The 72,089-nt window shown below is 46.2% G+C and overlaps 1 protein-coding gene across 3 annotated transcripts; it reads left to right on the forward strand.

Moving 5' to 3' along the window:
* The first annotated feature begins 12,493 nt into the window (after positions 1 to 12,493).
* On the forward strand, positions 12,494 to 49,878 carry hyi (hydroxypyruvate isomerase). 3 transcript variants are annotated; one of them, XM_085983229.1, is made up of 9 exons: positions 12,494 to 12,590; positions 18,246 to 18,452; positions 23,886 to 23,997; positions 31,661 to 31,775; positions 32,375 to 32,453; positions 35,092 to 35,141; positions 37,376 to 37,445; positions 40,868 to 41,002; positions 46,150 to 49,878. In XM_085983229.1, exons 2-9 carry the CDS (start codon positions 18,251 to 18,253, stop codon positions 46,185 to 46,187), a joined length of 801 nt encoding a protein of 266 aa, XP_085839355.1. In that variant the 5' UTR covers positions 12,494 to 12,590; positions 18,246 to 18,250; the 3' UTR covers positions 46,188 to 49,878. The 3 variants fall into 3 exon arrangements, with proteins under 3 accessions (XP_085839355.1, XP_085839353.1, XP_085839354.1); XM_085983227.1 differs by having other exon boundaries at positions 43,767 to 46,931; XM_085983228.1 differs by having other exon boundaries at positions 12,510 to 12,590; positions 18,249 to 18,452; positions 43,767 to 46,931.
* Positions 49,879 to 72,089: the final 22,211 nt, after the last annotated feature.

The following is a 72,089-nucleotide window of genomic DNA, read 5'->3' on the forward strand; positions in this document are numbered from 1 at the left end:
GCAGCGAAGCTGGACTGCCTCCTGTCTCTGGTCCCTCGCAGCTTATGGCTGTTGAGTGGGGACCCCTGTTCTCTGGCTTTTCCCTGGCTCGGGAGCCCGCCCTACTCCACTGTAAAGTGGGTGACCATGCTTTCTTAGGCTGGGGCACCCGCTGAGACCTTCTGAGGGGTGTCTCTATGGGGGAAACTTTGGCTGGCGGACCCTGAGCTTGGGTCACAGCCCCAGCTGGCTGGGAACCTTCTCCCCCATGTCCAAAGAGCCCGCACTGTATAATGTACCTGGCAGCCTGCCGGTGCAAATCTCTCTCTGGGTTTGTCTGCTCTTCCCTGCCCACTCCTGTGCTGGGGGCAGGTATACTCTCACCACCCGCTGCTGGTGGCTGGAAATTTTCCTCCCCATGTTTAAAACCTGGTGTCAGCTCCCTCCCTATGTCTCCTGCAAGAGGGATTGCTATCCCTGCCCCCGCAGGGTCCCACATCATGGGGGGGACCACTCTAGAAGCAGGCTGGGAAGCTGGCTCCTTTAAATAGGCCACAGTGCCTGTCTTTACAGGCGGTGAACTTGAACTTGCCTTGTACAATTTGTCTGAATTTCTCTGTGCTGCATCCCTGCCTGTAATCACTGCCACTGGCCTGGACCCATATGGGTCCCAGAAAGTGCCTGCACGTGCACTCGCTTTGACCAGCATACCGGCCAGTCATTGTGGGGAGGCAGAGGTGGGCGAGGGGGTTGCAGCACCATTGATGGCTGCTACCTTTCCCTGGTTGGTCAGGAGAGACCGCATTGCTTCCAGTAGCGACTCAACTGAGGCGGGGGAGATTCCTGTCTCTACCCTTTGAGCTGGGGCTGGGGGATTTTTTTCTCTTGCTATCCTTCCAGGGATTCTTACAGTCTTTTCTCCAGTGACTGTCTTTCCCACACCCATAGCAATTTAACCTAGCCTGGGAGGGACTGTTCCCCTCCTGGTGCCACTCTTTCTTATACGGAGCCCCAGGTTTAACCTTGTGGACTTTACCCTTTTGCTGGGGGCTCTCACTATTCCTCCCATTCCTAAATGCTACCGTGAGCTGCCGGATTACAGTCGCTTCGGTTGCTAGGGGGTCTCGGGGGTCAAACCAAGCATCGACCTTTGCTCTTATCTGGGGCAGGCAATTGTACACCAGGCAACGAAGCCATTGGGTCCGCTGCTGCTGGTTCAGCTGTGCCCTATCTTGTCCCCCTGCACAAGCACGGTTGTAAACTGGCCACAGCCTGTCTGCAAATGCCTGTGGGGTCTCCCCTTCCTGCTGCTTCGTTTTACCTATGCGATCAAACGGATTGCCGTCGTTCGCACCCATGGCTTCCAGTATTTCCTCCTTCATGTTCTCAAAACCCTTCTGCCCTCTCTTGGCATCATTGGAAAGGGTCTGATAGAGCCTGCTATCCACGGAGAAAAGCAACATTCTGGCTTTCTCTGCATCATCACAGCCGTTAACACCGGCTGCCTGGTCTACTTGTTGGAAGTGCATTGAGGGGTCTCCCTTTCCAGAGAGCATAGGAATATGGTTCACCATGCCTCTGAGCTGTGGGGTATCATAAGGTATGAGAAAGGTTTTCTGAACAGCCCCTGGGTTATCATTCACGGGCTGACTGTACCTCCGTTGTCTGAGGGGGTACACTGGTCCTGGTCCCCGCCTGCCTAGCGGGACCTGCTGGTGATCTCCTACCACCCCATTGTCCACCCGTCCTTGCTGCCAGAGCTCCTCAAAACCCGGAGCTGTGGGCTGCTGTCTTGGGATCTCTAATTCCCTAGCCAGCCTTTCCCTGGGTGTTGCCTCTGGGGCGGTTTGATTTGGGCTGCCAGTAAAATCCAGCTGACCTGCCTTTGGGCTGATCATGCAAATCATTCCCTTTGATGCTTTTAAAGCCATGTTAAGGCTTTCTATCTCTGCCCTACAGGGGCCATGATCTGCTTCACTAAACCTTTGGGCGCAGGCCAGCTTATAAGCTGTCCTTACTTCCCTAAACCTTTCCTCCTGCTCTTTTACTTCTGAGATGAGGCAGGCATTCTCTTCCCGCAGTCTCATCTCACTTTTCCTGGTCTCAGTGACTTCCTGCACCAGGCGCTCCACAAATGCCTGGCATTTTTCAAACTGGGACTCCCAATTCTTGGTCTCCTTAACCTCCTCCTGCTCCCTCATCTCATCCTTCCCAAACCAGCCACCTATACCTCGATAGGTCAGCCTACACACTGCCGCTAAAATTCGCAGGGCTACCCACATACTGAAAACGAGAGAGACAAGAGCTGATGCTTTCTCCAGACCCAGACCACTTATTAAATCAAAAACTGCCTCCACTCCTACCTGGCTCGCCATTGTAAGGATTCAGGGGGCTTCTTTAAAACTGGTTTAAGGTAATCTACCTGGCCAGCAGTCTTTTTGCTGCTGCACTCTAAACCAATTTACAAACAGCGGTTTTGAATCGCTCCCCCTCCTTTAGTTCTGAGTGGAGGAACTTATAATTAATGATATTAAAACGGAACACGTGGTTTGGGTGAGAGAAAAAAATCAAGCTTTATTAACTAAAAGAAACTATAATCACAATATCAAACTATCCCACACGAACACAGTAAAATTGTAAAACTAGATAACAGGGGGGTTGCAGACGGCGAAAACGAGGGATACAATGGCTACAATGTTATTTAAACAATCTTAGCAATTCCCTTAAATCACCATCCCCCCTTAACTCCTGCTAGGTTGCCTTGTTGAGGAGTCAGAAACTCTGCTCACATGTGGTCCAGCGAAGAGAGAGAAAGAGATAGAGAGAGCGAGAGCTCACCTATGGTCCCAGGAAGTCAAGAGAGCGAGCTGGCTTCAGCATCTATCTTTATACCTGGTGAGCCCCCCTGCCGTTCTGCCTTGCAAGGGCTGTGTGCAAAATTCCCCACCCAAAAGGGTCCAATAACAAAAGGGAGATACAGCTGCTCTATTGTCCAGCGCTGGGTGATTTAAAATCCATTCAAATCTTAACGTTTCCCATTCAAGATACAAAAGTCTCTTCTGCAGTTTAGATGATACAAACAAATGCTAATAGCATTCAGTTGCTTTGTAAACAAAGCATTGTCCTTTGTCTTCATTGAACCTTACTTCCAGACACAGAAAGCTGCATTCCAAACCTCTTTTGTCATTCGGCCATGTGGCGCGACTGCCATTTTTATCCCTGAAAATTTAAAAGCACATCGCCCAGGGATACTTTAATCAAAAAAAAATGGATCTTCAGAACTGTAAATCATTGCGAATTCTTACATCAGTCAGCAATGGAACACAGACACACTGGCGCCGGCCAGTTCTTAAAGGGGAGGGTCGATCTTGCTCTCCATCCACACCCTGCTCATTGCAGCCTTGAATCTCGGCCTGGAGAGACCTGTACATCAAATCTGCTGGAAAGAACAATGGAGAGGCCCAGGGAAAGAGCTCAGAGTGCAGCCCCCATTGTCTCTTCTAAATCGATGCAAGGAAGGACAAATCAAAATGAACCTGCACAGTGCAGCTCAGTACCCAAAACTCCTTCACACAGCATTGAATCTCTCCAGAAGTCTCTCTCTCTCTCTCTCTCTCTCAGAATGCGTGGTACAAAAATGTCGCCGACAAAAAAAGGCAGGAAGCGGCTGCCTTTAAATAGTGCTCCCCCCAGTCCCTTCCCAACTGCAAAACATTCCCCTCAACCTGTCATAGCTAGTGGCAGGTGGTAAGGCAGTGGGCGCCACTCAATATCCGGTCCAGGGCGCTACCGGGGCATTGCACACTCGACTGATGTCACGATCTGCGGGCGCAGGAGATCGTGGCGGTAGTGTTTAGCGCCAACGCAAAATGTCTGGTCAATTTTGCGAGCGACACAAACATCGCCGCACCCGGGCGCTAGTTGCTTTGCGACCCATTAGCGCCCTCTTAGGGTGCTAATGGGAGGCGCAAAGCAACCGAATTTCCCCCCCTCAATGTTTGACAGCACAATAACAGAAACTTTACATGAACATTGGATAAAACACCCAAGTGCCTACCCTTGTGTGTTGTTAGTTGGTATGATTGCACTAGGATGAGGGTGAGTGTGAGGGGTGGCTAGTGAGATGGGGATGTGATAATGTAGATAGAGAGAGAGGAATTGGTGGAGGTGCAAGGTAAGTTGGTGTGAGTAAGGATGTGCAGGAGTAGGGTAGGGAAGGCAGAGTGATGGGGATGTGATGAGTGGCACAGCAGGGTGAGGTTGAGTGTGGCTTTGTACTAACGTTTCGTGATCTACTGAGATCATTGAAAAGTTTGCGCCACTGCACCCAGGTCCTCCTGATGACATCCCTGCTTGTGACCTCCTCTGCAATGTACAACCAGGCTGTGTTGGTCTCCTGGGGAGGTGTCTTCCGCCCATCGGAAGGGAAGAGGACCTGCCTGCATGCTGTGACTCCCTCCATAAGCCTGGGTGCAGCCCTGAACCCCTGTGCAGTCATTGTCAGGTTTTGCAGCACCTCAATGTTGTGGAACACTGGCAGCACAAATGTCAAAACAAAGTTGGTCATGGTCCCTTTAAGGAAACCGGCTGATGACACGTCATGAATGACGTCACCAGACCCGCTTCCTCTAATTGGGCCGGGAAATACACTGGGTGGGCTGAATAAGCCCTAACAACTGAAAATCATTTTCCAGAGCGGGATGGAGCCAGCAGCAGGGTCGGGACCCGCCACCGACGTCACCCATCCCGGACCCGCCGAGGTGAGGAAAATCCAGTCCTTGAACTCTTTTTCTGTTTGCACAGATGTTGCCTGACCTGGTGAATGTTTTCCAGCATTTTCTCTTTTTATACCAGCTTTTTTCCGCTCTCTGACTTATCCTCCTTCCAATATCCCTCCAACACTTTTCTAAAAATACTGTCCAAAAATGGTGCATGTGCTTATTCATGCGTCCCTACTACTGGCCTTAATTCACTTCAATCCCTTCTTCTTTTACCCTCTTCAACCTTGGTGGTGTCCTGCTCCTTCACCTCGTGTTGGTCTCTCATTCTCGTGCAGACTGACAGAGCTGGGTTCTGTTTTGCAGGATTGCGGTTCATCTTGTTGTGGCTTCTGTTTTCCTGCTGCATAATATTGAGTTCTGTTGTAAATGTTACTTTTTGTATTGCACAGTTGGAGTCTTTTTCACATTTACTTTCTTTGTGTTGTGATAATTACTTTGGGGTAGATTTTCTGCTTTGGGCACAATCTGCGAAACAGGTGCAAATTGTGCCAGTTTTGGGAAGTTTTTTTTCCTCAAACTCATTTACATTCTGTCAAATGCAAAATCTGCCATGAACCAGTGCAATCAGCCGGCGTTTTAAAACATAATTTAAAAAGATATTTGCCATAGTAAATATTCTTTGATGTATTTAAAAGTGGTAACTAGGAGCAGTTTGGTTAATACAGCTGAAAATGGATTCATATCAAAAAAATAAGCATTTTTAATCACAGTGTCAATCCACCACCTGTGAGTAACCTGATTTTAAATGACGGAAAAAAATATACAGAACCATTGCTTAGTTATATTGGGGTACAGTGGTGAGTTTCTTAGTAACTTAAAAAAGAATTACATTCAACAGCTTTTAAAACATACTTTTTAGTGTCCTTGCACCCAAAACAACCAGCTTAATTTTTGGCGCCTCCTCAAAGACCTGCAAACGAGCGCAATTAGCGGAAACTCCCAATGGTGATTAATTCACCTTGGGGTTTTGGCCAGTTTTGTGGGCAGGGCCCGCTTCTAGTGTGATGTTTTTTTAAACCAGTGCAAAAGATCGCAGAAATTCGAGTTGTGCTGAACGTAATTTGCGCTTAAAATTTTGCGCTCTTTTACACCGATTTCAGCCGAATTACGCTGAACAAAACCAACGCAATTGAGCAGGCCCTGTGTGTTTAGGATGTATTTCTACTTTCAAGCTATTGTGCAGAATTTATCCAGATGATTACATGCAATAACATAACTAATTTTACCCTTTTACACAATGATTTCCTCTCAGTGTTACAGCAAGTGCAAATGCTAATTGTGTTAAGATGCAGTCATTTTGTGGGTTATGTTAATGCGGAAGGATTCATTTTTTTCTCACATTGGTTAAAGTGCTCTTGTAGTAAGCAGGTGTATCATATTGGCACTGAGTTTCACGGTTAAGAATGTGCTGAGGAACAATTGAAGAATATCTCCCTACATTCCTCAAGATCAACCCTTAACAAAAAAAGACATTTTCAACACCATTCAGAGCTGGTGCTCTGGGAGCAACAGCAAGTTACCTAAAGTGACCTGACACAGACTTAGGCAGCAAGCGGAACAGCGAGGAATCTGAAAGGAACACACAGAGAGACGAAGTGAATGCAGATAACCTAGGCTTTCCTGATAACAAAATGCTACATCATGCTACAAACAGTCCCATGTGCATCTCTGGGGCAAGTGCCACTATTGGTGTCAAGGTCATAGTTATGTTTCAATGATGTCTGCACTTGAGAAAGCAGAGCTGAAGAATATTGGAATGAAACTGTGATGAAATGTGAACTTTGCAATGTGAATGGTTATGCACTCATAATTAGTGTGTTACCATCCGGACTACTGACATTTACTACAGCTGCTCAAATTCAACCTGCTATTATCACGACAAGACTGAATTAAACTTTTCTATATGTAACAGACATTTCAACTGGGGGCCAAGTGTCAGTTTTGTACTAGATATAGATTCTGGGAGACCAACAGCAAACTGAGCCTTGTGTGCCATTTGCGCACGTTTATACCATTCAGTGCCTCTGTTCTTCTTTAAGACCACTGGAGGCTACTTCGGAAACCGGAGACTCGGGGGAGGGTGGGGGGGAGAAATTTAACTTAATGGCTGCCCATTTTGCACCTGTAAAATAGGCATTAGTCCTCCAAATTTCATGCTGTGATCTGTCGCGTCTGATCCAGACTAGAAGTGCGCAAGACTCTATGACACCGTATTGATACGGGTGACTTTTAATCGTCCAGGGCACCCGAAACAAACAAGCGTTAGAAACATAAACATAGAAACATAGAAGATAGGAGCAGGAGTAGGCCATTCGGTCCCTCGAGCCTGCTCCGCCATTCAATGCGATCATGGCTGATCATCCAAATTCAGTACCCAGTCCCTGCTTTCTCCCCATACCCCTTGATCCCTTTAGCCTTAAGAAATATATCCAACTCCTTCTTGAATATATTTAATGAACTGGCCTCCACTGGCTTCTGTGGTAGAGAGTTCCACAGGTTCACCACTCTCTGGGTGAAGAAATTCCTCCTCATTTCTGTCCTAAATGGGCTACCCTTTATCCTTAGACTGTGTCCCCTGGTTCTGGACTCCCCGACCATCGGGAACATCCTTCCTGCATCTAGTCTGTCCAGTCCTGTCAGAATTTTATAAGTTTCAATGAGATCACCTCTGATTCTTCTAAACTCCAGCGAGTACAAGCCCAATCGACCCAATCTCTCCTCATATGTCATTCCTGCCATCCCAGGTATCAGCCTGGTGAATCATCGCTGAACTCCTTCCATGGCAAGAACATCCTTCCTCAGATAAGGCGACCAAAACTGCACACAATACTCAAGATGTGGTCTCACCAAGGCCCTGTACAACTGCAGCAAGACATCCTTGTTCCTGTACTCAAACCCTCTCGCTACGAAGGCCAACATACCATTTGCCTTCTTAACCGCCTGCTGCACCTGCATGCTTGCCTTCAGCGACTGGTGCACAAGGACACCCAGGTCTCGTTGCACTTCCCCTTCTCCCAATCTATTGCCATTCAAAAAATAATCTGCCTTCCTGTTTTTGCCACCAAAGTGGATAACCTCACATTTATCCACGTTATATTGCATCTGCCATGTTTCTGCCCAATCACCCAACATGTCCAAATCATCCTGGAGTTTCTTGACATCCTCCTCACAGCACACATGCCCACCCAGCTTTGTGTCGTCTGAAAATTTGGAGATATTACATCTAGTTCCCTTGTCTAGATCATCATTTATATATATTGTGAGTAGCTGGGGTCCAAGGACCGATCCCTGCGGTACCCCACTAGTCACTGCCTGCCACTCAGAAAAAGACCCATTTATTCCAACTTTTTGCTTTCTGTCTGCCAATCAGTTCTCTATCCAAGTCAATACCTTGCCCCCAATCCCATGTGCCTTAACTTTACACGCTAGTCTCTTATGTGGGACCTTATCGAAGGCCTTCTGAAAGTCCAGATACACCACATCCACTAGTTCTCCCTTATCTATTTTACCAGTTACATCCTCAAAAAATTGCAGTAGATTAGTCAAGCACGATTTACTTTTTGTGAATCCATGTTGACTTTGTCCGATCCTGTCACTGCTTTCCAAGTGCTCTGCTATTACATCTTTTATAATGGACTCTAGCATTTTCCCCACTACCGATGTCAGGCTTACCGGTCTGTAATTCCCCGTTTTCTCTCTACCACCTTTTTTGAATAGTGGGGTAACATTAGCTACCCTCCAATCCATGGGTACTGTTCCAGATTCCATTGAATGTTGGAAGATGATCAGCAATGCATCTACTATTTCTAGGGCCACTTCCTTAAGTACCCTAGGATGTAGATTATCAGGCCCTGGGGATTTATCGGCCTTCAATCCCATCAGTTTCCCTAACACCATTTCCCTACAAATACTGATTTCTTTCAATTCCTCCCTTTCATCAGACCCTATGTTCCCCGGTATCTCTGGGAGGTTATTTGTGTCCTCCTTTGTGAAGACAGAACCAAAATATGTATTTAGTTGGTAAGCCATTTCTTTGTTCCCCATTATAAATTCCCCTGATTCTGACTGCAAGGGACCTACGCTTGACTTCACCAATCTTTTTCTCTTCACATATCTATAAAAGCTTTTACAGTCAGTTTTTATGTTCCCTGCAAGCTTACTCTCATATTCTATTTTCCCTTTCTTAATTAATCCCTTTGTCCTCCTTTGTTGAATCCTAAACTGCTCCCAATCCTCAGGATTATTGTTTTTTCTGGCCAATTTATATGTCCTCTCCTTGGATCTTATGCTATCCCTAATTTCCCTTGTTAGACACGGTTGAGTCACCTTTTTTGTTTTATTTTTATGCCAAACAGGGATGAACAAATTCTGTAGTTCATCCATGCGGTCTTTGAATGTTTGCCATTGCCTAGCCACCGTCAACCCTTTGAGTGACATTCCCAATCAATCCTACCCAACTCGCGCCTCAGACCATCGTAGTTTCCTTTATTTAAATTTACGACCCTAGTCTCTGAGTCAACTACTTCATTCTCCATCTTAATGAAGAATTCGATCATATTATGATCGCTCTGACCCAAGGGGCCTCGTACAACAAGATTGCTAATTAATCCTTTCTCGTTACATAATACCCAGTCCAAGATGGCCTGATCTCTGGTTGGTTCCTTGACATATTGGTCCAGGAAACCATCCCGTAAACCCTCCAGGAATTCCTCCTCCACAGTATCGTTACTAATTTGGTTAGCCCAATCTATAAGTAGATTAAAGTCACCCATGATGACTGCTGTGCCCTTATTGCACACTTCTTTAATTTCCCTTTTAATGCCATCCCCAAACTCCACCTTACTGTTTGGAGGTCTATATACCACTCCCACTAACGTTTTCTGCCCCTTGGTATTTCTCAATTCTACCCATACAGATTCCACATAATCAGAGCTAATATCCTTCCTTACAACTGTGTTAATCCCCTCTTTAACCAACAATGCTACCCCACCTCCTTTTCCTTTTTGCCTATCTTTCCTGAATATTGAATACCCCTGGATATTGAGTTCCCAACCTTGGCCATCCTTGAGCCACGTTTCCATAATCCCAACCAAATCATATTCGTTTACCTCTATTTGCACAGCCAATTCATCCACCTTATTACGAATGCTCCTCGTATTAAGACACAAAGCCTTCAGGCTTATTTTTTTAATGCTCTTGGACCTATTAGAATTATTATTTACTGTGGCCAGGTTTGATTTAAACCGTTGATTTCTCTGACTGCCACTTCTGTTTTTCTCCTTCCTATCTTTTGCTTTTATCCTTGTTTCCCTTTCTTCTGTCTCCCTGCTCAGGTTCCCAACCCCCTGCCATTTTAGTTTAAACCCTCCCCCAGAGCTCTAGCAAACACTCCCCCTAGGACATCGGTTCCAGCCCTGCCCAGGTGCAAACCGTCCGGTTTGAACTGGTCCCACCTCCCCCAGAACCGGTTCCAATGTCCCAGGAACTTGAATCCCTCCCCGTTGCACCATTCCTCTAGCCACGTATTCATCTGAAATATCCTTCTATTTCTACTCTGACTAGCACGTGGCACTGGTAGCAATCCTGAGATTACTACCTTTGAGGTCCTATTTTTTAAATTTACCTCCTAACTCCCTATATTCAGCTTTTAGGACCTCATCCCGCTTCTTACCTATATTGCTGGTACCTATATGCGCCATGACAACTGGCTGTTCACCCTCCCCTTCCAAGATGTTCTGCAGCCGCTCGGAGACATCCTTGACCCTTGCACCAGGGAGGCAACACACCATCCTGGAGTCTCGTTTGCGGCCGCAGAAATGCCTATCTATTCCCCTTATAATAGAATCCCCTATTACTATAGCTCTTCCCCTCTTTTTCCTCCCATCCTGTGCAGCAGAGCCACCCCTGGTGCCAGGAAGTTGGCTGCTGCTGCTTTCCTCTGATAAGCCATCCCCCCCAACAGTACTCAAAGTGGTGTATCTGTTTGAGAGGGGGATGTCCACAGGGGACCCCTGCACTACCTGCCTGTGCCTAGTACTCTGCCTGTTGGTCACCCCTTCCCTTTCTGCCTGTCCAACCTCTACCTGCGGTGTGTCCAACTCCCTAAACGTGCTATTCACAATGTCCTCAGCATCGTGAACGCTCCAGTATGCATCCAATCGTAGCTCCAGCGCCACAATGCAGTCTGTCAGTAGCTGCAGCTGGATACACTTCCTGCACACGTATTTGTCAGGGACACAGGAAGTGTCCCTGAGTTTCCACATAGCGCAGGAGGAGCATACCACGTGGCCGGGCTGTCCTGCCATGACTTACCCTTTAATTAATTGAAATTAAATTAAATCAAATCAATCCCACCAATTACACTACAGTTAATGGTTTACCAACAGTCCCCGCTACACCAGAGAGACCTTAGTAACTGTAAACCACAGAGTTAAAGTTTAAAAAGAGAGAAATACTCACCAACCAATCACTTTCCTGCTTTCTGGTGACGTCACACTTCGATTACTTTTTACTACTCTCCCTCCCTCTGAGCTCGGAGACTGCAGATTAGTGAGCCTACCTGGTCTCGGAGCCGCTTTTAAAACCGCCGCCTCGGTCACCTCGTTCCCTCGCAGGTCCGCCTGCCTGCCGCCGCTGCTCTGAGGCCTACCTGGTCTCGGAGCCGCTTTTCAACTGCCGCCACTCAGCCGCCTCGTCCCTCGCAGGTCCGCCCGCCTGCCGCCGCTGCTCTGAGGCCTACCTGGTCTCGGAGCCGCTTTTCAACTGCCGCCGCCCAGCCGCCTCATCCCTCGCAGGTCCGCCCGCCTGCCACCGCTGCTCCTTAAATATGCAAATCAGGGTCCTACAGTTGTGTGAACCCCATATACAAAATTCAGGTAGAAATGGGCAGAGCTTGTGCCACACGTGTTCCACCCAGTTGTACCAGGTCTTCAGCAACCCAACTAGTGGTCCTTAAAAGGGACCAGTGGAGGCCACTCAAAAAAAACCAAAGAAATGTTTAATTTCCATCACTGTGGGCCCAGGAGAAAAACTCTGTCCCGCTGCCACCGTGTTTGAGGCCACCGCCCCGGCACCCGCCCCTCGACCCAACCCAATCTGCCAGCCGGCTGTATGTGAGAGACGGACGATTTCCCACCTTCCCTGACTGGCGGGCTGCAGCGGGGTGCCAGTTTGGCGCCCACAGCTCGCTGGCGATTTTTAGATGAGGCCTGCAGCCGAATTTGGCTCGGGCCTCAGTGCGGTACGGGCCGGCGGGTGGAGCAGCCCCTCCGTTGACTTTGCGAGTGATAAGCCTTGCAAAAAGAACGGCAAAGAACAGCCCTGCAGATAATTCTTTCAATCCAGGCTCTGCTAATGCAGGGTCTCCCGGATGGGGCAGGTCTCCCACGCTTTCTATTAGCTCATTCTTTGCAGGTTTGAGCTTTGTAAGTTAACACCTTAACAAGTGGCTCAGCAACCTTACTGCAGGTGTGCCCAGATTGGCTATTCAGTTGTGCACTCGTTACAATGCATCTGATCTCACAGAAAGCACAGTAAGTACACAGACCTCTCAATAAAGTAAATGGGAGTAAAAATGAACTCTGATTTAATGCACTAAGAAGTTAACCCGATAGTTACACACAGTACGGGTTATAACTCAACTAATGTAGTTTAGGACAGGACATATGGCTTTGCCTGTGATTGGAGCTCCTGACAGGGAAAAAACAAGCTCAGTAGGAGCCACTGAGTGGTGCTATGGAGCGTATAGTTTTGCTGGGTCAGTGTGTGCAGTCAGTGGAAGGTGAATGAGCAGCAGTTTAGGGTGGAATGCATTATTACACTTTTAAAAAGGTATTTTTAAGATAAAAATTTCCTTCCAAAGTATTTTTGTTTTGTAGGAGCTGTTTTTTAACAAACTATGTTTGTGGTTAAATGTATTCTGCATGTTAGAATCTACTGTAGGCCTCAGTGTTTCCTGCAGCCTTATTTTCATGCTATCCTGTTCACAGAGTGCTGTGACTGGGGTAGTGTTCAAATTTAGGCTGCTGGAAATCAAGGCCTACTTTACAAACTGTAAATAAGCAGGTTTGACAGAAAAGATCGTAAGAATCGGTTGTTATGTGGATACAGAACTTTATGCAGTATACCAATTGACATTAGTTTACATTAAAATATTTAATGATTCTTGGAATTCTATTCTGACAGTTCTAGGGACTCAGTCGCTTCCTGATAATGAGTTTCTGTGGTGGCTGGAGGGGAAAAGTTCAGTGCATGACACCGGATTCTACTGATAAACAGGCGATTGGTGAAAACTATTCTTGTAATTATTTTTGTCGCAGTGAGTTTGGGATTTCAGTGAATGACAAAATAGCAACAAGTTGCAATTATATAGCACTTCTAATGTAAAAGAAATGTCTCAGACCACTTTACAAGGGAGAGACAGGCATGGAGGAGGAGGTGGGTGGGGGAATGACCAAAGGCATGGTGAAAGAGGCTGGTTTTCAGATGGCAGAGAGAGGGGTTGTGAAGCAGATTGGTTTTGGGAGAGAATGCCAGAGAGCAGGGCATTGTGGCCTCTGGCAGTGGAGTGAGGGAATGGGGAACCAGCATTAAACCTAAGTCAGATGAACGCAATTTGCGGGCTGGGATGGATGACTGGATGAGATCACTCAGGTAAGGTGGAATAAGGACATAAATGGCTCCCTCAGTACTGTTTTGAAGTGTCAGCCTAGACTATGCGGTCAAGCTGGGGAGTGGGGCTTGAGCCCACAATCTTCTCAAGCAGAGGCAGACGTGCTAATAACCGAGCCATATAGGGATGTCCACATGTAGTGTTATACAGATGGAAGAACACTGTCTTGTTGATGGACCAGATGTGGAGTAAAACCTCAGCTAAAATTGTGCCTCACCAGATTTAGTCTTAGTGGGCACTCAAAGAGGTTGATGGAGCCAGAGCCACGTAGCTCCGGGGTGGAGAAAAGATGGAAGACCTTAGTTTATCTGACATTTGAGCTGAAGAAAATTTTGGCTTATCCAGGGGTTGATGTCAGCTAGATCGTTAAAGTTTCAGCAACAGCCTTAGAATAGTGGCGAGGTAGAGTTGGGTATTGCTGGGTATGGCTTCACCCCTCCCTACCCCTGTAACCTCCTCCAGCCCTATAATCCTCTGAGATCTCTGCACTCCTCCAATTCTGTCCTCTTGCAAATCTCCGATTTTCTTCACTCCACCATTGGCAGCTGCGCTTTCAGCTGCCTAGGCCCTAAGCTCTGGAATTCCCTCCCTAAACCTCTCCGCATCTTTTTCCTCTTTTAAGATGCTACTTAAAACCTACCTCCTTGACCAAGCTATTGGACGCCTGTCCTAATATACCCTTGTGTAGCTCAGTGCCAAGTTTTGTTTGAGAACGCTCCTGTGAAGCACCTTGGGACGTTTTACTACGTTAAGGGCGCTATATAAATGCAAGTTGTTGTTGTTACTTACATACATGGGAGAAGAGTCTGCGACATTCATGGTATCTACTGGGTGTCCTCCCACAGGGGCGCAGCTAGGAATAGCAGCAACCTTCTGTTCCATTGGGGTTTAGTCCACTGTGGCCGAAGACAGAAGAAATCATTCTTTCCGCTTTCCTAATGGCATTCGATCGATCTGTGATTTATTGCCTTTGGGACACGGCACTGTGGGCCGCACTTACACTGCCGCAGGATAGGCGGAACGGGTGGGCTTTCTGGTTGGGGTGTCATCCCACCAGTCCTGTCTCTTGACGTCAGGGCGAGGGGAAGGAAGCAACCATGCCCTAATACCCTGTCACAATCTTGCGTTGCAGTTGGAAAGAGTTGGTAACCAGGCAGAACTGGATTTCTCTTCCCAACCCAGATTGTGTGATTTTTTTTTTCACTCACGTATGTTCTTGCCTCTGCTCTTACAATTGTAATCTAAGTGATTGGTTGTTTCCTGAATTCCAGCTTTGGACACGACCTGATTGTGTGTTCTTTCATTTTTGTCCAATGTCACCTTCTGTCGACCTGTTCAAAATAGCCCTCTATACTTCCCAGCAAACATATGAATAAAGCTGCCATTGATTTTACCCCCTCCCCCAATTGCACGTTGATGGGGGCCACGGTGGCATAGTGGTTAGCACTGTTGCCTCACAGCGCCAGGGACCCGGGTTCAAATCTGGCCTCGGGCGACTGTCTGTGTGGAGTTTGCACATTCTCCCCGTGTCTGCGTGGGTTTTCTCCGGGTGCTCCGGTTTCCTCCCACAGTCCAAAGATGTGCGGGTTAGGTTGATTTGGCTATGATAAATTGACCCTTAGTGTTAGGGGATTAAATGCGTGGGGTTACTGGGATAGGGTGGGATATGTGTCGGTGCAGGCTAGATGGGCCGAAATGGCCTCTATCTGCACTGTGGGGATTCTGTGATACAATCAGATTGGTGAATTGAAACAGTGATTTATATATACCTATTTTCTAAATAGGTGTTTTTCATCTATTTGTAAATATCTTTAGTAGTCACCCTTTCTCTGCATCCCCCAATTCCTCCAGCTTTTTTCCTAAGTGCTTTGTTGTTATGGAAACCCAAGCAGGTTGCTTTTTGTAACAAGATGATTGGCCCTAAGGTCTTTTACTAGAATGACTTAATTTAAAACCAGTATGGGGTTTATTCATTTAAGTCAATTTATATGCAATGGGGAGAACAAAAATATCAATAATAAATCAACTGCCAAGTTCCAGAACTCTATTCCATCAATGAAGATTAAAATTCTAAAGTTTAATAATTAACTATAAAAGTTAATGATTGTAGAATTCATTATCTCCCTAATCTCACTCTGTGGCAGTGCTGGGTTAGATATGCTGTGTTTGGTCTCACACTTTCTCTCTGCAACAGTAATAGGCAATTACATCTGCATGCTGTCAGCCTGGGTGCTTTGCTGCAATTTTCTCTCTCACACACTGGCAGGCGATGTGGCGAGGTAGAAATTGGTGCGCGTTGCACACGTTTTATGGGCATAAAATGGGCGCAGTGATGTCCAATTTCGGGGACCAATGTCCCGTGCCCCAAGGGCGCCTGAAAGACATTTGACTGAAATTGGGCCGGGCACTCTTTCAGACGTCCCTGGCGGCTGCCTGAAACAGGCATGAGGTCCCTTACCTATGACGGGGCCTACTGCCTGTTTTAACCCCCCCCCCCCCCCGGCCTTACAGAAACCGGTCTGCGCTGGGGCTGCCCTGCTCAAGATTCCTCAGCAGCCACTGTTGGCCTAAACAGCAGCTGCCAAGAAAGGGTTAGATTGTTAGAAAAAATGGCCCAGAAATTCGGGTCGGGGGCTTCCCGCGGGTGCAAGCCCCTGACCTGCATTTACCTAGCGCGCCGGCCGTTGAGCTGTGGGCCCGCGTGGGATTCCGATCCTGGGCCTGCTCCAACTGCCGGCGCGCAGTGCTTGCGTATCCCAGGGGCACAGTTAGTTCGAAGCGCCCCCTGGGATCATGTGGGCCATGGAGAGCCAATGGTAGCAGGGAATGCTTCATTCATAAATTTGACAGGAAGAGCTGTCAAACCTATAAATACTATAAGCCCCAAAACATCACTAAAACTTCAAATAATTTTTTTTTTAAAACATCACATTTTTAAAATAACTATAAATTACATGAAATAACAATTTTAAACAATAATTTAAATTTTTGAAAAAATTAATTACATTTTCTAATGGGGCTAAAAATAAACTTACCTTTCTTTAAAGTATTTAAAAATAATAAACCTGTGGAAAAAATGTTTTAATTTTAATTAATTCACCACTTACCTTGTTAAAAGCAGGCCTTGCGACTGCTTTTTAAAAGTGTAACTGCTGGAGACTTGCCCTCCTGGAGAAACCTGCAAAAAAAAGTAAGTTTGATGCGTACGCGCTGCCGCTCCAGCGCACGCGTTCCACCTGTCAACCCCTTCTTTCAGGAGAACGGAAGTGCCGGTTTCCCGCGCATGCGCAGTGCATGCACGAAACCGGCACTTTCGTTGGGCCTACGCGTGAGTACACAATGCGTACTCACGCGTTGGGACCCGAATTTCTGGGCCAATGTTTTTCCAATAGCGTTGCTGTGGAATCAGGAGGAGCAGAAGTGTTCCCTCGACGCCACAGTATTCACCAGCCCCACCCCGTTCCGGGACTTACCTCCTTCGGGCCACTGTCGGCAAGGCCTGCGGCCCGACATTTATGCAGACAAAATGTACGAGCCGCTTGTGGAGGCATGACAGGCACTGGCAGCTCGCCCAAACTAAGCAAATGAGCTCAATTTTAGGTGAGGTTTGAGCCTCTCGGTTGGAAAGCAGGCTGCCAAAAAATGGGCCATAACCAATTTCTACCCTGGTGTGATTTCTCTTTCTCTGAGTGTTAAGGGAGTGAGTGCATTTCTCTCTCACATTAGATGGCCAGTTAGCATGTGTTTTGCACATTAAGGATCTTTCATATATGTAAAGTGTTCTTTTACCCCCTTCCTTGGTTGCACATTGATAGAGTCTCTGCATCAGTACAGTTTGACTATGGAGTCAACTTACTTGGCCACCTTCTGACAACACTGATCAGAGATCACCAGTCACTGACCTCGACACAATTGGCAGATGATCCGAGAGCTCTGTGGTGTTCGGACTGGTAGGGATACAGAGGCAGTATTGAATGCCACTCTGGGTGATGTACCACTTCAGTCAGAGACTGACCCCTGTGGAGATTCCTTCCAGTGAATCCAATTCACATTTGAAAATATCTTTAAATTAGTTGGGCTGAATTTTTGCAAATACGAGTTTAACAATAAATCGGCATGGCTTTAACTTCACACCTGGACATTTTCGTGCCCTTTCTTGAGGAACATCTGACAGGAATTTTCATGATGCGTTAACCATCACTACAAAAGGACACAAAACCAAAGCCCGTGCAAAAGTTACGCGATGGACAACATTTGTGGAGAAGCTGGTTTACCCTCTGGCAATTATTTGGGAAATTTTAAATTATTTTTGCCCTTCAAAATAAGTGCACAAAATGATGTAATCACAGTTGGTAGTTTGGAATGATCACACATTGCTTGGATCACCTACTGTGGCATTACATTGAAAGATAATAAAGTTCCATAATTGAATTCTCAAATGAATTCATATTTTGCAGAAAAATTGGGGAACATTTGTTGTTTAATGGATATCATTCAAAAAGAGTAGAAGATTTTAAGTCTCTGTTAAATTTGCTTAATTGGACACCTGAAAAATAGCAATTTGACTTATCCATACCTGCTTCCTGTTGTTTAATTTAACATGGAATAATCCATTAAATCTGAGTACAACTTGTATGTGGCAATGCTGAATCGCAGTAATTCAGTCAATACCTTCAATAGCCATGTGGTAATGGCATCGCACAAAGCAATTCTGGCAGCTCTATCTGTGCTTCTGTGACCTTTAGAGGATGAGATCTCACCTTTGGACATTTCAAAGCTTTTCTCTGATGCATTTTCTTACACTTGGTTTGCAGTAGCAATGTCGTGTCCTCTGCACTTCGCTGCCAACCTTTCCTGGCTTTTCCCAGAGATGGATACTCTGTCCCAGCGGGTGGAGGCAGCTGCCCAGGCTGGATTCAAAGCAGTGGAGGTGGCATGGCCATACGGGACTGAAGCGACAGAGTTAAAGAAAGCTTTAAAGAAGAATGGAGTGGAGATTATACTGATTAATACCCCGCCAGGTAAATATATATGTATTGAATTAATATCAAATCTGTAATGTATATACCTTTTAAGGGGGGAACTACTTTTTACAGCTCATGTATACTGTAGTACCGGCAGTGACCACACCTGTATATAGCACTGAGTAGTAATATGTACCGTTCAGTTCCAGAGTGAGCCACGTTGAGTAAACACCTGTTGTACCGTTCTCCTGCAGTCTGTGTCTTACTACTGACGGACACAACATTGGCGACGAGGCAAATTCGATCCTACCTGCAACTCTGCATCACCTCCCAGGGATTCGTTCCCGGAGACCAGTAGATTGGAGGTCAAGGCCAGAGACACGGGCGTCGACCACGGGCAACCGCCCAGTCATCCAGCAGAGACTCGAGAATTGCGGGGGAGGCTGTTGAGAGCCAGGCTTGGCTTTCCAGTCACGGTGGTCCAGCGAAACGGGCTGGCAACAGGTAGTGCGCAGACCCTACCCGGACAGCGGCGGGCTAGAGCCCGACCGAGCGGCACAGCAAAGGGCCGAGCAGCGTCGACGGGAGTGAGAGAGAGAGAGAGAGAGAGAGAGGGCAGAGCGCACAGGGTGCAGCCGGTGTTCAGGGGCCGAGCAGCGTCGAGGAGAGGGAGAGAGACGCGCAGAAACCCGCGAGGCGCCGCCATTGCCACGAGGACCGCCGAAAGCGGCGTTGGCAGCAGCGGGGGAGGAAGGAAAGCGCGGGAGATGCCATTTTAAACCACACCCAAAATGCCGAAGAGTGGCAGTATCACCACATTTGACAATGAAGTCGAAGATTGGACTACATATGTCGAACGAATAGAGGTATACTGCAAGGCAAATGAGGTGTCAGATGACAAGAAAGCGCCGGTATTGTTAAATTTAATGGGTGCAAAGACGTATGGCTTATTACGAAATCTAGTAACCCCAGCGAAGCCAGTGGAAAAGAGTTTTGGAGACATAGTGACGATACTACAGGAACATTTAAACCCCACACCGCTGCTGATAGCAGAAAGATTCAAGTTTCACAAACGGAACCAGCATAAGGATGAAAGCAATGCTGAATATTTAACAGAACTGCGCAAACTATCGAAACACTGCCAGTTTGAAACGGGACTGGCAGATACCTTAAGGGACAAGTTTGTGTGTGGGCTTCAAAGTGAAGGAACCCAGAAACGGCTTTTATCTGAAAAGGACCTTACGCTGGAAGAGGCTTTCAGCATTGCGGTATCATATGAAGCAGCAGCACGGGGCGCTGCAGAGATACAACAGAGACCGCAAGAATATGGCACAAATGAAATGTCATACAGAACAGAGAAGTGCTATCGCTGCGGCAGAACAACACACGACCACAATGATTGCTGGTTCAAAGACAAAGTGTGCAGACAGTGTGGAAAAGTAGGACACATAGCACGAGTCTGCAGTCGGGAAAGAAAACCAGCAATAAGAAATCTCCAAAAGAAAAGTACAAGAAGGTACATAAGGTGAAGGAGAATAGTTCAGACGAACAAAAGAGTGATACCAACTCCGAAAACAGGGAGCTGAGTTGTCTGAAACTACATAATGTGATCAAAACGGAGGATCACTGATCCATTTGGGTCACTCTCAAGATAGCAGGAGTCCAGGTAAAAATGGAATTGGACACAGGATCAGCCCTAACAGTCATAAACTGATGGGACTACGAGCGGCTATTCTCACACATACCCTTGAGAGACACAAAAATTATTTTGAAGACGTACACGGGGCAAAAAGTCTACCCCAAAGGAAAAATAAGGGTGACCGTTATATATAACGGTAAGGAAACACCAAAACTAGACCTGTATGTATTGCAAGATGGAGGACCACCATTACTGGGACGTGAATGGATCCGGAAAATACAGCTGGATTGGCATTCCATACAAGCACTGACTGTGGCTGCCAAAAAGGATGACGACGTCACGCCTGGGCGACAGTCAAAGATCCTAACCAACGCGCAAGAAGTGTTCCAGCAAGGACTCGGAACACTAAAAGGCATGACAGCAACAATTAAAATCGAAGAAAACGCAAGCCCAAAATTTTTTAAGGCCAGACCGGTACCTTATGCGATCCGCCCAGCTGTCGAAGCAGAGCTGGAGAGTTTGGAACGTTCAGGAGTACTGTCCAAGGTAGACTGGAGTGAGTGGGCTACACCCATCGTCCCTGTGATGAAAAAGTCGTTGAGCAGCACGCCTGGGGAACCAAGGAAGGTTCGCATCTGTGGGGACTTTAAAGTAACAGTGAACCCAGTCCTTCACACCGTGCAATATCCACTTCTGCGGATTGAAGATATTTTCGCCACGCTATCTGGAGGGAAATGCTTCACTAAGATTGATCTGGCCCAGGCGTATCTGCAAATGGAGGTAGAAGAAGCATCAAAAAAATACCTCACAATCAACACCCATAAAGGTCTCTACCAATACAACCGGCTGGTATTCGGGGTAGCATCAACTCCGGCTATTTGGCAAAGGGCAATGGAACAAGTCCTGCAAGGGATCCCAGGGACCCAGTGTTATTTGGACGACATCCTGGTCACGGGCGAAAATGACAGTGATCACCTCACCAACCTGGAGCAGGTGCCCACTAGATTGAAGGAATATGGGCTCCGAGCTAACCGCCCCAAATGCGAGTTTTTTAAAAAACAGATCTCGTATTGTGGCCACGTTATCGATAAAGAGGGGTTACATAAGTCCCCAGAGAAGATTTAGGCAATAGTCAAGGCTCCAGCACCGGAAAACGTGTCACAACTGAGGTCGTTACTCGGGCTGGTAAACTACTACCATAAGTTCTTGCCAAATTTGTCTACAATACTACACCCACTGAACACCCTACTGCAAACTGGAGTGCCATGGAAGTGGAGTGACGAATGTAAACGAGCTTTCCAGAAGAGCAAAACACTAATCACATCGAAAGAGGTATTGGCCCATTTCAACCCAGCACTACCAATTCGGTTGGCGTGTGATGCGTCACCCTACGGCATTGGAGCGGTGCTGTCGCACAAATTCTCGGACGGCTCAGAGAGGCTAATAGCCTTTGCGTCACGATCACTAACCTCAGCCGAGCGTAACTACGCCCAGATTGACAGGGAGGCCCTCAGCCTAGTGTGGGGAGTGAAAAAGTGCAATCACTATCTGCACGGGCAGAAATTCACCTTGCTGACTGACCACCAGCCTCTTGTCTCCATTTTTAATCCGAAGAAGGGCGTTCCGGTGATGACTGCGCAACGACTACAAAGATGGTCACTTTTTCTAGGGGCGCACCACTATGAGATTGAATATAAGGGCACGAAACAGCATGGAAATGCTGATGGGCTATCACACCTGCCACTGCCTACTGCGGAGGAAGCACCAGCAGTGGATCCTGTCGAAATATTTCATTCGACTATAGTTGAATACCTACCGGTAACTAACGCTCGTATAGAAAAGGAGACCCGAAATGACCCGACACTGTCTCGGGTATATGAGTTGACGGTGAAGGGATGGCCAGCACATGGCGACTCACTGTTGCCAGCATTCTTGACAAGAAGAGAACAGCTGTCAATGTGCCGGGGGACCTTGATGTGTGGATCCCAAGTGGTAATTCCACCCAAGTTAAGGGATAGAGTGCTCAATGAGCTTCATGAGGGTCATCTGGGAGGGGTAAAAATGAAAAGCCTTGCCAGGGCTTATGTGTGGTGGCCGGGAATCGATAAACAAATCGAGGACCTGACCAAGAGCTGCTCAGGATGCCAGAAAGTCCAAAATGCACCACCACATGCCCCTCTACACCCATGGGAGTGGCCCTCATCTCCATGGCAACGGGTGCATATTGATTTTGCTGGTCCATTCATGGACTCAATGTTTTTAATAGCCGTGGATGCGCACTCGAAATGGCCTGAGGTCATCAAAATGTCCTCCACCACCACGGAGATAACTATTGCAGTCCTACGGACCATTTTTGCCAGGAACGGCTTGCCAGAACAGATTTGCTCCGATAACGGACCACAGTTTGTGTCCGAAGAGTTCCGGAAGTTTATGAAGAAGAATGGGGTAAGGCATTACACATCCGCCCCGTATCATCCAGCCACAAATGGATTGGCTGAGAGGTTCGTACAAACCTTTAAGAAGGCAATAAAGGCTATGTACAATGACAACATTCCGCTGCAGCATAAGGTGGACAATTTCCTGTTTGCCTACCGGAATGCGACACATGCAGTCACCAACCAGGCCCCGGCCGTGATGTTCTTTAACCGAAGGTTAAGATCTCGCCTGGATTTGCTCAGACCAAACGTACGAAGAGATGTTGAGAGTAAGCAATTCCAGCACATCCATGAGAAGCCAACAAGGAGCTTCAATGTAGGGCAACCAGCCTTGGCCCGCGACTACCGAACAGAAAAATGGCAGCCAGGAACGATATGCACACGGCAAGGCCCACTAATGTATACAGTGGACGTTGGGGAGAACATCGTGAGACGCCATGCTGACCAGATCCTAGAGTCACAGGTACAAGTCAACCCCATGCCTCGCCCATACGTACCTGGTGAGGAACCCGACGTACAGGTCGCATCTACCCCAGAAACAGTAGCATCGGAAGCTGATGACCCAACCGACGACAGGGTGCCAGAATTGCCTCCGCACCAAGAGCAAGGCACTCGGGAAAGGTACTATCCAGAAAGGATCAGAAAGCCTCCCCAAAGACTGAATATATAAATGGACTATTTTCAGCTAACGTTGTATGTTAAAAGTGTTAATTGTAATTAGTTTGATATTTAATTGTTAAATGAGTGTTATGGTACTGTTAATCTAAAAGGGGAGGAATTGTAATGTATATACCTTTAAGGGGGGAACTACTTTTTACAGCTTATGTATACTGTAGTGCCGGCAGTGACCACACCTGTATATAGCACTGAGTAGTAATCTGTACAGTTCCGTTCCAGAGTGAGCCACGTTGAGTAAACACCTGTTGTACCGTTCTCCTGCAGTCTGTGTCTTACTACTGACGGACACAACAAAATCCACATTGCATGTCCAACACAATGAATTATTAGGCTGGAGAAAGTGTAGAGGAGAGATAGTCAACTCCTGATAATATGTTTAGATCCAATCATAAATACTTGAGTAGTGAACCGATTAGTGTTATGTCCAGTTTTGTCATCGGTTTTGCAAACATCATCAGAATCAATTTTCATCATATAAAAGTCATTTTCTTTGTAACTAGGAAGATTGGTTGTACTATGAAGGTCCATGATGACAGAGCGCTGGTCTGCACCATCCAGGATGACCAGGAGACCAGGGTCCTCAAGACAGGGTGATGGAGGTGTCAGCCTGTCAGTTGTATGTCTAGGGTGTTACTCTGTAACCTACCTGCTGCCCTGTGGATATCCCTGCTGTCCTTCCACCACCCAGCTCACTAGAACTTCTCACTGATATTTCTGTGTTGGCTTTTTCATTTCCAGGAAATAAAGAGAGAGGAGAACTTGGGCTTGGAGCACTTCCGATGCAACAGGCTGAATTCCGAACAGGACTGGATCTAGCAGTGAAATATGCTAAAACTGTGGGCTGCAAACGGTAAGTACCTTTCAGACACTATTTTTAGTACGCACTTTGGCAATTCATGTCTCCAGAAGGGATTAAAACAGCAGGGCCCAGGCAAGAGTTCCAGGGAGCAGCGAGGCGAGGAGGAGCCCGGTATAAAAACCGGAGAGAGCACCGAGGCCCGACCAGTTCCAGGGAGCAGCGAGGTGAGGAGGAGCCCGGTATAAAAACCGGAGAGAGCACCGAGGCCCGACCAGTTCGGAGCAGGGAGCAGCGAGGCGAGGAGGAGCCCGGTATAAAAACCGGAGAGAGCACCGAGGCCCGACCAGTTCGGAGCAGGGAGCAGCAAGGCACACCAACTCGGCAGCGGGGAGAGAGGTAAAAAGTAATCAGAGTGTGACGTCACCAGGGAGCAGGTAAGTGATTGGTTGGTGAGTATTTCTCTTTTTTAAACTTTAACTCTGTAGTTTATAGTTACTAGGGTCTTTTCTGGTGTAGCAGGGACTGTTGGTAGACTATACAAGCGCCTTAGAGATCTTTAATTGGTGATAGTGAATTAATTTAAATTAATTAAAGGGTAAGTCATGCCAGGAGAGCCCAGCCCCGTGTTATGCTCCTCTTGCTCTATGTGGGAATTCAGGGACACTGCCGGTGCCCCTGATGACCATGTGTGCCGGAAATGCATCCAGCTGCAGCTACTAGCAGACCGCATTGAGGCGCTGAAGCTGCGGGTGGATGGGTTGTTGAGCATTCACGATGCTGAGAGGGTCGTGGATAACACGTTTAGTGAGTTGGTCACACCGCAGGGTAGGGCTGCACAGGAAGAAAGGAAATGGGTGACCACCAGGTGGAGCAATAGAAGCAGGCAGGTAGTGCAGGAGACCCCTGTGACCATTCCCCTCTCAAACAGGTATACCGCTTTGGATACTGTTGAGGGGGATGACTCACCAGGGGAAGGCAGCAGCAGCCAACTTCCTGGCACTGGGGGTGCTCCTGCTGCCCAGGAAGGGAGGAAAAAGAGTGGGAGAGCAATAGTGGTAGGGGATTCTATAGTAAGGGGAACGGATAGGCGTTTCTGTGGCCGTAGACGTGAATCCAGGATGGTTTGTTGCCTCCCTGGTGCCAGGGTCAAGGATGTCACTGAGCGGCTGCAGGGCATTCTGGAGGGGGAGGGTGAACAGCCAGAGGTCATGGTCCACATTGGTACCAACGACATAGGTAAAAAGAGGGATGAGGTCCTGCAGCAAGAATTTAGGGAGCTAGGTGGAAGATTAAAGAGCAGGACCTCTGGATTACTCCCGGTGCCATGTGCTAGTGAGTATAGGAATAGGAAGATAGAACAGATGAATACGTGGCTAAAGGGATGGTGCAGGAGGGAGGGCTTTAGTTTCCTGGATCACTGGGTCTGCTTCTGGGAAAGGTGGGACTTGTACAAGTCGGACGGTTTACACCTGAACCAGAGGGGGACCAATATCCTTGCGGGGAGGTTTGCTAGCACTGCTGGGGGGGGGGTTTAAACTAACTTGGCAGGGGGATGGGATACAGAGTGGAACTATAGTAGGGGGTGATTTACAGCCAAATACGGAGGAAAAAACAAGTCAGCTGGGAAGGCAGAGCAAATATGTGAAGTGAAAAGGGAATATGGCAAGGCTAGAAGGCATTTATTTTAATGCAAGGAGTCTTGCAAATAAGGTGGATGAACTGAAGTTGTTGCTGAACACATGGGAGTACGATATTGTTGCTATCACGGAGACATGGTTGAGGGAGGGTCAGGACTGGCAGCTCAATATTCTGGGGTATAGAATCTTCAGGCGAGACAGAGGGGGGTGTAAAAGGGGAGGGGGTGTTGCAATATTAATTAAGGAATCAATTACTGCTGTAAGGAGGGATGATATATTAGCGGGTTCCTCTAATGAGGCCATATGGGTAGAACTTAAAAACAAAAAGGGGGCAAGCACTTTGCTGGGAGTGTACTATAGGCCCCCGAACAGTCAGGGGGAGATAGAGGAACAGATATGTAGGCAAATCTCAGAAGTGTGAAAATAATAGGGTAATAATAGTGGGGGATTTCAACTTCCCCAATATTAATTGGGATAGTCAGAGTGTGAAAGGCTTAGAGGGTGCAGAATTCTTAAAGTGCATCCAGGAGAGCTTTTTGAGCCAACATGTAGAAAGTCCTACAAGAGAGGGGGCGGTACTGGACCTAATTCTAGGGAATGTAGCCAGGCAAGTGGTGGAAGTGTCAGTAGGAGAGCATTTTGGCGACAGTGACCATAATTCGGTGAGATTTAAGGTGGTCATGGAAAAAGACAAAGACGGCCTATAGGTTCTATATAGTTCTAGAAATAAGGGTTCTAAATTGGGGAGAGGCCGATTTTAATATGATAAGGCAGGATCTGGCCAAAGTGGACTGGGAGCAGCTACTTATAGGAAAATCCACATCAAAGCAGTGGGAGACTTTCAGAAGGGAAATAGAGAGAGTACAACGCCAACATGTTCCTGCAAAGGTCAAGGGTGGGACCAATAAGCAAAGGGAACCTTGGATGACAAGGGATATACAAAAATGCATTTGGAAAAAAAGGGGGTTTTTGGCAGTTACAAAAGACTAAAGACGGAGGAAGCCCTAGAGGAGTATAAAAAGTGCAGGGGCATACTTAAAAAAGAAATTAGGAGGGCGAGGAGGGGCCATGAAATAACACTGGCGAGCAAAATAAAGGAAAATCCTAAGATGTTTTATAAGTATATTAAGGGCAAGAGGATAACCAGGGAAAGGGTAGGGCCCATTAGGGACCAAAGTGGCAATCTGTGTGTAGAGCCAGATGATGTAGGCGGGGTTTTAAATGAATTTTTTGCATCTGTGTTCACTATGGAGAAAGACGATGTAGACATAGAAATCGGGCAAGGGGACTGTGACATACTTGAACATATTAGCATCGAGAGGGAGGAGGTACTAGCGGTTTTAGCAGGCCAAAAAGTGGATAAATCCCCAGGCCCGGACGAGATTTATCCCAGGCTGTTGTGTGAGGCAAAGGAGGAGATTGCAGGGGCTCTGACACAAATTTTCAGAAGCTCTCTGGCCACAGGGGATGTACCAGAGGACTGGAGAACAGCTAACGTAGTACCATTATTCAAGAAGGGTAGCAGGGATAAACCAGGGAATTACAGGCCAGTGAGCCTAACATCTGTGGTAGGGAAATTATTGGAAAAAAATCTGAGGGACAAAATTAGTCTCCACTTGGAGAGGCAAGGATTAATCGGGGATAGTCAGCATGGCTTTGTCAAGGGTAAATCATGTCTGACCAATCTGATTGAATTTTTCGAGGGGGTGACTAGGTGTGTGGATGAGGGAAATGCTGTGGATGTGGTTTACATGGATTTCAGTAAAGCTTTTGACAAAGTCCCGCATAGGAGACTGGTCAAGAAGGTAAGAGCCCATGGGATCCAGGGTGCCTTGGCGCGTTGGATCCTAAACTGGCTGAGTGGCAGGAGGCAGAGGGTGATGGTCGAAGGTTGCTTTTGTGACTGGAAGCCTGTGTCCAGTGGGGTACCTCAGGGATCGGTGCTGGGACCCTTGCTGTTTGTGATCTACATAAATGATTTGGATGAGAATGTAAAAGGTATGCTCAGTAAGTTTGCAGATGACACGAAAATTGGTGGGGTGGTAAATTGCGAGGAGGAAAGCCTCAGGCTACAGGACGATATAAACGGGTTGGTCAGATGGGCGGAAAAGTGGCAAATGGAATTTAACCCTGAAAAGTGCGAGGTGATGCATTTTGGACGGACAAATAAGGCAAGGGAATACACAATGAGTGGTAGGACCCTAGGAAGTACAGCGGGTCAGAGGGACCTTGGTGTACATGTACATAGATCCCTGAAGGCAGCGGAACAGGTAGATAAGGTGGTTAAAAAGGCATATGGGATACTTGCCTTCATTAGCCGAGGCATAGAATATAAGAGCAGGGAGGTTATGATGGAGCTGTACAAAACGCTGGTGAGGCCACAGCTGGAGTACTGTGTGCAGTTCTGGTCGCCTCACTATAGGAAGGATGTGATTGCTTTGGAGAGGGTGCAGAAAAGATTCACCAGGATGTTACCTGGGATGGAGCGCCTCCGCTATGAAGAAAGACTAAACAGGCTGGGGTTATTTTCCTTGGAGCAAAGAAGGCTGAGGGGGGACCTGATTGAGGTGTACAAAATGATGAGGGGCATAGATAGGGTAGATAAAGAGGAACTTTTCCCCTTAGTAGGGGGTCAATAACAAGGGGGCATAGATTCAAGGTAAGGGGCAGGAGGTTTGGAGGGGATTTGAGGAGGAACTTTTTCACCCAGAGGGTGGTTGGAATCTGGAACTCACTGCCTGAAAGGGTGGTAGAGGCAGGAACCCTCATAACATTCAAGAAGCATTTGGATGAGCACTTGAAATGCCATTGCATACAAGGCTATGGACCAAATGCTGGAAAATGGGATTAGACTGGACAGGGATTGATGGTCGGCGCAGACACGATGGGCTGAAGGGCCTCTTTCTGTGCTGTATAACTCTATGACTCTATGATAAGAGGAAGAGACCAGGGCAGGGTAGGGCAGAAACAGAGAGAAAGACAGAGAGAGACAGACAGAGAGAGAGAGAGACAGACAGAGAGAGAGAGAGACAGACTAGAGCAGGGCCGGGCGGAGAGAGAGAGAAAGACTAGAGCAGAGCCGGGGAGAGAGAGAGAGAGAGAGAGAGAGAGAGAGAGACTGGAGCAGGGCCGGAGAGAGAGACAGAGATAGCAGGGCCGGAGAGAGAGAGACAGAGAGAGCAGGGCCGGGGAGAGAGAGAGAGACTGGAGCAGGGCCGGAGAGAGAGAGAGAGACTAGAGCAGGGCCGGGGAGAGAGAGAGAGAGAGAGAGAGAGAGAGAGAGCAGGGTTGGGGAGAGAGAGACTAGAGCAGGGCCGGAGAGAGAGAGAGAGAGAGAGAGGAAGAGAGAGAGAGAGAGACTAGAGCAGGGCCGGGGAGAGAGAGAGCGAGAGAGAGAGAGAGAGAGAGAGCAGGGTCGGGGAGAGAGAGACTAGAGCAGGGCCGGAGAGAGAGAAAGAGAGAGAGAGAGAGACTAGAGCAGGGCCGGGGAGAGAGAGAATAGAGCAGGGCCGGGGAGAGAGAGAGAGAGAGACTAGAGCAGGGCCGGAGAGAGAGAGACTAGAGCAGGGCCGGGGAGAGAGAGAGAGAGACTAGAGCAGGGCCTGGGAGAGAGAGACTAGGGCAGGGCCGGGGAGAGAGAGAGAGAGAGAGAGAGAGAGACTAGAGCAGGGCCAGAGAGAGAGAGACTAGAGCAGGGCCGGGGAGAGAGAGAGAGAGAGAGACTAGAGCAGGGCCGGAGAGAGAGAGAGAGACTAGAGCAGGGCCGGAGAGAGAGAGAGAGAGACTAGAGCAGGGCAAAAAGATGGATATTAAAGACTTTGGCCTAGAAATTCAGTAAGGCGCTGCAAGCTTTGCGCCCAGTTACCGCCTAAAGAGGGTTTCTGCGCCAGTATAGGAGGTTGCGCTGATATTGAGCTCGGCGGTAATGGCGGCGGTAGCCGGTAGCGCTGCGCCGGCACCGATGACGTCATCGGCGTGCGCAGTGCCCCGTTTCCGCCCCGATGCCGGCCCGACGCCCATATTCAGTTGCCGCCGCCTCCTCCGTGGCGGCCGCTACTAACATCCGGAGACCAGGGCCTTACTGCAGCCTTAGTGGGGCGCATAAAGGTGGAGGTGCGGCCGGCCGCTTTTTCGGCGGCCGCCTGCCCGCACCTCCTTCCCCGGCCTCCTCCACCACCCCCCCCGCGGCATTGCCGGCTGCTTTCCGCGAGCCCGGCACTTCTCCGTGGTGCCAGGCTCATTTGCCGGCACAATCCAGCGGCGATCTCCCCGTTGCAGGCACCTCCACCTTAAGAGAAGGAGGAGGCCTGCAGTACCGCAGCCTGCCGCACCGCATCGGGTGGCGCAGTGGCACTTAGAGTGCTGAAATTCAGTTTCAGCGCCCCAAGCAGGGGCGGGCACACCCTGGAATAGCGGCCGGTTCCGACTTGGGGCGCAAAAAGCGAATATCGGACGGTCGCACATGGCTCCGCGCCCAGCGCTAACTTTTGGTCGTTAGCCAGCTGGCGGGGCCATAGTGAATTTCTAGGCCTTTAATTTTAACAGCGTTTGGTCACTTTCAATTAGGATACACCTTTTTTTGGAATGAATTAGTGTGGATCCAGAGACATCCTGCGTCTAATGGGAATCAGCCAGTAATGAGGATGGAACTGTAAAATAGGCTGCGCTTGTTTGTGTTTCTTTCACATGCACGATAGCTCGCCTCAGCCTCTGTTATCTCACCTCCCCCTCCTTGTATCAAAGCGAATCCCCTTACTTCCCTCCTGCACAGCGTGGCCTAGCTGAGTATCTATTATGTAAGGAATCCTAAACATAAACCTGGAACTAAACTACTCTTGAGCTGTGTCCAGAGCAAGAACACACAACACAAGTAGCCCCAAAAAAGTTCTACAGTTTGAGTAGTTATTGTAAACCCCTTTATCTGTCTTTGCCTGTAAAACCCAGAGTGCAGGCTCAGTCACGTACTCCATGTGTGAATGGTGATTAATAGTTCAGTAGGATTCTCTACTCAACCCCAGCCAACACTGTCCTGCACAGAGCGACATAACTCAATTATACAACTGTGATTGCTGTGTTTATCTATATAACAACAGGACTAGTTATTATATGATTGCTGTTTTTATGATTTGAAAGGGACTAGATAAGGTGGACCATGAGAAGCTATTTCACCTTGACCAGAACAGCAGAACCTGAGGTCACGGCCTGCGCTTGAAGGGGATTAATTCAAAACTAATTTGCAGAAACAATATTTTTGTGAGCGAGTGGTAAATCTATGGAACAAGCTCCCAAGGGATATGGCGGCGGCAGATAGTATTTATTCATTCAAATGCAAATTAGATAGATTTCTTTCAGAAAATAAAAAGTTGGGATAAAGTGTATGAGTAATTTGAGGCATGACGTGGTAAGTCTAGCATGCTTGGGAGGAACAGGTGACTTTGGATTTATCCTCGCCTCGTGTCTGGGTCGGTTGCAGATCAATTGATAGAGATTCATCGCTATGATTAGTCAACAACTCCATTATAGTTGTATCATGCGACTACCAGGGTGGTAGAAGGCGAAATAGATGAACCGTGGTCTTTTTTTCATCTAGCAATTCCTATGTTTCTGGTAATCCACTGGCCTGGACTAATAATCCAGAGAATTGAGTTCAAACCAGCCCCCCGCAGCATGACAGTTTGAGAATTTGAATTCAGTTTAAAATAAAATCTGGAAATAAACAGCTGGTATCAGTAAAAAATAAAGTGGCCATGAAGCGATTGGATCATTGTAAAAACCCAGCTGTTCACTGGTGTCCTTTCGGGAAGGAAGCCCGTCGTCATTACCTGGTCTGGCCTGTATGTGACTCCAGTCCCACACCATCGTGGTTGACTCTTAACTGCCCTATGAAAGTGGCTTAACAGGCCATTCAGTTGTATCGAAGCAAATGGCAGTAAATGTTGGCCTTGCCAGCGACGTCCATATCCTGAGAATGAGTTTAAAAAAACGTTACTACAGTCTAAACTGTAAATTTTGAAGTGATAATGTGTTATATCAATGAGAATATTTTTTAAGCAGCACTGAAATTCTTTCTGTTTAAGGATCCATTTGATGGCAGGACGTATTCCAGTGGGCCTAGACAGAACATCTGTTACCAAGGCGATGGAGGCCACATTTATTGGAAATCTGAAGTATGCGGCAGACATCCTCTCAAAGGTAGTAATCTAACCGAACAGTAGAAAGTCAAAGACTAATGATTCATGCGGAGCGTGGTGATATCTGTAGTGCAGAATGACTATAAGTGGACCCTCCTCCTCGCTCCGATTCACTAGAAATCTGTTTTGAAAAGGTGCCTTTAATTCAGAGCACATCTCAGCCTCTGCAGTTAGTGGGATTAAGTGCAAATTTAAGACCCAGTCACTGTAGGATTGTGCCTATGTAGCTTATGGTAAAAGCATTTGGCCTGGGGTTGTTGCTGTAGCTGGTGGGGTTCGACACTGGTAACAGCCCTGCCATTATGGGTGTAATTAGCTGGTGTCCCTAACTTAGAATTTTGATCCTTGAATCTGCTCTTGTTTTCTCTTTTGTTCTTTCCCACACTGTTATATCTGAAGCAAAGGGGCTTTCCTCTACCATAGCGGCCCCTTACATTGTGGGGTGTGCTGCACTAGCCCCTTGGTGGAATGGGGGACTGGCTGGGTACTGTATTCTCCCACCCTCCCCCGCCCCCCCAAAAATTATGGCATTCTCAATTTTATTCTTTCCTGAACCTTAGCACCTGAACTTAATACTAAGTTTTTTTTTCTTTTATTCAGGAGGGTATGCTGGGGCTGCTTGAACCTATTAACACTCGAATCACAGATCCCCGTTACTTCCTGAATACTCCACACCAAGGTAAGAGTGAATCTTGATCTGTAGAAAGCTACACTGGGGGGAGGGGGTCTGTAAAATACCCCAGGCAGGCAGCTAGGTTATTTTTTTTTTAAGTGTAAAAGGATTGGGTTTAAATTTACTCAGGTGACGAGTAGTTTGGATGGAGACACAAATATATCATGGCTTTTTTTCCCCTTTAGTTCATATATTTGAAGGCTACTTATCAGTGGAAAATAAATGAATTGGGAAATCTATAAACTATCTATTAATATACTAAAAATCTTATGTTTGTGTGCCCATCTTGTCCACAATTCCTATGTCCATATTTATGATGGAAACTGTGATTACACCATCCCGCCAGTGGTGGCACTGTAGATCCTCGTTTTTTGTCTCCCAGCTCCTTGGCCTGTACTGCGGAAAAACTCGTCTCCGCCTGTCTGCATCAACTGTAACATTTCCGTAGGCAATTGCTGGGCCGTTGGTGGGCAAACAGCCCAACTTTGCGGTAGCAATTGCTTTTTCGTGAGCCGTGCGGATGGCCTGTCAACGAGTACGTTGACAGAATGCAGGTTTGGGATTTGGCGGAATTCCCGAACTTGCGGTGGATTTCCACGGAGGTATGACGCTGTATTCTGAGAGTATGCTGCCATACCCACCATAAAATCTGGGCCAATAAGTTCTTTGATGCGGCTGGTCGTGCGGCAAAGAATGTCTGCACAGCGTGCTTTGACAAACACGCAAAATGAGGAGGTCAGATGCACACACAGATATATGCAGTAATGAATAACACCATCAGACATGGGATTGGGGGTAAGGTACTGACTTGGATAGAGAACTGGTTGGCAAACAGGAAGCAAAGAGTTGGAATAAACGGGTCTTTTTCCGAGTGGCAGGCAGTGACTAGTGGGGTACCGCAGGGATCGGTGCTAAGACCCCAGCTATTCACAATATATATTAATGATCTAGACGAAGGAACTAGATGTAATATCTCCAAGTTTGCAGACGACACAAAGCTGGGTGGGCGTGTGTGCTGTGAGGAGGATGCAGAGAAACTCCAGTATGATTTGGACAGGTTGGGTGATTGGGCAGATGCATGGCAGATGCAATATAATGTGGATAAATGCGAGGTTTATCCACTTTTATATTTGATGCATCATTATGGTGCTGTAAGGACTGTTTACAAAGGGCTCATTTAAATCTGCCCAAAGTTAGAAGAATTCCATCTGTCAGGTCTTGAGTATGAAAGATGGTCTCTATAGGATCTATTTATCTATAGTGTAGATATATCTGGAAAAATCTACTGTAATCAACTAGCATGGTTGTAATATCTGAGACATGAAGCATTTAGATGTGTTTTTTTAATAACTTCATGTATCAGTGTGCCATGACTGTAACATGTTCACTGCGTTCAACAGGAGTAAATGTCATCATGCGTAGTACACAAACAGTACACAGCAGATAGAGGGACTTGAGGTAAAAATACCAGTCAAATGATGAATATAAACTAACATTATACAATTGTAACTTTCAGCAGAATTTCTTTTTTTTTTTAATTGCTCTCTAGGTATTTTACTCTAGTTTTTAATGCTGTTTACTCTTAATTCAAAGGCACCAAAATCAAATGGTCTGATGATTCAAATCATTTTATAACCAAAATGACATTTTAAATTCTCAGGAGTAAACCGTATTTTATAACTGAGTTTGAGATAATGCCCTTTGGGAAATGATGTTTACCTGGGGTTTATACCACATGGACTGAGCTCAGTGCTTTATTTGTTGTGGATTATTTTTGAAAGCTGCACTCTTAACTCCTGAAGTCTTGCTATACTCCATATGGCAGCGATCGAGCGCACACAGTGACAGCTGCTGTTTAAAGCAGCATGCCTCGCACAGGATTTTCTATCAGTTACAATTACTTATTTGGAGAGGCTGCAGAGGGGGATTTACTAGAATGGTACCAGGGACGAGGGACCTTCAGTTCTGTGGGGAGACTGGAGAAGCTGGGATTGTTCTCCCGAGAGCAGAGAAGGTTAAAGGGAGATTTTAATAAAGGTGTTCAAAATTATGAGGGGTTTTGATAAGAGTAGATAGTTTCTACTAGCAGGAGGGCCGATAACCAGAGGACACAGATTTAAGATAATTGGCAAAAGAACCGGGGTGGGAGGGGAGAGGACGAGAATTTTTTACACAACGAGTTGCTATGACGTGGAATGCACTGCCTGAAAGGGTGGTGGAAGCAGATTCGCAAAGAGCTGGTACAGGCACGATAGGCTGAATGGCCTCCTTCTGTGCTGTATGATACTACGATTATTTATTGTGCTAAAAATAAAAGCCTCTCTTGGAGATTGTATTGTTTGCTACGTGTTCTCTGCTGTTTTCAATCACTCGTGATGTACATACCAGCCCGCCTGTCTCCATCCTAAGTTCACAATTACCACTATTGTACAGCAGAATGCAGGGGTCCTCTGCTGTGCGAACTCCCGATGGAATAAAACCACTATCTTATTCCTAGCCTTTAAAGATCGCACACTCGTATAATTAATCATAACATGTGGTTTAAAATTGTGATGGAGCTCAGTGGTTTAATCTGCTGGTGAGCAGCAGATCCCCTCGTGTATCCTCTGTATGTCGTTTAATAAGGACGTGCTGTTTATTGCAGCTGTGAAGATTCTGCAGCAGGTGGATAGGCCAAACCTGAAACTCCAGCTGGTGAGTGATATTGTAAATAGAAAATAAGTCCCCAACTTCCTGAGCCACCGATGATTTGGGGATACATAAGAGTTTGGATAATGACAGGGAGGGGGAGGAGGAGGTGGAGGAACAGCAAGCCTGGTGAGTCAGTAATCAAAACTCTTTTGATGAGGCGCAGCAGCCAGGGTATTCATGTACGCTCAGAATATTAATATTGCTCCCGTGACCCATTGCTGGTTTGTAATGTGGGCAGAAATATTTCTCAGCAATCCACCGCAGGTAAATTTCAACTGAACTTTGGGAGTTATCGTGTCAGAAATCTAACCCTTCAGTGAGGGCGTCGCTCCACATCAACTAAACCCATCATCCTGGCTGGAGGTGTCCACCACAGCAATAAGCACCTTTAGCCGCAGCCATCACGCTAGCTCACAGTTAATTTCTTTATTAATATTAACGCTGCTTTAGGTATTATAAATAATTAATAAAAGTGGGTGGAAGTGATCACGGTGAACCTAATCAGCAGTAGACAAGTGCTCCTGGTTTGCGATCATCAGCTGCGATTTCCTCCTAATCGCTCCAGTTATTCTATAAAAAACATGCTTAAAGATTTACTTTGAAAACTTTAGGTCACGAATTACTGTTGCTGATGTGAATGAGTTAATGCCCTGTTAAAATAGTGAACAGAGGAATGTCGTGCCAACGTGTTGAGCCTGCAGGTGCTATTATCACCAGCGTTAATTTCTACAGTTACAGGGCAATGTTTGCAAGACCTCATGCACAGCGAGCAGCGTATCCGAAAACCGTAGATGCACTGCCTGCAATGTTCCATGCACGGACAAAAAGAAAGCATTGCGGGCAGTGCGGCGGCGACTTTCTAACACGCTGCCTGTTCTGTGCGAAGTATCGCCGGTGTCACAGCGCCATGGAAAATTTCTCTCCCGATAATTACTATTGGTGCACAGACCTCTTTCAGTGGGATTTGAGTTCTTTGAGTGATAACACTGCCTCACTGTTGCAGTAAGGTCAGGATGGTTACTAATAAATCCAATAAGGAATTCAGGAGAAACTTCTTTACTCAGAGTGGTGAGAATGTGGAACTCGCTACCACAGGGAGTGGTTGAGGCAATTAGCATAGATGCATTTAAGGGGAAGCTAGATAAGTACATGAGGGAGAAAGGAGTATGTTGATAGGGTGAGATGAAGAAAGGTAAGAGAAGGCTTTGGAGCGTAAACACCGGCATAGAGCTGTTGGGCCGAATGGCCTGTTTCTGTGCTGTACAATTCTATGTAGTTACCCTCGAGACTGAGTGTGGGATGCAAGCAATCCTCAGTCTCGTTTTGTATTTTTGTTGTGTGATGAGACATTGCCCAGAAATTTGGGTCGGAGGCTTCTCACGGGTGCAAGCCCCCGACCTGCACTTACCTAGCGCGCCGGCCGTTGAGCTGTGGGCCCGCGTGGGATTCCGATCCTGGACCTCCTCCTACTGCCGGCGCGCAGTGCTTGCGTATCCCAGGGGCGCAGTTAGTTCGAAGCATCCCCATGGATCACGTGGGCCATGAAGAGCCAATGGTAGCAGGGAATGCTTCATTCATAAGTTTGACAGGAAGAGCTGTCAAACCTATAAATACTATAAGCCCCAAAATATAACTACAACTTCAAATAAATTTTTTTTAATCACATTTTTAAAATAACTATAAATTACATGAAATAACTATTTTAAACAATAATTAAAATTTTTGAAAAAATTAATTACATTTTCTATCGGGGCTAAAAATAAACTTACCTTTCTTTAAAGTATTTAAAAATAATAAACCTGTGGAAAAAATGTTTTAATTTTAATTATTTCACCACTTACCTTGTTAAAAGCAGGCCTTGCGCCAGCTTTTTAAACGTGTAACTGCTGGAGACTTACCCTCCCGGAGAACCCTGCAAAAAAAACGTAAGTTCGATGCGCACGCGCTGCCTCTCCGGTGCACGTGTTCCACCTGTCAGCCCCTTCTTTCAAGGAAACGGAAGTGCCGGTTTCCCGCGCATGCGCAGTGCATGCACGAAACCGGCACTTTCGTTGGGCCTACGCGTGAGTACCCAGTGTGTACTCACCCGTGGGGACCCGAATTTCTGGGCCATTGTATTTGTAAAACTGGATTATTCTGTGCATATTTAATGCCGCATATTGAGGCAACATACAGAAGGTTTCTGTGCAGACTGTGTCTTGCTGTTTCTGCAGTAACTGAAGTGTGTTTGGATGCAGGACTTGTTTCACTGGCAGATAATGGATGGGAATCTCACTCAGAACATCACCAACTACTTCCCGCTGATAGGCAAGTACTATTCAGTGTACATGTATATGTTTTATAGGGAGTGTACCCACTGGAGTGTAGTGGGAAGGAGCTGTTTGCAAAGTCATTGGGCTGGATTTTGTCAATGGGGACGTGATGGAGGTGGGACTCCCACTTTTTGGGTTGTAGTCCCGCCTCCATCGATTTGTGGCCAACCCATGCGATTTTCCCTTGATTGACCTTGTTGAGCCCGCCCAGCGGGCTCAGCAGGCCAATTAAGGGACACCCGGTTATAGGTGACGTCCGGGATTGACATTTCATCTGTCAAGAGCTTTTGACAGATGAAATATCAGCGTTTGACAGCTCTGTGAAGCTTTCAAACACTGACAATCTGTCTTCTAACTTGAGTCCTTCTCCACAGACTCAGTTAGAAATCTCTCTAGAACAGAAAGCAGAATGCTGCAACTTTTGACAGCTCGCGGCCATTCTGTTTTCTGTGCTGGTGAGATGAGGGACTCCCGAGACCTGAAGGAAGGAAGCCTGCATTAGTAAGTAAAGGTAAGTAAAACTTATTTAAACACTTTACACACACCAAACACACTTACCTCTGCACTCATGCACCCATCACTCACCTGAACACCGGACATCTCGAACCCTCCAAGTCCTTCAGCCCGACGGTCCGCCTTGCTAACTTGGCGTGGTTTGGAGCCATCGGGCAGCCCACACTTCAGGGCTAAAAATAGGGATTAGGCCAAAAACTGCCTGTTAACTACCTGTTAACAGGCAGTTAATTGGCACTAACCCCCTTCCCGCCTCGGGGAGGCGGCTCCCAGCACAGGTCGGGTACCCGCCTCCTGGAAAACGGGCATGGAGGTGGGTTGGGGGCGGGAAGGGTTCATGCCCCCCGATTCTGCAATTTTCCCCCCACTCCCACCTCCAAACCCATGTCCACGGGGCTTGGAAATTCGAGCCCATTGTATATAGTGACAGCTATATGCCTCGTAAATTTGGAGAGTCAACATATATGTTGTGGAGCTTTTTTTATTCGTTTATGGGATGTGGACGTCGCTGGCAAGGCCAGCATTTATTGCCCATCCCTAATTGCCCTTGAGAAGGTGGTGGTGAGCCGCCTTCTTGAACCGCTGCAGTCTGTGTGGTGAAGGTACTCCCACAGTGCTGTTAGGGAGGGAGTTCCAGGATTTTGACCCAGCGACGACAAAGGTATGGCGATATACTTCTAAGTCAGGATGGTGTGTAACTTGGAGGGGAACTTGGAGGTGGTGGTGTTCCCATGCGCCTGCTGCCCTTGTCCTTCTAGGTGGAAGAGGTTGCAGGTTTGGGAAGTGCTGCCGATAAAGCCTTGGCGAGCTTGGGTAACAAAGTCCCTGTGTACTGTATTAGATTTGTATTGCTTGGAAAGTGGGTGCTGCTTATCTTCTATGTTGTAGTGCTGTAGAAATGGCATTCAGAGAGCCTAAATCTTTTGCCCATTCATGTTCAACGATGCAAAATCTAGCTGAATGAAAAAGAAAATAAAAATTGCATTTATATAGTGCATTTATATAGTGCACAATCACATTTCAGAAGCAGCTCAAAGCACTTCACGTATAGTGTGAAACGCAATCATTATTATGTAGACAAATGCAGCAGATATTTTGCACACAAATTCTACCCGTAGCAATGAGATAAATTTTGTTTGTGGTGTTTGAGGGAGGACTGTTGGGCAGAACATCGGGAAATCTCCCTGCTCCTCTTCAAAATTCTTTAAATTCCACCTGAATCCTTCTTCTTTGGCAGTCCCTCAGAACCGAGGATGACTTGCTTCCACATTAAAAATGAGTTTGCAGGTGACTGATGAGTCCAATGCGGGACCGACAGTCTCTGTCACAGGTGGGGCAGACGGTGGTTGAAGGGGCAGGTGGGTGGGGTGCTTGGGTTGACGTGTGCTCCTTGCGCTTGGCTTCCGCTTGCTCCCGGCGAAGAGACTCGAGGTGTTCGGCGCCTTCCCGGATGCTTCTCCTCCACTTTGTGCGGTCTTGGGCCAGGGATTCCCAGGTGTCGATGGGGATGTTACACTTTTTCAAGGAGGCTTTGAGGGTGTCCTTGAAGCGTTTCCTCTGCCCACCTGGAACTCTCTTGCCGTGCCGGAGCTCCAAATAGAGCGCTTGTTTTGGGAGTCTCGTATCGGGCATGCGGACAATGTGACACGTCCATCGGAACTGATTGAGCTTGGTCAAACCTTCGATGCTGGGGATGTTGGCCTGAGCGAGAACACTGATGTTGGTGCGCCTATCCTGCCAATGGATTTGCAGGATTTTGCGGAGGCAGCGTTGGTGGTACCTCTCCAGTGCTTTGAGGTGCCTGCTGTACATGGTCCATGTCTCTGAGGCATACAGCAGGCACTGCTGCTCTGTAGACCATGAGCTTAGTGCCGGGTTTGAGGTGCTGGTCTTCAAACACTATCTTCCTCAGGTGGTCTTGGTTTAACATCTCATCCACAGGACGGCATCTCTGACAGTGTAGCGCTCCCTCGGTAACGGCACTGGAACGTCAGTCTACATTATGTGCTGGAGTCCAGGAATGACTAGGAGGTGAAAGTGCTATCAACTGAGAATGGGCAGGAGTGAAAGTGCCCAATCTTCACTCTGTCATCTGTGTATTCTAGCCTTCAGGAGCCAGGGATTAATGTTCACTGCCATTTACAAACATTGCTGGCTCTGAGAAAGAATGTTAAATAATAGGAAGCTAATTGGAGTGGCTCAGCTACGCAATTTCTGAAATTAGAATTAAAATTAAACTTTAAGGATTACATTTTCCTTGAGGTTAAAAACAGACCAAGAATTTCTAAAGCTGCAAGCTTCATTATTCACTAGACTTATGTCTCATAATCAAGGTACAGAATGTAAGTGGAGTCCTCAGGCATATACAGCAGGGTTGTGCATGGAATCTAGAAGTAGAATTGCTCTGTGTTCATTTGTCCAGTACAGAATGACCTGTCCCTGCTTGAAGTTCAGCTGATTGTTGTATTAGGTAGTTTAATTCCCCAAGGAATCAATCACACCAGGGAGTGGAATTCTGTAGCTCTGTAGTGCTGATCGACAGAAAGGGCATTGCATTGTTAAAATGTTTGAGACTGGTACATCATTAAAGTCCATTAATTTACAAAGGACACTTAAGTTTTGCCTAGGCTGATGAGTTATTATTACATTAAATGAACCAGCCTCCATCAAAATACTGCTAAAGCTGTCATTCCCAGAAACATAATTAAGAACTGTGTTTTCTCATTAAAAAAAAATTCAGTTCACCAAGCGCGATGACGTAGGTGGCTATCAGTGAATTCCATGCAGAGATCTCCTGTCAAAGATAATTGTGCTTTTAATCCCGAGTCTTACTTTACACGCTGTTTGATTAAGATCCCTGAAGAATATACTGCTGCTCTGATGTGTTGTGTCTTCTACCATCAGGTCATGTCCAAATCGCACAAGTTCCTAACCGGAATGAACCAGATAGTCCTGGAGAGATCAGCTACAGCTACATATTCAACCTGCTGGAAAAATTGGGATATCAAGGTTATATAGGCTGCGAATATACTCCAAAAGGTGAGTTACCTAGAAAATTGTATTGTCTTCACACTTGTCATTTTTGGACACTACGGGCACAGTACTGAGATTTAAAAGTGTATGTTGGCAATCATAGAATCATAGAATCATACAGCACAGGAGGAGGCCATTTGGCTCATCGTGCCTGTGCCTGTGCCAGCTCTTTGAAAGAGCTATCCAATTAATCCCACTCCCCCTGCTCTTTCCCCATAGCCCAGCACTTTTTTCCTTTTCAAGTATTTATCCAATTCCCTATTGAAATTTATTATTGAATCTGTTTCCACCACTCTTTCAGACAGTGCATTCCAAATCATAACAACTCGCTGCATAAAAAATGTTTCCTCATGTCGCCTCTGGTTCTTTTGCCAATCACCTTAAATCTGTGTCCTCTGGTTACTGACCCTTCTACCGCTGGAAGCAGCTTCTCCGTATTTACTCTATCAAAACCCTTCAAGATTTTGAACACCTCTATCAAATTTCCACTTAATTTTCTCTGCTCTAAGGAGAACAACCCCAGCTTCTCTAGTCTCTCCGGGTAACTGAAGTCTTTCATCCCTGGTACTATTCCAGTAAATCTCCTCTGCACCCTCTCCAAGGTCTTGTCATCCTTCCTAAAGTGTGGTGCCCAGAATTGGCCACAATACTCCAGCTGGGGCCTAAGCAGTGTTTTATGAAGGTTTAGCATCACTTCCTTGCTTTTGTACTCTATGCTTCTATATATAAAGCCAAGGATCCCATATGTTTTTTAAGTGCCTTCTCAACTTTTCCTGCCACCTTCAAAGACTTGTTTACATACACCCCTTGGCCTCTCTGTTCCTGCACCCCCTTTAAAATTGTACCATTTAGTTTATATTGCCTCGCCTCATTCATCGTTCCAAAATGAATCACTTCACACTTCTCTGCGTTAAATTTCATCTGCCATGTGCCTGCCCACTTTACCAGTCTTTGTCCTCCTGATGTCTGTTACTATCCTCCTCGCTGTTTACTACATTTCTGAGTTTCGTGTCATCTGCAAACTTTGAAATTATGCCCGGTGTATCCAAGTCCAGGTAATTAATAAAAATGAAAAGGAGCAGTGGGCCCAACACCAACCCCTGAAGGAAGCCACGGCACACTTCCCTCTAGTCTGAAAAACAACCATTCACCACTACTCTCTGCTTTCTGTCCCTTAGTCAATTTCATATCCATGCAACCACTGCCCATTTAATCTCAGTGGCTTTCAATTTTGCTAACAAGTCTATTATGTTGTACTTTATCAAACGCCTTTTGAAAGTCCATATACACATCAACCACACTACCCTCATCAACCCTCTCCGATAGTTCATCAAAAAACTCAATCAAGTTAGTCAAACACGATTTGCCTTTAACAAATCTGTGCTGGCTTTCATTTATTAACCCATATTTTTCCAAGTGCAAAATAATTTTGCCACGGATTCATGTCTCTAGGCGGGTATATGGAGTTAGGTCGCAGATCAGCCATGATCTCATTGAATGGTGGAACAGGCTCGAGGGGCTGAATGGCCTCCTCCTATTCCTATGTTCCTATCCCATCTGGACCGGATGACTTTTCTACTTTGGGCGCTACCAACTTTTTTAGTACTTCCTCTTTATCTATTGTTATCCTATCCAATTTCTCTACTGCTTCCTCCTTTACTGTGACATTGTCAGCATCCCCTTCTCTAGTGAAGACAGATGCAAGGTATTCATTCAGTACCTCAGCCATGCCCGCTACCTCAATAAGAAGATTTCCTTTTTGGTCCCTAATCGGCCCCACCCTTCCTTTGACTACCCTTTTACTATTTATATGTTTGAGTTATAATGTTTGAGTCACATATCACAAGAAGTAATGACTCAACAAATAGAGCTACAGGAAACTTTCGATTAACCGGCCCCTAAATAACCGGAAATGTCGGTTAACTGGCAAAATTCAGGAGTAGGTTCAGGTAACTTTTATTACTTTTTTTACTCCATTTGTTGCTGTGCAAGGGTGTAGCTGCAGCTGTTGCTAAGCTACAGAGACGCTTGCTACTTGTGCCGATTGTTCTGAAGCTGGGTTTGTTGCTTTATACGGAGCTCTCAGCTCCGTATCTTTTACTATAGAGTTCAGTTATCCGGAATTTTTGATGAACCGGCACCACGTCGGTCCCGTCCGTGCCGGATACCAGAAAGTTTCCTGTAGTTCGATTCACATCCAATTATAAAAGAAGAAATGTCCTCTGTCCATTAAGTTTTTGAGTTTTACTAACGTCACTAGGTTTTTGAAACTGGAGCATGAACAGAAAAAGGAAAATAAAATCTAAGCAACTGTGTTGCTTTGTATATTCAAACCCAGTGTATACAATGGAGAAAAGGGCCAGCACATTGCTTGCAGGAAAATCTCAAATTTTACCTGATGGCTGCTACTTAACTGGACAAGTAATAAACAATCTTTGACAATAAATCAACGTTTTGCAGCTAGTTGATGAATTTGCAAGAAGTTAGGCAATGTATTGCGGTGTGTCCATAAACAGAAAGAAAACTCCAGTAAGCTGGTTCTGAAACTATTTAGTGGGAAGGTTTTTACAATTCCATTAAAAAAGCTCCTTTTCTGGCTTGCTGTTTGTCCATGATAAGATCAATGCCATTCTTTCAACGCATCAGATTAATGCACTAGAACAAACAGGGAGTGCCAGAGGTAAGAGAGTTCTGTTTCACAGCAGCAGGCAAGGAAACCATTATTTATTAAAATGTGGATTTAATCTTTTATTTTTTTAAATTAAAACAGGCAACACAGTAGATGGCCTTGGCTGGTTGAGGGCCTACGGGATCAACCAGGACAGCAGTAAATCGACTGGTCTAGCTGCATGTTAGTAATGGAGATGAAGAGTAAACTGCAGAACCTTCTACTTGAGTAGCAAGTAACAGTTTAATTTCTATGAAATCAAATTCTAAATCAGTCTGAATGTATGGCTGTCAACAGGATGGTCGTTTGAGCAACCATTTATAAAGCAATCTTCGAGCTTGAAAACAGGTTAGAATACAAGAAAGTGTGGAAATAAAAGTGCTGGTTCACCCATCAAACTGAGATCATGTACAATCCAGCTCACTCACTTAATGTCCTCAGTGAAAGTTCTGCATAAAGATTCCTTGATCCCTAAAGATAATCAAACAAAATTCTGGAATATTCATTCATCCTCATCTCCCCCATTCAATGATGGCCTGTTGTTCTCCAAACGCCATTCCACCCAACTCCCAACAGCACAGTGTAGTGTAAGTCTGTACCTCTGTTAACCATTGTTACACATTCCCAACCAGCTACTTACCAACTCCTTTTTTTTTAAAGGAATTGGTCTTCTCAGCCTCCGTTGCTGTTGCTGGTAGTCTGTTCCACATTGCCACTACTGAATGAACAAGACATTTCTTCTAATCCCTACTCTCACTTAAGGCGAGTCAATTTTTAAAACCCTGTGGGGGAGAAATTGGGTATGTAGCGCCACCTATTAGCGCCTAAAGAGGGCAGTCAGTGGCTGTAGCGCCACTGGCCGCGCCTCCCGCGATATTCAGTGGGGGCGCTAATGGCGTTAGCCTGTTGCGCTGCGCCGCCACCGATGACGTCATCGGTGTGCGCAGTGCCCCGTTAGCACCCCGATCGCGATATTTGGTAGCGAACGCTGCTGTAGCGCCGTTCGCTGCCCGCGCCCGGTTCACAGGGCCTTGCTGTGCCGGCAGTGGTGCAAGTTAAGGTGGAGGTGCGGGGCGGCCGCCTGCCAGCACCTCCGTCCCCGGCCTCCTGACCCCCCCCCCCCCTCCCCCCACCCCCCCGCGGCATTGCCGGCTGTTTCCCAAGAGCCCGGCACTTCTCCTCGGTGCCGGGCTCTTTTGCCGGCACTCGCGATCGGGGATCGCACTGTTGCAGGCCCCTCCCCCTTAACAATGGGAGGAAGGCCTGCAGTACCACAGCGTGCCGTGCCGCAGCATGTGGCGCTGCGGCACGTTGCGCTGCGATATTCAGTTTCAGCGCCCTAAGAGGGACGCGGAGCGCCTCGAGCCTTGTCCCGTCTCCCTCTAGGGGCGCTGAAACTGAATTTCTGACGTTCGTTAATGCTCCGAACGCTGCGCAAAAATCAGCGCCCAGGCGAACTTGGCGCCACTTTGGCGCCTCAACCCAATTTCTAGGCCTGTATCTTCTAGTTTTATTCAAATAACCTGTTTCTATCTGCACCATTGACACCTCTCAACATTTTAAAAGCCGTGAGTCATGTCTTCCCCCCCCACCCCCACCTTTACTTTAATAGAAACGAGTTCAGTTCTGCAGCTCGCTCTTCAAAACTTAGATTCCCTAAATCCCAGAATCATTCCTGTCGCTGTTCTCTGAACCCTCTCCGATATATCAATGACTTTTTGAAAGGAGGGTACCAAAACCTGACTGTTTCAAAGCTAACCTCATCAACATAGCCACCTGTACAAGTTTAGAATAACTTGTGGCAAATGTCACCGAGCAGTATCCCAGTATTTGATTATAGCTTTGTTGATGACAACTTCATAGCAATTATAAACTTTCTGAATGTTCACATCCAGATTCATTTCCTTCCCCGTCTTTATTGCAGGATGAAAAGAAAACCGTTTCCCATGGCTAGCTTAGCAGCAGCTCAGTCCCTGGTGTCTCTGCAGTTAGTTTTTTCAAAAGAGTATCCCTTCATTATGCACACATTATGCTGTTTCATGTTCAATTATGCATTATCTGCATTAAAATCCATCTATAGTTCCTGGGCCCATATGCTTAATTGGTCTGGGTCTCTGAATGCTGTTTATCTAGCTTAGGTTTATTACCTCGCCACTTAGCTTGAAATCATCACCACATTTGACATAAGTACATTCCTCCAGTTTATTTATGAATCGTGTGAACAGTAGGGAGCCAGCACAGATCTGCTTGCCATGCTGTTGCTCACTGTCATCCAGGCAGAGATTTTTCCTTTTTATCACCACCTTCACCTTTCCATTGCCAAGTCACTTTCAATCCAGTTGGCTTATTGTCACTAGTTCCATGAGCCTAATTACAAAATAAACACCATTACAAGCAAGTCCAAGTTTTAGTCATTTGTCTGATAAGAGAATATTTCTGTTTAGTGAATGGAATTACTTTGTTTAAAAGCATTTGTTTTGTACAGTGTCTGCTGCTGTTACGTACCTGTTACAACCAGGCTGATTTCCCATCTGAGTTTAGAAGAACATAACAAAGCTAATGGACTGCTCCAACGCATCGAGGGATTGTTACATTATTAAAAAAGTAAACACCATATACACTTTAAAAAGCAAACAGTGGGAGGGCTTGATCACCTCTCCTAATATCTCATTCTTTGGCTTGGTGTCCATTTTCTTTGTTGCGAGTTGGGATATTTTATATAAATGCAAGTTGGTGTTCTTTTTGTTGATAGTAGTGTATGTCCTTTGTACCCAAGGATGGCGACGCCAACAATGAAGAGGCATTAAGTTCATGGTAGATGGGTGCATTGATGACTATGTATATTGTTGATATAGTGGGTCATCACGCTAATGCTTCAACTCTGCAAGCAGAGTTTAAATCAAGCCTTCACGAACGCTGTTTGCCAGTTGTGAAGATTAGAAGTGAAATATGTTTGGACATTTTCTAGCAATCATCAGTTTTAATACATAATTTACAACAAATATACATTCCTTTAAGGCACAAAAACCCCACAGGAAAAGTGGTCCAACCATGGCTAACAAGAGAAGTTAAAGATAGTATTAGATCAAAGGAAGAGGCTTATAATGCTGCCAAAAAGAGTAGTAAGCCTGAGGATTGGGAGGATTTTAGAATTCAGCAAAGGAGGACCAAGAAATTGATAAAGAAAGGGAAAATAGAATTTGAGAGTAAACTAGCGAGAGACGTAAAAACAGACTAAAAGCTTCTATATGTATGTAAAAAGGAAAAGATTAGTGAAAGTAAATGTGGGTCCCTTACAGGCTGAGACAGGAGAAATTATAATGGGGAATAAGGAAATGGCAGAGAAATTAAACAAATACTTTGGGGGTGATTTTACCAATGGGGATGTGTTGGAGGCAGGTCGATGTCCCACCTCCATCGATCTGTGGCTAATCCACGCTATTTTCCCTTGATTGATCTTGTTAAGCCTGCCCAGCAGGTTTAGCAGGCCAATTAAGGGAAAGCCGGTTGCAGAGAATGTCAATGTATGACGTTTCATTTTTGACAGATGAATTGTCATCGTTTGACAGCTCTGTGAAGCTGTCAAACAGTGACATTCTCTGTAGTTTGATGAGGTCTTGAATTCAAGACCTCATCAAACTTTTTTCTTTTACAGAAATGGGATGGTTGTTGCATCTGAGAATGCAACGGTCATCTGTCATCTGCAACACAGAGACTCTCCACATACAAACCGACTGAAGCCTGCAGGAAGAAACAAAGGTAAGTACACTTTTACTAACACTTTGTACTTACCTCTCCACTCTTGCACCCATCACTTACCTGCACCACCCCCCCCCCGACCCAGTACTCACCTTGCTGACCTGGTGGGTTTCGGAGCCTTTGGGAAGCCCGCACTTGTGAGGGCAAAAAGGGGATAATCCTATTTTCTGCCTGGCATTTAATAGGCTTTAATCCCTTCCCGCCTCCAAGGAGACGGGATCCAGTGCGGGATGGCTACCCGCCTCCTGGGAAGATGGCATGGAGGCAGGTTGGGCACCCACCCCCAAATTCTGCCATTTTCCCAGCAGTCCTGCCTGCCCAGGGTTGGCAAAATCACCCCGAGTGTCTGTCTTCATGGAAGAAGATGCAAAACCTTCCTGGAGATTGTGGACAACCAAGGGTCTAGTGAGAATGAGGAACTGAAAGATATTAGTATTAGTAAAAAAGTAGTACTGGAGAAATTAATGGGACTGAAAGCCGATAAATCCCCTGGACCTGATGGCCTACATCCTAGGGTTTTGAAAGAGTTAGAGAAAGTGGATGCATTGGTTGTCATTTTCCAAAATTACATAGATTCTAGAACGGTTCCCGCGGATTGGAAGGTAGCAAATGTAACCGCACTGTTTAAGAAAGGAGGGAGAGAGAAAACGGGGAACTACAGACCAGTTAGCCTGACATCAGTAGTAGGGAAAATGCTAGAATCTATTTTTAAGGACGTGGTAACAGGGCACTTAGGAAATAATAATAGGATTGGGCAGAGTCAACACGGATTTATGAAAGGGGTATCAGGTTTGACAAATCTGTTAGAGTTTTTTGAGGTTGTAACTAACAGAATAGTTAAGGGGGAACCAGTGGATGTGGTGTATTTGGATTTTTAGAAGGCATTCAATAAGGTACCACACAAGAGGTTATTAAACAAAATTAGGGCTCATGGGATTGGGGGTAATATACTCATATGGACTGAGGGTTGGTTAACGGACAGAAAACAGAGAGAAGTAATAAACGGGTCATTTTTGGGTTGGCAGGCTGTAACTAGTGGGGTACCGCAAGGATCAGTGCTTGGGCCTCAGCTATTCACAATCTACATCAATGATTTTGATGAGGGGACCAAATGTAATATATCCAAGTTTGCTGATGATACAAAGCTAGGTGGGAATGTAAGTTGTGAGGAGGATGCAAGGAGGCTTTAAGGGGATATAGACAGGCTAAGTGAGTGGGCAAGAACATGGCAAATGGAATATACTGTGGAAAAATGTGAAAATATCCACTTTGGTAGGAAAAATAGAAAAGCAGAGTATTTTTTAAATGGTGAGAAATTGGGAAATGTTGGTGTTAAGTGGGACCTAGGTGTCCTTGTACATGAATCACTGAAAGTTAACATACAAGTACAGCAAGCAATTAGGAAAGCAAATGGTGTGTTGGCCTTTATTATAAGATTTGAGTATAAGAGTAAAGATGTCTTACTGCAATTATATAGGGACCTGGCGAGACCACACCTGGAACATGTGTACAGTTTTGGTCTCCTTACCTAAGGAAGGATATACTTACCATAGAGGGAGTGCAACGAAGATTCACCAGACTCGTTCCTGAGATGGGGGGATTGTCCTATGAGGACAGATTGAGTAGACTAGGCCTATATTCTCTAGAGTTTAGAAGAATGAGAGGTGATTTCATTGAAACATACAAAATTCTTACAGGGCTTGACAGGGTCGATGCAGGGAGGATGTTTCCCCTGGCTGGGGAGTCTAGAACCAGGGATCACAGTCTCAGAATAAGTGGTCGGCCATTTAGGACTGAAATGAGGAGAAATTACTTCACTCAGAGGGTGGTAAACCTTTGGAATTCTCTACCCCAGAGGGCTGTGGAGGCTCAGTCATTGAGTATATTTAAGACAGAGATCGATAGATTTTTGGATTTTGAGGGAATCAAGGGACATGGGGATAGTGCAGGAAAGTGGAGATGAGGTAAATGATCAGCCATGGTCTTTATGAATGGTGGAGCAGGCTCGAGGGGCCAAATGGCCTACTCTTGCTCCTAGGTCTAATGTTCTTAAACAAGAAATGGAAATGCTACACTGGTATAGTAGGAGTTACTTCTCTTCAGTTAGGGTGAAGGCATGTCGTTCAGGCAGTTTACATGGAGCTTACTCTGCAAGTAGCTGTTGCTAAGGGAGTGCTGAATGGTGACCAGGCCTCAAAAACGGCAAAGTGTTCTAACAATGGTGTTCCATCCTTTGATGAACAGAAAACAAATAAATTTAACAAAACTAAACAGTATTTGCCTCATATTGGCAATCTGGGCTCTCTCCAGGCTCCCTACTCTCACAAATCCCTTGTAACCCCACCTCATTGTTCTTTGATGTAATGTTTTCCTGACTGACCTGTTTGGACACCATTTACACCTTTGATTGCTGTGATTATCTCTCTGCCGAGGTGTGATAGATGGCAGTTAGAAAGATTACCTGTAAACATCTGACATTATTCTCTGACTATATAAGCTGTGGTCCCGGCAGACTGGAAAACTGCTAATGTAACACCCTTATTTAAAAAGGGCAGTAGACAGAAGGCTACTTCTAGTGGTAGGTAAAATTTTGGAGTCCATTATTAAGGAGACAGTAACAGGACATTTGGATAATCATAATTTAATAGGACAAAGTCAGCATGGTTTTATGAAGGGGAAGTCATGTTTGACAAATTTGCTGGAGTTCTTTGAGGAAGTAACGTATAGGGTGGATAAAGGGCAACCAGTGGATGTAGTGTATTTAGACTTCCAAAAGGCATTTGACAAGGTGCCACACAAAAGATTAATGCTTAAGATAAAAAATCACGGGATTGGGGGTAATATTCTGGCATGGATAGAGGATTGGCTATCTAACAGAAGGCAGAGAGTTGGGATAAATGGTTCATTCTCAGAATGGCAATCAGTAACTAGTGGTGTTCCGCAGGGATCAGTGCTGGGTCCCCAACTCTTTACAATCTATATTAACGATTTGGAGGAGGGGACTGAGTGTAACATATCAAAGTTTGCAGATGATACTAAGATGGGAGGGAAAGTAGTGAGTGAGGAGGACATAAAAAACCTGCAAGGGGACATCGACAGGCTAAGTAAGTGGGCAGAGATTTGGCAGATGGAATACAATACTGGAAAGTGTGAGGTTATGCACTTTGGCAGGAAAAATCGTAGAGCAAGTTATTATCTTAATGGGAAGAAACTGGAAAGTACTGAAGTGCAAAGGGATCTGGGGGTCCTGGTGCACGAAGCTCAAAAGGTTAGTATGCAGGTGCAGCAAGTGATTAAGAAGGCCAATGGAATGTTGGCTTTCATTGCTAGGGGGATAGAATATAAAAATAGGGAGGTATTGCTTCAGTTGTACAAGGTATTGGTGAGACCGCACCTGGAATACTGCGTACAGTTTTGGTGTCCATACTTAAGAAAGGACATACTTGCTCTCAAGTCAGTACAAAGAAGGTTCACTCGGTTAATCCTGGGGATGAGGGGATGGACATATGAGGAGAGGTTGAGTAGATTGGGACTCTACTCATTGGAGTTCAGAAGAATGAGAGGCGATCTTATTGAAACATATAAGATTGTGAAGGGGTTGGATCGGGTGGATGTGGGGAAGATGTTCCCGATGATGGGTGAAACTAGAACTAGGGGGCATAGTCTTAGAATAAGGGGCTGCTCTTTCAAAACTGAGATGAGGAGGAACTACTTCACTCAGAGGGTGGTAGGTCCATGGAATATGCTGCCCCAAAAAGCTGTAGAAGCTACATCATTACATAAATTTAAAACAGAAATAGACAGTTTCCTAGAAGTAAAGGGAATAAAGGGTTATGGGGAGCGGGCAGGAATTTGGACATGAGTCTAGGTTCGGATCGGTCATGGCTCTGTGGGTAGCGGAGCAGGCCCAGGGGCCGTGTAGCCTGATCCTGCTCCTATTTCGTGTGTCTAATTCTGTTAGATTCAGGAGATGGTTCTGTGATAGTGGATTGGCGGTTAGGATCAGACCAGCCATGATCTTCTTGAATGGCGGAGCAGACTCGATAGGCCGATTGGCCTACTCCTGCTCCTATTTCTTATGTTCTTATGTTTTTATGCATCTCTCCACATCACCTGACGAAGGAGCAGCGCTCCGAAAGCTTGTGATTTCAAATAAAGCTGTTGGACTATAACCTGGTGTTGTGTGATTTCTTACACAAATCCCTTTTCAGCAGGGAAGATGGAACATTCTAGGCTAAACACTGCTCAGTGTCAGCTCACAATTGTTGAACAAGTGACAGTTTATCAAAAACACACAGAGGAATGCTCCACACTCATATAGCACACCAACAAGTAGCCAAGCAAGGTCAACTTAAATACCTCAGGTGGGTCCAACCTCAATCTGACTATTTTTATCCTTCCAATCTGTTTGATTTTATGTAACGAGAAAGGATTAATTAGCAATCTTGTTGTACGAGGCCCCTTGGGTCGGAGCGATCATAATATGATCGAATTCTTCATTAAGATGGAGAATGAAGTAGTTGACTCGGAGACTAGGGTCCTCAATTTAAATAAAGGAAACTACGATGGTCTGAGGAGCGAGTTGGGTAGGATTGATTGGGAAATGTCACTCAAAGGGTTGACGGTGGATAGGCAATGGCAAACATTCAAAGACCGAATGGATGAACTACGGAATTTGTTCATCCCAGTTTGGCATAAAAATAAAACAAAAAAGGTGACTCAACCGTGGCTAAGAAGGGAAATTAGGGATAGCATAAGATCCAAGGAAAGGACATATAAATTGGCCAGAAAAAGCAATAATCCTGAGGATTGGGAGCAGTTTAGGATTCAAAAAAGGAGGACAAAGGGATTAATTAAGAAAGGGAAAATAGAATATGAGAGTAAGCTTGCAGGGAACATAAAAACTGACTGTAAAAGCTTTTATAGATATGTGAAGAGAAAAAGATTGGTGAAGTCAAGCATAGGTCCCTTGCAGTCAGAATCAGGGGAATTTATAATGGGGAACAAAGAAATGGCAGACCAACTAAATACATATTTTGGTTCTGTCTTCACAAAGGAGGACACAAATAACCTCCCAGAGATGTCGGGGAACATAGGGTCTGATGAAAGGGGGGAACTGAAAGAAATCAGTATTTGTAGGGAAATGGTGTTAGGAAAATTGATGGGACAGAAGGCCGATAAATCCCCAGGGCCTGATAATCTACATCCTAGGGTACTTAAGGAAGTGGCCCTAGAAATAGTAGATGCATTGCTGGTCATCTTCCAGAACTCAATAGACTCTGGAACAGTACCCATGGATTGGAGGGTAGCTAATGTTACCCCACTATTCAAAAAAGGTGGTAGAGAAAAAGCAGGGAATTATAGACCGGTAAGCCTGACATCGGTAGTGGGGAAAATGCTAGAGTCCATTATAAAAGATGTAATAGCAGAGCACTTGGAAAGCAGTGACAGGATCGGAAAAAGTCAACATGGATTTACAAAAGATAAATCATGCTTGACTAATCTACTGGAATTTTTTGAGGATGTAACTGGTAAAATAGATAAGGGAGAACCAGTGGATGTGGTGTATTTGGACTTTCGGAAGGCTTTCGATAAGGTTCCGCATAAGAGATTAGCGTGCAAAATTAAGGCACATGGGATTGGGGGCAAGGTATTGACTTGGATAGAGAACTGGTTGGCGGACAGAAAGCAAAGAATTGGAATAAACGGGTTGTTTTCCGAGTGGCAGGCAGTGACTAGTGGGGTACTGCAAGGATCGGTCCTAGGACCCCAGCTGTTCACAATATATATTAATGATCTGGACGAGGGAATTGGATGTAATATCTCCAAATTTGCAGATGACACAAAGCTGGGTGGGAGGGTATGCTGTGAGGCGGATGTCGTGAAACTCCAGTACGATTTGGACAGGTTGGGTGATTGGGCAGAAACATGGCAAATGCACTATAATGTGGATAAATGTGAGGTTATCCACTTTGGTGGCAAAAACAGGAAGGCAGATTATTTTTTGAATGGCAATAGATTGGGAGAAGGGGAAGTGCAAAGAGACCTGGGTGTTCTTGTGCACCAGTCGCTGAAGGTAAGCATGCAGGTGCAGCAGGCGGTTAAGAAGGTAAATGGTATGTTGGCCTTCGTAGCAAGAGGGTTCGAGTACAGGAACAAGGATGTCTTGCTGCAGTTGTACAGGGCCTTGTTGAGAACGCACCTTGAGTATTGTGTGCAGTTTTGGTCACCTTATCTGAGGAAGGACATTCTTACCATGGAAGGAGTGCAGCGAAGATTCACCAGGCTGATACCTGGGATGGCAGGAATGACGTATGAGGAGAGATTGTGTCGATTGGGCTTATACTCACTGGAGTTTAGAAGATTGAGAGGGGATCTCATCGAAACCTATAAAATTGTGTCAGGCCTAGACAGACTAGATGCAGGAAGGATGTTTCTGATGGCCAGGGAGTCCAGAACCAGGGGTCATAGTCTAAGGATAAGGGGTAAGCCATTTAGGACTGAAATGAGGAGGAATTTCTTCACTCAGAGAGTGGTGAACCTGTGGAATTCTCTACCACAGAAGGCAGTTGAGGCCAAGTCATTAAATATATTCAAGAAGGAGTTAGATATATTTCTTAAGGCTAAAGGGATCAAGGGATATGGGGAGAAGGCAGGGACAGGGTACTGAATTTGGATGATCAGCCATGATCTCATTGAATGGCGGAGCAGGCTCGAAGGGCCGAATGGCCTACTCCTGCTCCTATCTTCTGTGACTCTATGATCTGATCATGACATTGCTGCTAGAACTACAGATCTTGGAGTGATTTTATATTTAATCTATAGTGCTGGGAGAGAAGCGTGTCTGCAATGTCCATGACTGCACATCTGCACCCTAATGCAGGAATATCACGGCAAGAACCAAGTGCATGTAACAGGAAAAACACAAGAGAGACATTCTTATTAAGTCACTTTCACAACAATTTAGTGAAAATAAAATCCGTGAAACCCACAAAGAGCAGGTGTAGGAATTGACGGGGAGCTGTCAGGCACACAGAACTAAATCCACGCGACTGGCAGCTGAGCACAGGAGGCATCGAATTCAACAGCAGCTCACAAGACCCAGAACACTGTGGGTTTCCAATGCTGTCAGGAGTTGATACGTCCGGTCCTTTATGTAAAAGAGTGACTGCAGGAGTATTGTGCATTTACCCTCAGCAGCACTTTAATGTAAAGGTGCCTCTATGGAAGAATAATAATATAAAGGGGCACTCCTCCCAATGCTGCTCGGGCCCAGTTTAAGCAGAGCTCATCCGAAGTGTGATCTGTCTGACGTGAACTTGACCCACCTGGCTTCAGGGTCATCTGCATTAGCTCGACCTCCCCCAGGCACAGGGTCGTAGGTCGGTCCCCCCGCCCTGTAGGTGCGCTCCCGCCCCGTCCCCCAACCTGTAAGTCTGGCATCCTCCCCTTGGCAAGTAGCTGCACCCATTACTGTGGGGTGGGGGAGAGACAACTTACCTTTGTGAGCTTTCCTGACCTGGTTACCTGCCTCTCTCAGATTCCCCCGATCTGAGGGAGAGGTAAGAGGGGGCCAGGCACAAGGCTTACTGCCAATTTCCTTTGGTGCCTCTGCATTTGGGTGCCTGCCCATTGTTCTTACAGCTATGCCAGGTGGAAGCCCCCTCATGGCCTTGCTAGCTCATTTTCATAGCTTCCGCTGGCTTGTAAGTCACACGGAGTCCAGTTCGACGGAGTACTGCTTCTACAGAGTACTAAACTCGGAATCTGGTGAGTAAGGGAATTCGGTGCATTGAGGGAAGTGGTGCTGTTCTGGTATTTTAAAAGACAAGGAGCGGTCCGAGAGAGGGGGCCAGTTCTGGGGCAGGAGGCACCTCAACAGGACTGGGACCAATGTCCTCGTGGGGAGGTTCCGGGGGGTGGGCACCAGCATATAGAAGTAGAAAAGAGGAATAAGGTGCATAAAGGAGGGAGAGTGGTGGATAGTACTCGAGAAGGAATTGTACCATATTAGATAGGGGCAGAATAAGAAGGATTACAAGGAATACAAAGACAGGTTTGCAATGCATGTATGTAAACGCACAAAGTGTGGTGAATAAGGTTGGTGAGCTATAAGCACCATTAGTCATGTGGAAATATGATGTAGTGGCAATAACGGAAACGTGGCTTAAAATGGTGAGGACTGGGCACTTAATATTCAAGGGTACAAGGTGTTCAGAAAAGATAGGGTAGGTAAAAAGGGAGGTGGGGTGGCAGTACTGATTAAGGAAGACATTGTAGTGTTCGAAAGAGAGGATGTCCTTGAGGGGGCAAGGACAGAATCCATTTCATTAGAGTTGAGAAGCAAAAAGGGTATGATCATGCTATTGGTATTCTATAGGCCTCCAAATAGTGAGAGAGAGATAGAGGAGCAAATCTGCAGGGAAATCACAGAAATGTGCAAGAACTATAGAGTGGTGATATTGGGGGACTTTAATTACCCAAATATAGATTGGGATAATGTTAGAGTAAAGGGAAAGGAGGGGGAGGAATTTCTGAAATGTGTTCAGGAGAACTTCCTTGACCAGTATGTTCTCAGCCCAACTAGGAAGGAGGCATTGCTGGATCTGGCGCTGGGGAATGAGGTGGGCCAAGTGGAACAAGTGTCTGTGAGAGAACATGGGTAAGAGTGATCATCATATCATAAGGTTTAGATTAGTAATGGAGAAGAGCAAGGAACAATCTAAAGTACAATTTCTAAATTGGAAGAGGGCTAACTTCAATGGGATGAGATGGAATCTAGCCAGGGTAAAATGGAACCAAAGATTGACAGGAAAAACTGTAACGGAACAATGGGTGGTCTTTAAGGAGGAGATGGTTCAGGTACAGGCTAGGTACATTCCAACAAGAGGGAAGGGTAAGGGAACCAAAGCCAGGGCTCCTTGGATGACGAGGGAGATAGAGAATATGATGAAACAAAAAAAGAGTGTATGATGTGTAGTGTATGTACCTTTAAGAGCCCCTGTGTACTGTAATACCGGTAGTGACCACTCGGGTATATAAGCCTGTATAGTGTCTTGTATCTTTTAGTTCACCTCCAGACTTTGTTCAGTAAACACCTGTTAAACCAACTCCTGCATTCCGTGTCTCCATTAACACACGGATACAACAGTGGCAACGAACTGGAAACGGACTTACCTGCAGTTCGGCAGCGCCTCAAGGAGATCTATTCCTCAGACGAAGGTCGAAGAAAAAAAAAACGAAAAAAAAACTGTGGTTTCACCAGCTAGCCGGGCTGGTGGCAGGTACTGCACTAATCCTTCCTGGTCGGCGGGCTGGGGCTCGATCGGGTGGCTCTGCAGCGGGGCCGAGCAGCGAGTCGGAAGGCGGAGGCAAACAGAGACGGAGGGTGGAGCACTCGGGAGACGGCCGGCGCTGCAAAGCAGGTCGGCGTTTGGACCAAGCAGAGGGAGGGAAAAGTCCCAGAGAGTCCGGCGGGAACGAGTCTCCAACTATTAAAAATATCTGTGTAAATAAAAACCACGGAGAACAGCGTTGTCAGCAGCGGCAGCGGCGGGAAAGTGCGGGAGGCACCATTTTTTTCTCAGCAGGGAAGAAAGGAAAGCACGGGAGGCGCCATTTTTGATTTTCAGGATGCCTAAGACTGGCAATATTACTGCTTTCGATAGTGATATAAAGGATTGGACCACATATGTGGAAAGAGTGGAGGTATATTGCACAGCGAATGAAGTAGAGGATGATAAAAAGGCATCGGTACTTCTAAATCTGATGGGCGCAAGGACATACGGGCTGTTACGAAACTTAATCACTCCAGCCAAACCGATGGACAAGAATTTTAAGGAGATTGTTGATACCCTACAGGGGCACTTAAACCCAACACCGCTGCTGATAGCGGAACGATTCAAATTCTTCAGGAGGAATCAGCACAAGAATGAAAGTAACGCTGATTACCTCACCGAATTAAGAAAGCTGTCAAAGCACTGCCAATTCGGGGCAGGGCTGGCAGATTCTCTACGAGACAAATTCGTCTGCGGTCTCCTAAGCGAAGGAACACAGAAAAGGCTATTTTCTGAGAAAGATTTGACACTGGACAAGGCTTTCAGTGTGGCTGTATCATACGAAGCAGCAACAAGAGGAGCTGCAGAGATACAGCAAAAGCCACAGGGCTTCGGCACCCATGAAATGACACGGGGTTTCGAGAGATGCTATCGCTGCGGCAGATCCACCCATGACCAGAGGGACTGCTGGTTCAAGGACAAAGCATGCAGGCAATGCGGAAAGATGGAACACATTGCACGTGTATGCCGATCTGGAAACAAAAAATCCACTGACAGAAAAAAAAATCAATAAGGAAAAGTACAGAAAGTTACAAATGATGACGGACAGTAGCTCCGAAGACCAGAAGAGCGATAGCGACTCCGGAAACAAGAGACTAAGCTGTCTCAAATTACATAATGTAATTGCCAAAGAAGATTACCAGACCATTTGGGTTACCCTCATGATAGCGGGGTCCCCAGTTAAAATGGAGCTAGATACAGGATCAGCTCTGACCGTCATAAGTCGACGGGATTACGAGCGGCTATTTCCGCATATACCTTTGAAAGACACATCCATTATCTTGAAGACATATACGGGGCAGAAAGTATACCCCAGAGGGAAAATAAGGGTGCCTGTTGTATACAACGGCAAGGAAATACAGAAGTTGTATTTATACGTTCTGCAAGATGGTGGTCCACTGCTGTTGGGACGTGAATGGATCAGGAAGATACGTTTAGACTGGCACTCCATTCAGGCACTGACGGTGACCAGTAAGAAAAAAAATGATGATGACGTCATACCTGAACGATTAAAAGACATCTTGGCCAACGCCAAAGAAGTGTTTCAACAGGAACTAGGAACCTTGAAAGGCGTCACCGCCTCAATAAAAGTGGAAGATGCGGCAATTCCCAAGTTTTTTAAGGCAAGGCCGGTGCCATACGCAATTCGTCCAGCAGTCGAGGCAGTGCTGGAGAATTTGGAAAAGGCAGGCGTGTTATCCAAGGTAGATTGGAGCGAGTGGGCAACACCCATCGTCCCGGTCATGAAGAAAACGTTGAATAATGATAAATCTGAAGAACAGAGAAAAATTCGCATCTGTGGGGACTTCAAGGTGACTGTAAACCCGATCCTTCACACGGTACAGTATCCTCTTCCGAGGATAGAAGATATTTTCGCCTCACTATCCGGAGGGAAACGTTTCACCAAAATTGACTTGGCACAGGCATATCTACAGATGGAGGTTGAGGAGGCCTCTAAAAAGTATCTCACGATAAACACACACAAAGGCCTGTACCAGTACAATCGACTGCTTTTCGGAGTAGCATCAGCTCCAGCTATCTGGCAAAGAGCTATGGAGCAAGTCCTGCAAGGGATTCCAGGGACTCAATGCTACCTAGACGACATCCTTGTAACAGGCGAAAACGACAACGAGTACCTTGCCAATTTGGAGCAGGTGCTCACTAGGCTGAGAGAACGGGGCCTACGAGCAAATTGCCCCAAGTGCGAATTTTTCCAGAAACAAATATCATATTGTGGCCATATAATTAACGAAGAAGGGTTGCATAAGTCACCTGAAAAAATTGAAGCGGTCATAAAAGCCCCAGCACCTGAAAATGTCTCACAATTAAGGTCGTTCCTGGAATTGATAAATTACTATCATAAATTTTTACCGAACTTGTCAACTGTTCTGCACCCTCTTAACGCACTGCTACAAATGGGAGTAATTTGGAAATGGAGCGAAGACTGTAAACGTGCCTTCCATAAATGCAAAGGCTTGATCACGTCCAAGGAAGTGTTGGCTCATTACAACCCATCACTGCCAATCAGACTGGCGTGCGATGCATCCCCTTACGGCATAGGAGCGGTATTATCGCATAGATTCCCTGATGGCTCGGAGCGGCCGATAGCTTTTGCGTCACGCTCATTGAACTCAGCTGAGCGTAACTATGCCCAGATCGACAGGGAAGCACTCAGCCTGGTGTGGGGAGTGAAGAAATTCAACCATTACCTACATGGACAAAAATTTACCTTGTTGACTGACCATCAACCCCTCGTCTCCATATTCAACCCTAAAAAGGGCGTTCCCATTATGACAGCGCAAAGGCTACAGAGGTGGTCCCTTTTCCTAGGGGCACACCAATATGACATAGAATACAAAGGATCAAAACAGCATGGGAATGCTAACGGTTTATCGCGCCTACCATTGCCAACGGTAGAAGAGGCACCTACAGTGGACCCAGTGGAGATGTTCCACTCAACCATAGTGGAATGTCTACCAGTAACAAATTCTACCATTGAAAAGGAAACGAGAAATGACCCGACTCTCTCACGAGTCTACGATTTAACGGTGAAGGGATGTCCAGCACATGGCGAACCACTGTTGCCAGCATTCTCGCGAAGAAGAGAACAGCTGTCAGTGTGCCAAGGAACCTTGATGTGTGGATCCAGAGTGGTGATTCCACCCAAACTCCAGGATAAAGTGCTAAAGGAGCTTCACGAGGGGCATCTGGGTGGAGTGAAAATGAAGAACCTAGCCAGAGCGTTTGTGTGGTGGCCAGGTATCGATGGAGACATCGAAGAAATGACTAAGAGCTGTCTAGGATGCCAGAAGGTCCAAAACGCCCCACCACAAGCCCCTCTACATCCATGGGAGTGGCCCTCATCTCCATGGCAAAGGGTACATATCGACTTTGCTGGTCCATTTATGGACTCAATGTTCTTAATCGCGGTTGATGCACACTCCAAGTGGCCGGAGGTAATAAAGATGTCCTCCACCACCACGGAAAAAACCATCACAGTATTAAGGACCATATTTGCCAGGAATGGGCTGCCTGAACAGATCTGTTCTGATAATGGATCGCAATTTGTGTCCGAAGAATTCAGGAAGTTCTTAAAAAACAATGGGGTTAAGCACTACACGTCCGCCCCATACCATCCCGCCACCAATGGATTAGCTGAAAGGTTTGTCCAGACCTTCAAGAAAGCCATAAAGGCCATGGGTAATGAAGACATAAATCTACAACATAAGGTAGATAACTTCTTGTTTGCATACAGGAATGCAACACATGTGGTTACAAACCAAACTCCTGCCATGTTGTTTTTCAATAGAAGACTAAGATGCCGGCTGGATTTGATCAAGCCAAACATCAGAAGGGACGTAGAGAACCGGCAATTTCAAGGCATGAATGAAAGGCCAACTAGAACCTTCCAGATAGGTCAACAAGTTTTGGCCCGGGACTACCGTACCGAGAAATGGCAGCCTGGAACTATTTGCACACGACTAGGACTGCTGATGTATACCGTGGACATTGGAGAAAGTATAATAAGGCGCCATGCTGACCAGATCATAGAGTCATCCGAAAAGGGACAACCTACACCACAACTCTATATGCCTAATGATGAAGCAGAGATACCCATAGTATCTACCTCCGATCCGGTGATACTGGAACCAGATGAACCCGACACTGGCATTCAAGCCGAATCGACCTTGCCAAAAGAACCTACTACACCACCGAAAACTACTACACCACCGAGGCATTATCCGGACCGAGTCAGGAAGCCTCCAGAGAGACTGACTTATAATTGATTAACTGCAGCAAATGTGTAGATTATTGTTCTTGTAAATATGTTAATTAATGATTACTTAAAATGTTATGTACCAATTATCTAAAAGGGGAGGAATTGTAGTGTATGTACCTTTAAGAGCCCCTGTGTACTGTAATACCGGTAGTGACCACTCGGGTATATAAGCCTGTATAGTGTCTTGTATCTTTTAGTTCACCTCCAGACTTTGTTCAGTAAACACTTGTTAAACCAACTCCTGCATTCCGTGTCTCCATTAACACACGGATACAACATAATGCATGTCAGGTGAATTCTTCAAGTGGGAACCATACCAAATACAATAAGTTGAGAGAGGAAGTGAAGAGGAAAATAAGATTAGCAAAGAGAGAATATGAGAATAGAATGGCAGATAACATAAGAGGGAACCCAAAAATCTTCTACTGGCATGTAAATAGTGAGCGGGTAGTAAGAGGCGGGGTGGGGCCTATTAGGGACAAAGAAAGTGATATATGCTTAGAGGCTCAGGGCAAGGCTAGAATACTTAATGGGTACTTTGTATCCGTGTTTACTAAGGAAGAGGATGCTGACAAAATATCGGTAGAAGCAGAGATGGTAGAGGTAATCGATGGGGTGAAAATTGATAGGCAGGATGTACTGGAAAGGCTGGACATGCTTAGAGTGGATAAGTTGCCTGGTCCGGATGGCTTGCATCCCAGGTTGCTAAGGGAAGTGGGGATGGAGATAGCGGAAGGGCTTGCCATAATCTTCCAATCTTCCCTAGATACGGGGAGGTACCAGAGGATTGGAAAGTGGCAAAGGTGACACATTTGTTCAAGAAAGGGTGTAAGGACAATCCTAGTAACTATAGGCCAGTCAGTTTAACATCAGTGGTGGGTAAAGTTTTAGAAACAATAATCAGGGAAAAAATTAACAGGCATTTGGAGAGGTGTAATGAAATCTGTTTGTCTTGCCTGTATTCGTTTTGCACTCATGTATATTACCCTCCCCCACACGGTGTATAGTTTCACTTCCTCTTCCCTGACTAACCTGGAAGGTTCCAGGTCTTGGCTCTTGGCTCCGCCCCTGACTTCTCTTACTTAAAGATCCCAGGATCTGTATGACTCATTCCTGTGAGCCAGTCGGTGTGTTGAGATGTTAGCTCTGATCTTAGTGATTAAAAGCCAACTTGTTAAAGTCTATAACTTCTAGTTTTGTGGTTATTGAAGGCACATCAATTTTAATCACTAAAGAATACTAGGATGGATCGACTCCTAAAACCAGAGCATCTGGACTTGGATCCACATTCTGCTGAAGCATCAAATCAATTTGGACACTGGCTCAAATGCTTCGAACTCTTCGCGAGGGCCTCATCCGCTAGCGAGGTAGATAAACTGAGTCTACTGACTATTCGCGTTAATCATCGGATTTATTCGTTCATCCGGGACGCCACCTCTTACATGGAGGCCATCACTACCCTGAAGGCCCAATACCAGAGGCCAGTAAATGAAGTGTACGCCAGACATCTGCTGGCTACACGCAGGCAGCGACCTGAGGAATCAATGGACGATTTCTTACAGGGCCTAAAGGACTTGGTCCGGGACTGTAACTGCAAGGCCGTGACGGCCAACGTGTACTTTGACGAATTGGTCCGCGATTCCTTCATCACCGGCCTCAAATCGAATTATATCCGGCAGAGACTGCTGGAGAAGGAGGTCCTGGACTTAAAAAAGGCAGTGGCCACTGCGTGATCGCTGGACGTGGCCCAGAAAAACTCTGACTCTTATTCTTCCGGCCATGCGGCCCTCACCGCCTCGTGCGCGCCAAGCGGGCCGCCATCTTGGAATCAGCCATCTTCCCCATCCAGGTCTCAGACCAGCTCTACACCGCCGGAGTCCCCACACAGAAGTTCACCCAGGAGTCCTACTACAGCGGCAATGTCTCGAGGCCCGAAATGCTACTTCTGCGGCCAGGCCAAGCACCCCAGACAACGATGCCCAGCGAAGGACGCTACATGCTTCAAATGTAAGAAAAAGGGGCATTTTAGCAAAGTCTGCAGGGGGAATCCGATTTCCAACTCCGTCACCGCCTCGTGCGTGCCATGCGGGCCGCCATCTTGGGATCCGCCATCTTTTCCCGACTCAACGGCCGCCCAGGGCCCAACAGTGGCTTCGATCACGGTGGATCAATCCAGGCCACACCCGTTGACAAAATCTATGATGGACATACAGGTAAACGGGAATTTAACGAAATGTTTAATTGACTGTGGGAGTACCGAGAGTTTTATCCACCCTAGCCTGGTACGGCGGCACTCATTAACGGTAACCCCTACATGGAGCAGAATTGCTATGGCTGCTAAGCCCCACACTTCGGACATTTTGGGCTACTGTGTGGTAACACTGACTGTAAAAGGCACGGACTACAAGGATTTTAAACTCCTCGTGATGCCAGAACTCTGTGTTAATGTAATCTTGGGCCTGGACTTCCAGTGCCACCACGAAAGTGTCACGCTAGCATATGGCGGGTCCCAGCCGCCACTCACAGTCTGTGGCCTATCAACCTTAAAAATCAGCCCGCCCTCTTTATTCGCTAATCTCGCTCCGAACTGTAGGCCCATAGTGACCAAAAGTAGACGGTACAGTCTGGAAGACAGACACTTTATCAAGGCGGAAGTGGACAGACTCCTGCGGGAAGGCATTATTGAATGCAGTACCAGTCCGTGGCGTGCCCAAGTAGTCATAGTTAAAAATAGCGAAAAGAAATGGATGGTAATTGACTACAGCCAAACTGTTAATATTTATACCCAGCTGGACGCCTACCCTTTACCCCGCATATCAGAAATGGTCAACCAGATTGCGCAATACCGAGTCTTCTCGACTATCGACCTCAAATCCGCGTATCACCAGCTCCCCATTAGAACGGAGGACCGCCCATACACCGCCTTTGAGGCGAACGGACGCCTCTACCATTTTCTCAGAGTGCCCTTCGGGATAACAAATGGGGTCTCGGTCTTCCAACGTGAGATGGACCGCATGGTTGACGAGAATAAACTACAAGCTACCTACCCCTATCTGGACAATGTCACTATCTGCGGGCACAACCAGCAAGACCACGATCTAAATCTTGCGAGATTTTTAAAAACTGCCCTAAAGCTGAATCTAACCTACAACGAAGACAAATGTGTCTTCAACACAACCCGTCTCTGTATCCTCGGCTGTGTGGTGGAAGATGGGGTAATTGGACCGGACCCTGACCGATTACGCCCCCTAAAGGAACTGCCCCTGCCACACAATCCCAAAGCTTTAAAAAGGTGCCTGAGATTTTTTTCGTATTATGCCCAATGGGTGCCCAATTACTCTGATAAGGCCCGACCCCTCATTAAATCGACGTCCTTCCCACTATCAGCTGAAGCTCGGGAGGCTTTCACCAGTATCAAACAGGACATTGAAAGGGCTGCACTGTGTGCAGTGGATGAAAGCATTCCCTTTCAAGTCGAAAGTGATGCGTCAGACTTTGCCTTAGCTGCGACCCTCAATCAGGCTGGGAGACCTGTGGCCTTCTTCTCCCGAACCCTTCAGGGACCTGAAATCAGGCACTCTTCTGTCGAGAAGGAGGCACAGGCTATAGTGGAGGCAGTGTGGCACTGGAGACACTACCTAGCCGGCAAACGTTTCACCCTGCTCACCGACCAGCGGTCGGTGGCTTTCATGTTTAATAACAAACAAAGGGGGAAAATCAAGAATGACAAAATACTCAGGTGGAGGATCGAACTATCCACGTTCGACTATGATATTATGTACAGGCCGGGAGCCCTTAATGAACCCCCAGACGCCCTATCGCGGGGAATGTGTGCCAGCATTCATACGGACAAATTACAGGGTCTCCACAACGACCTCTGTCACCCAGGGGTCACCCGACTATACCATTTTATAAAGTCCCGCAATCTGCCCCACTCCATCGAGGTGGTCAGGGCAATGACCAGAGCCTGCCGCACCTGTGCGGAATGCAAGCCTCGTTTCTACAGGCCTGACCGTGCACACCTTATCAAAGCCACACGGCCATTCGAGCGCCTAAGTCTGGACTTCAAGGGACCCCTTCCCTCTGCCGACCGTAACGCATACTTCCTCAATATCATCGATGAATATTCCCGCTTCCCCTTCGCCATTCCCTGCCCAGACATGACCAGTGCCACGGACATCAAGTGTCTCTGTAATACATTCTGCATGTTTGGCATGCCGAACTACATACACAGCGATAGGGGGATGTCATTTATGAGTGACGAACTGCGCCAGTTCTTGCTCTCAAAGGGGATAGCCACTAGCAGAACCACTAGCTACAACCCCCGGGGTAATGGGCAAGTGGAAAGGGAGAATGCTACTGTTTGGAAGGCTGTCACGTTAGCCTTAAAGTCAAAAGGCCTTCCGACCTCCCACTGGCAGGAAGTCCTCCCAGACGTGCTCCACTCCATAAGGTCTCTGTTATGTACAGCCACTAACGCTACCCCTCACGAAAAGATGTTCGTTTTCCCCCGGAAATCCACCTCGGGCATATCTCTACCCGCGTGGCTGACGTCTCCGGGGACAGTACTATTGCGGAAGCATGTGAGAGGCCATAAAATGGACCCCCTTGTGGAAAAGGTACAGCTCCTCCATGCAAACCCTCAGTACGCCTATATCGAATACTCTGACGGGCGAGAGGACACTGTTTCCATAAAAGACCTCGCTCCCTCGGGGAGCGGAGAGAACGATGAGAGACTACCCGAGGAAGACCTACACCAAAAAGAGACAGGACGCCCAGAGGTATCAATACCCAACTTTAACCTGGAGGACACTGCAGATAACCTGGAAGACACTGCGGAGGCCTGGACAGCGGAGGAACCAGAATCCACTCCCCTAGAGGCACCCCAACCGGCTTTGCGCCGATCACTGAGAACCGCAAAACCTCCTGACAGACTCACTTATACCAACTTTTAAGAAACATCACCCCGATGGACTAAATCTAAAGAAGGGGTGAATGTAATGAAATCTGTTTGTCTTGCCTGTATTCGTTTTGCACTCATGTATATTACCCTCCCCCACACGGTGTATAGTTTCACTTCCTCTTCCCTGACTAACCTGGAAGGTTCCAGGTCTTGGCTCTTGGCTCCGCCCCTGACTTCTCTTACTTAAAGATCCCAGGATCTGTATGACTCATTCCTGTGAGCCAGTCAGTGTGTTGAGATGTTAGCTCTGATCTTAGTGATTAAAAGCCAACTTGTTAAAGTCTATAACTTCTAGTTTTGTGGTTATTGAAGGCACATCAAGAGGTTTAAGTTAATTAAGGAGAGCCAGTACGGATTTGTAAAAGGCAGAAATAAAAACAGAAAATGCTGGCGAAACTCAGCAGGTCAGGCAGAATCTGTGAAGAGAGAAACAGAGTTAAAGTTTCAGGTCGATGACCCTTCATCAGTTCTGACGAAAGGTCATCGACCTGAAACGTTAACTCTGTTTCTCTCTTCACAGATGCTGCCTGGCCTGCTGGGTTTCTCCAGCATTTTCTGTTTTTATTTGAGATTTCCATCATCTGCAGTATTTTCTTTTTGTATTTGTAAAAGACAGATCGTGTTTGACTAATCTTAATTGAATTTTTTGGATGAAGTAACAGAGAAGGTTGATGAAAGGAATGCAGTGGATGTTGTCTATATGGATTTTAGGAAGGCGTTTGACAAAGTACCACTTAAAAGGCTGGTTAACAAAATTGAGGCTCATGGAATAGAAGGGTCAGTGTCAGCTTGGATAAGGAATTGGCTTAAGGACAGAAAACAGCGGGTCGTGGTAAATGGTTGTTTTTCAGACTGGAGGATGGTAGACAGTGGTGTTCCCCAAGGGTCAGTGCTGGGACCACTGCTTTTTTTGATATATATAAACGACTTGGATATTGAGTAAAATTTTAACATTTGCCGTTGATACCAAACTTGGAGTGTGGCAAACAGTAAGGATGATACCAATCGACTGCAACAGGACATAAAAAGGCTAGCAGAATGGACAGACAAGTGGCAGATGGAATTTAATACAAAGAAGTGTGAGGTGATACATTTTGGCAGAAGGGATAGGGAGAGGCAATATAGACTTAATGGCACAGTTCTAAAGAGTGTGCAGGGACAGAGGGACCTGGGGTTCATGTGCGTAGATCTTTGAAAGTGGCAGGACATATTGAGAGAGTGGTTAACAAAGCATATGGGACCTTGGGCTTCATAAATAGATGTATTGAGTACAAAAACAGGGAAGTTATGCTGAACCTTTATAAAGCGCTGATTAGGCCACAACTAGAGTATTGCGTCCAGTTCTGGTCACCACACTTTAGGAAGGATGTGAAGGTCCTTGAGATGGTGCAGAGGAAGTTTACCAGAATGGTTCCAGTGATGAGGAATTTTAGCTACAGGGTTAGGTTGGAGAAGCTGGGGTTGTTCTCCTTGGAGCAAAGGAGGTTGGGGGTGATTTGATAGAGGTGTACAAGATTATGATGGGTTTGGATAGGCTAGACGGGGAAAGGCTGTTCCCACTAGTTGATGGTCCAAGGACTAGGGGACACAGATTTAAGGTTTTGGGCAAGAGATACAGGGGGGATGGGAGGAAAAACTTCTTTACACAGCGAGTGGTGAGGACCTGGAACTCGCTGCCGACGGAAGTGGTGGAAGCGGAGACATTGAATGTTTTCAAGGGGTGACTGGATAGGCACTTGAGGGAAATAAACTTGCAGGGCTATGGGGATAAAGCGAGGGAATGGGACTGACTGGATCGCTCTACAGAGAGCCGGCACAGACTCAATGGGCTGAATGGTCTCCTTCTGTGCGGTAATGACTCTATGACTGTACCTGTGCTAGGAGCATAGAAGAACAGTATTTTTTTTAATTCATTCATGGGATGTGGGTGTCGCTGGCAAGGCCAGCATTTATTGCCCATCCCTAGTTGCCCTTGAGAAGGTGGTGGTGAGCCGCCGCCTTGAACCGCTGCAGTTCGTGTGGTGAAGGTACTCCCACAGTGCTGTTAGGGAGGGAGTTCCAGGAGTTTGACCCAGCGACGATGAAGGAACGGCGATATACATCCAAGTCAGGATGGTGTGTGACTTGAAGGGGAACTTGGAGGTGGTGGTGTTCCCTGGCGCCTGCTGCCCTTGTCCTTCTAGGTGGAAGAGGTCGTGGGTTTGGGAGGTGCTGCCGAAGAAGCCTTGGCGAGTTCCTGCAGTGCATCTTGTAGATGGTACACACTGCAGCCATTGTGCGCCAGTGGTGGAGGGAGTGAATGTTTAAGGTGGTGGATGGAGGGCCAATCAAACAGGCTGCTTTGTCTTGGATGGTGTCGAGCTTCTTGAGTATTGTTGGAGCTGCACTCATCCAGGCAAGTGGAGAGTATTCCATCACACTCCTTACTTGTGCCTTGTAGATGGTGGAAAGGCTTTGGGGGAGTCAGGAGGTGAGACACTCGCCACAGAATACCCAGCCTCTGACCTGCTCTTGTTGCCACAGATTTTATGTGGTTGGTCCAGTTAAGTTTCTGGTCAATGGTGACCCCCCCAGACTGTTGATGGTGGGAGATTCGGCGATAGTAATGCTGTTGAATGTTAAGGGGCGGTGGTTAGACGCTCGCTTGTTGGAGATAGTCATTGCCTGGCACTTGTGTGACGTGAATGTTATCTGCCACTTATCAGCCCAAGCCTGAATGTCGTCCAATCTTGCTGCATGCTGGCATGCATTGCTTCATTATCTGAGTTGCGAATGGCACTGCACACTGTGCATTCTTCAGCGAACATCCCCATCAGACCTTATGATGGAGGAACTCCTGCAGCGATGTCCTGAGGCTGTGATGATTGACCTCCAACCACCACAACCATCTTCCTTTGTGCTAGGTATGACTCCAGCCAATAGAGAGTTTCCCCCCCACTTCCCATTGACTTCAGTTTTACTAGGGCTCCTAGATGCCACACTCGATCAAATGCTGCATTGATGTCAAGGGCAGTCACTCTCATCTCACCTCTGGAATTCAGCTTTTTTGTCTATGTTTGGACCAAGGCTGTAATAAGGTCTGGAGCCGAGTGGTCCTGGCGGAATCCAAACTGGGCATCAGTAAGCAGGTTATTGGCGAGTAAGTGCTGCTTGATAGCACTGTCGACGACACCTTCCAACACTTTGCTGATGACTGAGAGTAGACTGATAGGGTGGTAATTGGCCGGGTTGGATTTGTCCTGCTTTTTGTGGACAGGACATACCTGGGCAGTTTTCCACATTGTTGGATAGATGCCAGTGTTGTAGCTGTACTGGAACAGCTTGGCTAAAGGCGCGGCTAGTTCTGGAGCACAAGTCTTCAGCACAACAGTATTAGGGCTGAAGTTTCTCATCTCATTCGCCATGTCCTGCAAAACTGAATCTTTATTAAAATGTATAAGTAGCAGTTGTGTCAGAATGTAGAATCAAATAAAAATCAGCATCTGTAATGAAACGGTTTGGTAAAACTAGATGTGTGATCCTGCTGCTCTCTGCCCTCTTTCCCTGATCACCTTTCACCCTTGTGCAAAATCCTAATGACAAGATATGATTGAAGGGTGTACATGAAAGAAAGTAAATATAATTGGCTTATCAAAAATATAGTTAAAGCCTGAGGAGGAATATGAGTTTTATACAGCGGGGTTCATAAGAGACAGGAAAAATACATTAGAGAAGGGTAATGTTACTAATAGGACCTGGCACTAATCAAAAGGGACAATTCAGCGGCAGATGAAGGGAAGCAGACTTGTCAATTTGGGTGGAAACGTGTGATATCAAGGGAAAGAAGTTAATCATTTGGAATCATTATAGATCAGCAGGGCAAGGAGGAGAAATTGCGATGGAATTATTCAAGTTTTTTAAAAAGAGCATCAGAGAAAGGAAGAGTACTGATTATGTTTGATTTTAATCATTCAGTAATTAAGCGATATAATAATGAGAGTTTTTTGAATTCTAAATTTTTGAATTTTAAATTCAGGGAGCTAGTGCAGTACACTGCTCAGTGAGACCTGGGGGAGTACAAGGCCGTCCTTCAACTGGTATTTATTAAAGAGACCAAAACAGTGGTTTTTAAAGTTTGGGGTAACACTTGAGTACCACTGACAGTTATATTAGCTTTACAGTGGAGCCTGGAGCTAGGGGCCGTAAAATGAAAGTATCAAGTTTCTAGAGATCTGATTTTAAGGCAATCAGAAGAGAACTTGGGCAGAAACACTTGTAAATAAAAATCTTGGGGGGGATCAGGCAGGGAAAAATTAGATATTTGACAGATATGCTGGAGAAGGTGTAAATAATAAAATTGGAATAGGATATTAGCAAAATATAGTGGTACATAGAGGTAAGATTAAGAATGGGAAAAATGTTATAAAATGATAAAAATCAGATTAAAAAACACACACAAGTAAAAAAGATGGTTAATCCACATCAACACCAGTTTATGAAAGGCAGTTCATATCCATCAAGCCTCTTGGATTTCACTCGTGATACAATTGGCTAAGTAATGAGAATGTGATGGTGCAATACATTAATACTTGAATTTCAGAAAGAATTTAATAAGGTCTCTCACTGGGGATTTATAGCTAAAATGAAAATGTAGGGGATCCAGGAGGAAGTTGCAAATTAAATTATTAATTGGTTAGATAATGGGAAACAGAGTCATTATACATAGTAAGACTTTCAGCTAGATAATTGGGTAGCTTGTGACTGGTAGAGTTCCTGATGGTCTTTGATAGCACTCCTGCTGTTTACACTTTTTAACAATCATCTTGCAATATCTTTTTTCAAGAATGTCTAGTTCAGCTTTAGGGGCAATTTGAGCCCATCCCTCCCAGCACAAACTGGGCAGGTGGGCAGTTAAAATCGGCCGGGTAAATTACCCGATATCCCGCCTAGATTCCGCCGTCTTCCAACTTGCTCATCTGAGAAGGCGGCAAAGGCACCCATCTGGATCTGGCAGGGCCCAACTATAAATAGGCGAATCGAGGGCCAATGACATCATTGGTTCCCAACTGCAATTTTTACTCTGGTCTAAGTTGGGAAGCCACTGCAGTTTTCCGGCCAGCTGAAGACAGTGAGAAGAGGATCTGGGACCAGAAGAAGCCATTTAAGATTTCTTTTACTTGCCTTGTGGGGGCCAAGAACATAAGACATAGGAGCAGGAGTAGGTCGTTTGGCCCCTCGAGCCTGCTCCGCCATTCAATAAGATCGTGGCTGATCTGATCTTGGCCTCAACTCCACTTCCCTGCCTGCTCCCCATAACCCTTGACTCCCTTACCTTTCAGAAATCTGTCTGTCTCCACCTTAAATATATTCAATGACCCAGCCTCCACAGCTCTCTGGGGAAGAGAATTCCAAAGATTCACGACCCTCTGAGAGAAGAAATTTCTCCTCATTTCCGATTTAAAAGGATGCCCCCTTATTCTGAAATTATGCCCCCTAGTTCTAGATTCCCCCACGAGGGAAAATATCCTTTCTGCATCTACCCTGTCAAGCCCCTTCAGAATCTTATATGTTTCAATAAGATCCCCTCTCATTCTTCTAAACTCCAATGAGTATAGGTCCAACCTGCTCAACCTTTCTTCATAAGACAACCCCTTCATCTCCGGAATCAACCTCGTGAATCTTCTCTGAACTGCCTCCAATGCAAGTATATCCTTCCTTAAATAAGACCAAAACTGTACACAGCATTCCAGGTGTGGTCTCACCAACGCCCTGTACAGTTGTAACAGGACTTCCCTACTTTTATACTCCATTCCCTTTGCAATAAAGGCCAACACTCCATTTGCATTCCTAATTACTTGCTGTATCTGCATGCTAACTTTTTGTGATTCATGTACAAGGACCCCCAGATCCCTCTGTACCTCAGCATTTTGTAATCTCTCCCCATTTAAATAATAATTTGCTTTTTTATTTTTCCTACCAAAGTGGATAACCTCGCATTTTCCCACATTAAACTCCATCTGCCAGATTTTTGCCCACTCATTTAGCCTATCTATATCCCTTTGGAGATTCTTTGCATCCTCCACACAATTTGCTTTCCCACCTATCTT

This window comes from Somniosus microcephalus, chromosome 3 (genome assembly GCF_052327205.1).
Source record: "Somniosus microcephalus isolate GS21.2 chromosome 3, FLI_Smic_1.0, whole genome shotgun sequence".
NCBI lineage: Eukaryota > Metazoa > Chordata > Chondrichthyes > Squaliformes > Somniosidae > Somniosus > Somniosus microcephalus.

What these genes read in the sequence shown, in the direction of transcription:
- hyi (XM_085983227.1), top strand. Translation starts at nt 18,251, where the DNA reads ATGTCGTGTCCTCTGCACTTCGCTGCCAACCTTTCCTGGCTTTTCCCA. An exon ending in CAAACCTGAAACTCCAGCTG is followed by an intron (nt 35,142 to 37,375) that starts GTGAGTGATATT and finishes GTTTGGATGCAG; the next exon opens with GACTTGTTTCACTGGCAGAT. An exon ending in CAACTACTTCCCGCTGATAG is followed by an intron (nt 37,446 to 40,867) that starts GCAAGTACTATT and finishes TTCTACCATCAG; the next exon opens with GTCATGTCCAAATCGCACAA.